Raw genomic sequence first — 72,089 nt, 5'->3', positions numbered from 1 at the left:
TCTCTTTGTGTGTGTGTGGATGTGCGTGCGTGCATATGTGCGTGTGTGTGTGTGTGTGTGTGTGTGTGTGTGTGTGTGTGTAATGTATCCTACATTAAATAAAGGAGAAAATAGGCACAGTGAACATTGTCCACATGAAAATTTTATTTTATGAATAAATCGAATGACAAATATTAAATTCAACATATTGTTAATAATTAGCTACTTTAAGATAGACAAAGGAAAGGCTAATAAAATGGAAAAATAAAAATCTTGTAGACAAAGGAAGGCTTTACGTTAACATGTTAATACATGTTTGGTCTTATGTTGATATTAAGTTAGGACAGAAGGAAGATCAGTGTTCTAAGTGTGGATGCTTTTACTGATCCTGTTAAATCCTGCATAGGTGACCACATTTTTTAAACATTATCTGAAAGGAAAGTCATGAAGATAGACAGGACTTTTTCAAATATACTGGCAGCTTCCTATTTTTAATGAAGAGAAATGAGGGGATATTTTGAAGAAGAGAGTAGTGTGATACAATATGGAGTAATGCTGTTGAACTGAGGAAAGTGGCTCAAAAATGGACTCCTGGAACAGTGGTACATCAGACATTTTCAAAGAATCACCTTCATTCCTAAGCTGACAGGAAACAAGATTATAAAACAGGGAAGTGCTAGAACAATAAAAGAGAAAAGGCTGTAAACATTTTTTGGCCTAAGGAAAGGGAAAACATATACAGGAGTGATAAAGGGATATAATCCATCATTCCTTACATGAGTTTCTTTGGAAAGTCTTAGTGTTTGCCAACAAGCTGTGCTATATAAATTATGAAACATTTCTGCCCTGTGCACTAGTATACCCTAAAACACAAGATGATGAACAATATCTGGCCCATAGTAAATACTCAATAAAACTTGTGAGATGCATACATGAATAAAAACTGATCAAAGAAAATGAGTCCAAACAGACAAGAGACTAACAACCATAAAAACCTTCTCATGGCACATCAGAAATACTAGTAGACGCATTGAATCTCTTTGGAATCTAATAAATGAAGGGATGGGTTTATTGTCTTAAAGGAAAAGAGACAGTTGTCCATGTCACCCTGAGTTAAGTGCACAGCAATAAGATACCAATGCTTATCACCTGCAGTTAGTAAAGACCCCTTAAGCTAAAGACTGTCTCTGGAGGCGGACACTAACCAATGCTGGGCACCCTCAGGCATCTTATTCTCCCCCAGTTTGATAATTCACTAGAACAACCCACAGAACTCAAAAGAAACGTGCTATGTTTATAATTTTAGTTTTATTGTGAAACCAAACTAGATAAATCAGGAGGATCCACTAAAAGAAGAGATATTTATTACACGATCTAGGAAGAAATTGTACCTGGTTGCTGTCTCTGGTTTTCAACTCAGCCTCTAGCTCCTTACCTCCCAGAAAGTTAGACTCAACTTCCTGATTAGAGTAGTTGGTCTTTGGGTAACCAGCTCTGATCCTAAAAATCTGTCATCTCACTAGCTTAACAAAGACGCTCTTACCCTCTCAATATATACAGTGAAAACATTCAACGCTACTATCTAAATTTCAGTTAATTAAATCATTGTTGATTCTATCTTTTTAATTCCCCAAATTGTATCCAAATGTAGTGCCATAAACTCCAAGGTAAGCTTAGAATGTCTATTTCCCACTGTTGCTGGTGTCATCTCTGTAGTGTATTGGACTCTGCTAAGTGAGACGCTCGCCCTCTGGTGCTGTGGCAAAGTTGATGAACGATTCTAGACATAAGACTGGCTCTAGCACCAACCCTCAATGTCCTCACACATTTCTGTAACAAAAATAATCAAACACAGTGCAGCAACTCCCTAAATTTGGGTAAATTTTCTGCTTAAATAACTAATTGTTAATTAGCTCTCATTAAATTATGAGTGAGAATTATTAAATTCTTCCATCTGCAAGATGGAACCAGTTTTTAGGAAACCTTATACTGTGCCAAAAAAAATAATTCCTTCTTTAAAAGTCCAGTGTTTTTAAAATAATCATGAGAGGCAGAGAGGGAGAGGGACATGAGTAGGAGAGGAGAGATGGTGGGGAAGAAGGGACAGGATCAGCTATGTGCGAGCCGGGAGACAAGCTCAGAGGGCCAGGCAAATGAATGAAAATATGCAGTTGCTGCTGGTGGGGATAAAGGGTTAGGGGAACCTCAAGAAAGTCCCAAAGACCTGGGATGTAAGAGGCAAACAGGACTCAGTCTGGGTGACCTTGGCTGAAATGACCAACAATGACGAGATGGAACAATGTATCCCCAGTAGTTAAACATGGCCTCCAGTTGAGGAATGGGCACACCAACCTTCTTTCAAATTTTTGACCCAGGATTGTTCCTGTCTAAAAGAAACCCAGGGACTAAAATGGAGCAGATACTGAAAGAATGACCATCCAGTGATGGGCCCAATTTGGAATCTATCCCATGGATGGGTACCTAACCTGGACACTATTACTGATGGTATGCTGTGCTTGTAGTCAGGAGCCGAGCTTGGCTGTCCTCTGAGAGAGGCTCTACCAGCAGCTGACTGAGACAGATGCCAATACTTACAGCCAATCATCAAGGACTAAGCTCAGGAACCCCTAAGGAAGAGTTAGGGGAAGGATTGAAGGGGATGGCAATCCCATAGGAAGCCCATATGTCAAGTAGCCTGGACCTCTGGGAGCTCCCAGAGACTACGCCAAAGAATATACACGACGGGCTGGTCCGCGGTCCCCGGAATACATGTAAGCAGAGGGCTACTGCCTTGTGTGGCCCAGTGGGAGAGAATCGCCTAATTCTGTAGAGACTTGATGCCCCATAGAAGGGAGTTATGGGGTGGGTTGGCAACCTCTCAGAGGTAAAGAGGAGGGGGGCATGGAATGAAGAATTCTGGGAGGGGGATACCAGAAGGGTGAGCAACATTTGGGATGTAAATAAGTAAAATAACTAGTTAAAAATAAACCCCCTTTTCTCCCAAAACTTTTAAAAAATGTTAATGACACATTCGTTAAAAAAAAAAAAAAACAGTGTTTTTGTAAACAAGCGGCAGTGTTCTCATCCATCCCCCTGTCTGCTGACTGGCTAACTGTATTGCTTTCTTTTCCTTGGTGCTCTAAGTCCCTGGATCACTCCCGCTACCTGACCTCCCTGCTCTCCACTCTTCTTCACTATTCCAGTTCATCCTTTTGTCCTGTGGACTACTTACATATATCTCTGTGAACAAAATTGTTTCTTTAATTAAAAAGAGGAAAACGCTTTAAAAAAAAGCTGCCATTGTCTGAAGACGCCTTCCAAAACGAAGCATCGGGGGTTCTGGCTGCGGCCTCGGTGCCGCTCGCCTGACTGGTTTTTGGTATTTTAGTGACTTGCCAAGGAATGACCCTTGAAGTTTCCATGATAAAATGATACCTTGAGGAAACCAAACCCTTTCTTTCTCTGAGCTGTTTTTTTTTGTTTGTTTGTTTGTTTTGCCTCTTGTAATTAGACTTGCCATCACTGGGGACTGTCTTTGTTATTACACAGCATCCCTCTCACCTCTGCCCAGGGACGGCAACAGCTAAGTGAAGGCATCCCCTTCTGTACGAGGCTGAGGACTGAGAGGAGCCACATTCACGACAGCTGCAGTTCTCCTTTGTTAGCGTCAGTGTCTTTCGGGATCTTCGCTTTTATTTGAAGGGCCCTGTTTGGCACCCTCTTCCCCTGTGCTTCTTCACAATGTTCTATTATTTGTTATGAAAAGCACAAAAAGGTAGCTGCTGTGATGGCCTCTCAAGTTCCCAGGCTACACAACAGTTCTCTGGAATTGGTCACCAGCCAGGAGCATCACTAAAGAGAAACCCATGTGGCTGCCACTTGTGTCTCCTGCCCATCTCAGTGAACCTGGTAGCTGCAATGGGACACACAGCAGTCACTCTTGCAAGTGAGCGAACCCCACAGGGATTGGAGAGAAGGAACACGAGATTCCTTTTTCATGCCAGGGACTCTACACCGTCCTCTCCCACCATCCGCGCACTCACCCTCTGCTGTGCCTGCTGGTGCCTGGGCAGATGTGACTAATTAGTAGACTGTAGCGTTTCTTTTCTTCAAGGGTTTGTGTGTTCTCTGTGCTTTTGGCCGGGCTCTGTTCAGATGCCATCAGTGTGCCAAGTCATATATGCTGTCTCTCCTCAGAGGTAGATTTAAAAGATCTATGATTTAGAGTTCTCTACTCTCTGTAGCCCCAAGTTATTAGCAGCTTCTAACAGGTAATTAACACTCATTTTTGTTTGTTTGTTTGTTTTGTTTTGTTTTTGTGGACTCATGTCTTAGAAAGTTTGAGTTCCTATGATGTGTTGGGATTTGGTTAATACAAAGAGGACGCGATTTTTATCTTGCTGGAGTTGCGTCAGTGCAAAGACATAGATGATGACTACATACATAACTGTACGATCTCTGAGGACTTCAGATAGGGATAAGCACAATGGAAGAATTACATACTGGAGTATGGTGGAAAAGCCTGGTGAATGGGAGAATTCGTGTGAGATAGGCATGGATCAGGAATGGAGCTTGTTATGGGACAAGCTGGACAAGGAGAGGATGGCACAGGTACCAGCAACACAGAGGCCTGGCCAGAGGCAGTGTTGAACTGAGCTTGGTTAGAAGACAGAAGGGCTGGTGCTTAAATATTTGGAGAAGTATTCAGGAATGTGCCTGTGTGCTTTGAGAGGTTCCAGCACGATACAGGGATATTAATATATTGGGATATATCTTCCCAAATGAAACAGAATATTCAGAGCGATTCCAGACACATAATTACACGGTGAAACCGTCTGTCAGGGAGACACTGGTTTTCTGAGTCTTGATCGATCAAACATACATGACTATCAGTGCTGGTGTGCATTTCCATGTGGGGACGTGGTTAAATGTCACAGGAACGGAAAAAGAGAGCAGCTATGCTTGCCGTTTTCAAACCACAGAAACTGGATTAATGAGTTTTTAACACACCAGGAGGGTCATGGAAACAGGAAGACATGTATTTGCCAGACTCCCTGCCACAACGAATTTGTGCTGAGGAACCTGCTGTGAGATATACTCTGAGGAACAGTCCTGGAAGATCTGACAGGCTCCACGAGGCTGGTGGGAAAGTCTTCCTCACAGGTGAGGAAACTTGTGCTCAGGGTAACTGTCCTGACTGAGCTGATCGGGAACAGCTGGATTCTGAGATGACTGCCACAGATGTGCTCCCCCCCACCCTTAGTGAATTCTGCAGGGCGAGTATCCAGTGGGGCAGGGGCAGGGGCAGGGGCAGGGGCAGGGGCAGGGGCAGGGGCAGGGGCAGGGGCAGGGGCAGGGGCAGGGGCAGGGGCAGGGGCAGGGGCAGGGGCAGGGGCAGGGGCAGGGGCAGGGGCCCATCTACCTGTATCAGATGAGGAGCTATCCAGCGGAATGCTTCTGCCAGCCAGTAAGCCTTCTAGGGCCACGGGCAACAGTAATAGATACTTCCTAGGGCTGAATTTGAAAACAAAGGGAGATTGTTGAAAGACCTTTCAGAGGACTCCTCAAATGGAATAAATTGCTGAGAGTTTCTAGGTGGACCTGTGGAGCTGTAGTAGTAGTAGTAGTAGTAGTAGTAGTAGTAGTAGTAGTAGTAGTTGTTGTTGTTGTTGTTCCTAGAATTGCTGGGTTTCATCCTATGTCTATATACTTCCGTGAAAACCTACTTCCATAGCAAGGCCCACAGTAGACCAGCATGAGTTGCATTTAGACTGAAGGGAGTATGGTTTTCACTTTAATAAAGAGTTAGTCCCTACACAGTTCATCCTGAGAGCTCACAGCCTCAAAAGCACAAGGATCCCCAAGGCCATCAAATCTTTAGTGTTCCTTAATGACACGTCTTGCTTAAACTTATAGGCTATTGGGCATTAGCATTAAAATCTGTTTATTGTACATCCTAAGCCATTCATAGCTTGGTGTGGCCTCAATTGTTACTGCATAACATTTTTTTTATTATAAATTGTAGGTTAAAATGCACAACTATTATTATTCCCTAGAAACAACATCCTAAGAACTTTGGGACCATGGAAGGACTTTTGCTGCTCAAAGATATAACAAAACCTCTACGAGTGTCTGACAACAAGCGCTTCGTGGTTTCCTACAGGGCTGTATACAATGGCATTGTATTCACAGTTTGAAATCTCTGCCTATACTTGTTCGTGTAGGCTGGTTTTCTCTGTATTTATCACCCAATGTCAGCTAATAAAGTTCTTCTTGTTGTTGTTCCTTGTTTTCATTTTGCCAGCTGATGACCAATGACCGGGGAGAGTCTTGAGCAAATTTTGCATCTCCATGTTCATTGCAGTGTTTTATAAAAGAGTCTCAATCTCACTTAGAGCATAAAGGTTGTGTCCCAAACACTCTTTTTCCCAAAAAAAAAAAAAAAGCTGAACCATGCTGTGACTATAGTAACCCCCTCAGGTGAACCCCAAATTGTCCTCTGCCCCCTGTAAGCAGATCGGGTTTGTGTTAAGCTTGCCTCGGTTGGAAGTCCCCTTGCTAGAGCTTATTTTACCATTTTCAGAAGCTAATAGGAAATTTCAAAACTTAGGTTCAAAGTGCTTCCAACAATCTGCCGAGGGTTCAGAACCTTACAAGACCCGAATCTGAACTCGTTCCTTTAACATCCTCAGTGGACGCTGATAGCCCTTTGGGAATTAATCTCACAATCAGACTACAAGAAAGACAGAAAGAGAGTGATACAGTTGGGCAGAGACGTGAAGAAGATATTCCCCTAGGGTTTAAAAGGAAAACTGTGTTCAGAACATCAATCTCAGTAGCTAGGCTGACGGATGATGTTTTACAAAGTAAGCATCCGCAGCCGGGAAATAGTTTCTTTAATTGTGCAATCACTTTCGGGCTATTTGGAGTTGTCTGCATAAACCCTTCCCAAATACAAACACACATATGCACCCACACACATTTATTGAGTGCAAATACCCATTGCTGTAGTTAATGGAGTGAAATACAGCTGAAGTGGGATGCGGAGAGCAGCAGGGGAGGAATTGTGGAAGCCAAGTTAACTGCTCTGATACAAACTGGCTTCTTCTGTCTGTTCCAGCCAGACTACATCTAAGTGTGTGTGTGGTATAGCACGGATCTGCATGTTTCTGTCATCACAAGACGAGGGATAAGGGGTAAGAAAAATACAATTGGTGCAGTTTTCTTTACCTTGTTCGTTACAGAGCCCGCCCCCGCCCCCGCCCCCGCCCCGGCCCCCGCCCCCGCCCCCGGCCTCGTTATCTGTAAATTAATGCGGGTGAGGATTGCTTTTTGTTTATCAAGACGCTGTTCCCATGTCAGCTTATGTTTGGGGCCAGGAGCTGTCAATAGGACAAGCAAGTCCAAAAATGGGAGGATGTCAACGAAACAGCCACTGCCATGATGAAGGAGCCAAAGGGACTGATTTATAGGGAAGGACTGAACAGCTTAATAGAGTGGCCAAACCTCGACCCAACTCCGTATGCTAGAGTTGGAAGGGAATTTCATGAGCAGAAAATTTCAAGGACAGAGTGGTCATGGTTGGGGCAGGGAGACATCTTACTTAGCTGGAATCTTGTGCAAAGGGCAATGGCCAGGGTGGCCAGCCAGTCAAGACTTTTCATCCTCTGCTGCTCTCTTCAGAATGATAAAGGGAGGGTCTTTTCAGGTAAGAGTGACAGTTTTAGAATGATCTTAAAAGCGACCGAATACTTCTAAGGAACTGCATCAGCAGGGTGGGGGTAAGCAGGTGACTTACCAGGTCTCTGTGTCTATGATTCTTTTACCCCCCCCCCCCCCCCGAGTTACTGATTTTGTTTTTTCAAATTTGTATGGAAGGCAAAAGATCTTTAATTTTCCATCACAGTCCATTAAGATCTAAGTTATCTCTGACAATCTATTTATAGGAGCCATCAAAAAAGGTCGTTCCAGCCACAGGAGAAATTATAGGAAAGAAATATAATAGTGATTTTTTTTTTTTTTTTGCAACCAAATAAAACACTTCACAATGCTGAGGTGTGGTAATGAAAGAAGAGGAAAAGAATGGGGAGCCCGGCTTCCTTGCTGCCTTTCTGGCTACATGTAAAATCTATCCTTTAATGCTAGTTCCATAAAGGTCATTTTTTTAATGGTAAAAATAAAAGTATTTTGTTAATTGGAACATGGCTACCACTGCTTGTCCTATTTCCCTGATACTGTTGCTATTAGGAATGAAGTTTTGATTACCTACTGATCATCAAAAGCAAAATGAGTACTTTGTTCTAATTAAAGCCTGGCTAGATGTAATTCTGGTGCAACAGAGAAAGAACAGAAGGAGGCCCTGACTGTAAGCTGTTTCAGAATCACTGGGCGATCTCCTCTGATTTACTGTAGCATTTTGAACGTGCAACTTAATCTCTCGGCGCTTCTGGGTTTCTTTTCTCCAGAGCAAGGGGAAAAAAGCAACAGCAGTCACAGCCAGAGTGGAAGGCAGGACTTTGCCATTCTTCTGGGATTTCCAAAAGACAGACAGTATTGTTGCACTCAATGCTTTGAACTATTAAACTAGCATGTGTATATGTGACAGCGCACGTGTGTGTGCATGTGTGTGCGTGTGTGTATGCATGTTACGAACTTTTAAACTTCCCACCTTTTTATTTTCAGTGTATACAGTAGGCAGTCAATAAATGGTTCAGGAATTTGAATTGCCAATGATTTCTTTAGCAACTATGTCAGCTCATAATACACATTTTTAATAGCTTTACTGACACGGAATGGTGTCCTTGGAACAGAAGAATACTTATAATTATTTTTCTTGAAGATTTGAGATTAAATGCCAAAACTCCTTGCTGCATCACAAACAAAAAGATGAATGTGCCCGCCCCGGTTTTGATTCACAGTGCATAGAGAAAGTGGGAGAACAGTTACAGAGAACTCTGGTCTCCAGCCTCTTGTCAGCACTGGAGTGGGGAAGGAGAGGTGGAATAAAGACACTGTCCAACCCGAGGCAGACCTCCTATAACTCATGTGACCCTCCACTCAAAGGGAGAACAAGGTATTAGGAGACTCGAAATGGCTACTGTATCAACTTCTGAAGGGTAGAGAAGGGATAATGGAGTCTCTCTTCAAAGGAGAATTTTTTTACATACACATAATTCTAGAGTGTGCAGTGGGACATAGAAAATGTGACCAAGTAAACAGGAACCCTTTGTCAACATTAATAACCACTTATGAAGGCACTTCTCCCTGTCTTTAAGTGTCTTGTAAGCCCTGATACACATCCAAATTTTCCTAGGGTTGTTGAGATGCCAGGCCACTGAAAACTGCTCTCCTATTACCGGTACTTGATCGCAATCTGGTTTTGGAGGGGAAATACATGTTTGCTTTTCAAATTTTACACATCTCATTCAGCTTAATATTACCAGAGTTCCTTTTGAAACTTTGTGACACCCTCCCCCCATAGTTGGATGAAACAGTTTTCCTTGGGAGATGCAACTCACGATGTAGATAAGGACCCCACGAGAGATCAAAGTGCAGATACCACCAAAGTCCAGCTTGGTAAATCGGTGAGTTTTATTGGGGTTATTTACAGGAATAAGGGTGAAGAGTTCCTGACAGGAGAAGAAATGACTAAAAGACTGTATCACTAAAAGCATAGTCAAAGCTGGAATCCTGGAGTGTGCTATAAAAACTTGCAGCTGACTCAGTACGTTGGGGAGTATCCTTTGTACTTTCCAAGAAACTCTGGTCTAAACCTTGTCCAGACGGCCGAGTTGGTTTCTGTTCTTCTGGGCAGCTGGTCTGCTATGAGTCCTTGCTTGCCTCTGGGCTTATCTGGACCTTCCTTAGCGTTTCCTTCCTTCCTTCCTTCCTTCCTTCCTTCCTTCCTTCCTTCCTTCCTTCCTTCCACCCTTCCTCCCTTCCTCCCTCCCTCCCTCCTTCCCTCCCTTCCCCCTCCTTTCTTTCTTTCTTTCTTTCTTTCTTTCTTTCTTTCTTTCTTTCTTTCTTTCTTTCCTTTCTTTCTTCCTTCCTTCCTCCCTCCCTCCCTCCCTCCCTCTCTCTCTCTCTCTCTTTCTTTCTTTCTTTCTTTCCTTTCTTTCATAACTCTGGCCCTAGTGAATCTGGTCAGTTTTAGGGACCTACTAAATCTGTTTTGAGTAGTTCACCTTTCTGCACATGTAGTTTCCATGTAAAATGAAATGTTTCTCTTTTTTTTTTTTTAGTTTACTTTTATTTTTTAAAAATTTTTTATTGGTTATCTTATTTTATTTCCCCTCTGAAAATCCCTTTTACCACCCCCTCCCTCCTGCTTCTATGAGGGTGCTCTCCCACCCACCCAGCCCTTCCTCACTGCCTTAGCATTCCGCTACACTGGGGCATTGAGCCTTTATAGGACCACGGGCCTCCCCTCCCACTGATGCACATAAGACCATCCTCTGCTACACTTGCAGCTGGAGCCATGGGGCTCTCCATGTGTATTCTTTGGTTGGTGGTTTAGTCCCTGGGAGCTCTGGTGGGTCTGGTTGTTTCAATCTTGGAAGAAGCTGTTACACTACATCCCTTTTGTAAGCTACCTATGCTTATTGTCAAAGAGTTTCAAATGGCTGCCATTTTGAATTTGCCCACCAAGGAAACAGCACTTCCCATCTTTGCCTCTGTGCTTCCTTAGAATCTCATGCTTCTATTTCTGGCTCTGAAGTTAATGTCACTGATGCGTATTTTCTCATGATTTTTCTAACCAGAGGTTACATTTTATGTTCTTGGTTTTGAAGCTGAATAAAATGTTGTTCTCTTTTCTTTAACAGTTTGTGATTCCATGTCTTATCATTGATCTATACAAGTTTGGGTGGCCTTTTCAGTAAAGGGTCAACTAAAAGACACATGAATCTCAGCGATCTGGCTTGCAGTAACATAATTCTATTTGTGTTAAAAATGGAAAAAATAAATCAGTTTAAGCAAAGAAAGCACAATTTATGCGAGAAAAAAAAACAAGCTAATCATTGCAAAAGTATAAAATGTTATTTAAATGCCCCTTTGGGGTACCATGTGACAGAAATCACCTATGAGAATTGAATGAGTAGATCAAATGCAGCACTTACTGATAGGGGGAAAAAGTGCCTTTTAAACCGACAGTTGCCATAATGTTGGACAATGTGAGCAAAGGAAATAATTTACATTATGAAGAGCTCAACAAACAAATCCTGTAAATAATACATGCTGAAGAGCAGCTCGCAGCTCCAGCAAGGCTTTTCTCAGAGAGACTGCGTTTAAAACATTTATTGGAGGCATATATTACAGTATATCACTTACTGGCTGGAAGCCATGCAATATGTGTCTTTACAAAAAAAATTACCTTGTAATATGAGCCCCTCCAAGGCATAATTATATAATAAAGTTCTTATTGGGAAAACTGGAAGTAGGCCAACCCTTGTCCAAATATAGTGAATGTCAGAGCCAAATTTATTATCCTTAGCTATTAACAGGAGAAGGCAGGTTTTGTTTACCAAGCCTAATTCTCTCCTAATTACAGCCACTATAAAATAATTACTATCCATGGGATAACAACACAAGACAGAGTGACTAACAGAAGAAACTGCAGGGGTTAGAAAACAGAGTGCAATCCTGTGTCATTTTGAACAGCTTGTGTACTGCCATGAACAAATTAACGGACTTCATTAAGGAATTATATTTTAAGAGTGGCTTTGCGGTGAAGCACTGAAGCAATTAATGGTTCTTATTTGGTCCTAGATCTGAGTTGCAGTGCGGTTTGAGACAGCAACTAAAATTTTTTCCTTTTAATTTTTTGATGTATCAGGTTTAATAGGATTACAAGCACATTACTGGGCAAGATAGTTAATGAGTGTTGAGAAAAACCTCTGTTTAGGACAAATGATCTGCGGCCCCTGCTAACTTGTTCCGTCTTTATGAGCTGATTTCTTACCGTGGTGATTTTAATAATCTACTAAAGACAAACGTCAACTTTTATCTAATTCCATTTCACAACCTGCCCTTCTGTCCTTAACTCGGTTGGATCACGCTTTTGATGAAAGGGGTATTTTTCAGAGAGGGCAGAGCCTCCCGCGTCTCGATTTGCGCCACAAAATTGGGAACTTGAAATATTATTTCAATATTTCATATTTGCTTTCCACACAAATCAAAAAGGAGTATTATCTAGTTGAAACATGATGCCTCATTAAGTTCTCAATGTCGCCGGCTCCCCCATTCCCTCGCCTCTTCCATCTCATCACAGAGCTTCAGAGATCGAAGGAAGCCTTGTTACAGACCCTCATACCCTTGAAAAGAATGCAGTGGGATCGACCACTGCTCGCTCTTCCTGTCCAGAATGGCCAAGGTGAGAAGCCAAGCGGCACTGTGCCGTGTGTGTCTCCTCCCTCCAGCTTCGGACTCCAAAGTATGCTCACCTCAGAGTCCGAAAGATGCTCCTGTTTTGGCGACTTGGTGAAAACATACAAACTCAGCATACTTGGGAAGTTGGTTTTAGATACTGTTTTTAATAGGCCTCCAGATGGCCACATAAAAGCAAAGGATTATTATAGTAACTCCCAGCCGGGCCATTAGAGATAAAGGTGGGCTAGAATTTTCTTGAAAAAAAAATTCCTTCTTTTGAGGAGTACGTGACCTGTTCATAGGAGGAACAAAAATCTTCAGGATAAAAGTAGGGGACGGAATTCTAAATCCAGAAATTCCGTTTCGCATCCTATTTCCTCTTTCAATATTACTTTATGCAAATCAAGTCACTTGACTTAAAGTTGGAGTTACAACAATGTAACCTTAGTTCTTTCCAATAATGCTGTGGGAAGCATTAGATTCTTTTCCTTTTTCCTCCTTTCCTTTTTTATTCTCTAGACACTGAACATTTCTACAGGGAAATAAAGTGAAGAAAGGAATAGGCAATAAAGAGATTCAGGAAAAACTTTTCATGTGGAAAAAATGTCCTGTCTCAAACTATATATATATATATATATATATATATATATATATATATATATATATATATATATATATATATATTGCACATGGCTTTTGAGCTGCGAGGTTGAAGGAGGACATGAAATGAAGGTCCCCCAGTGGCTGAACACCTCCTCATTGTACAATCAAAAGAGAAGCATTGAACGTCTCCTTTCTTTCCCTGCGGTCAGAAGCCACAGTAGCTCAGAGGTTGGAAATAGGACTGGCTGGCTTCACTTGGCTCAGCCATGTGATCTGCTCTCCTCCCTTCTTCTTATTTTTTTTTTTTTCTGTATTTTTCAAAACTGTTCCACTATGCAGTGGTCACCATATTGTTCAAACTTCTATCTGGGGGTCTCTGCCTGCACTCTAACACCACACCGATACAGACACAGTTGTCTGCCAGGAAGCAGAGCAAAGACATGGTTACCCCCGAAGCTGGCAGGTTTGTTTCTCTCCAGTCCCATTTGACTTGCACTGTGAGTCAATTCCCCCCAGATTCTGTGAGTAACTGGTTGGCGCGCCCCACTTTGAATGGTGCCTTTTTCATCTTTTCTTGTGTCTCCTTGGGAATCTTGGTTAGAAGTTCGAGGAAACAGTTTTAAGGATTACTATCCATTTCTTATTTTAACATGAAGCGTCTCTAAAAAAGTTTCAGTCCTACTATTTTAAAATGCATTGAGGTGTTTCAGAGACGTCAGGCTACACGGGGACTATGCATGTTTGCTGAAATTAAACTATTATGATGCGTGATCAAAAGTTTTAAGTATTTGCTTCTTTTCCCCAATAAAGCATTGCAAAACGATGAGGACACCTTTGTTCCCAAAAGTGAGACTGGGAAGGGCTCTCAGAATCTTTCCACCTTTCTGCTGGGAGCAAAATAATCTTAGAACACGTGTGCTGCTTTCACATCCAAGTTTATTTATGCTGACTACACATATATGTAATCACAGGAAGTGTTACATTGTTTTCTGATTTTAAATGTACCGGAGTGCTGTATTTGAATTTTCACACTCCGTTGTATTTTCAATATGTATCCTTGTTCACATACATAGAATCGACGCGTTTAATTGCCAACTATGCTTCCATTGCCATTATGGCTATAACATAATTCATCGATGCATTGTTCAAGGGAGAACTGGTTTCCTGTAATGTGTTCTTTGGTGGATGAAAAACAATCCAGTGTTTTAATGGTGATGGGTTCACTTTGATACTGAAAAGATTAAGGATATTCGTTTGTTTGATTGTTCTGAACTATATTTTACAAGGCTAAAAAAAAAATGTGAATGACAACTCTATGTCTCTCTAGTCACGCCCCTCTCTGTGCAGAGGAAGCCATCCTGCGCTAATTTTGATGAGGAAGCTACAGAAAGACTATATCAGTGTGGCCATGAAGGGAAAGAACTAGAGGAAATGAAGGGAGATTTGACTGGTTCCTGTAGAACAGACATGAGAGCCATGAGAAGCAATGAACAAAGATGTTTGTCCTGAGAGGTCCAATGCTACTGACTGTGTCTACCCATTATGGTGACAATTCACACACACAGCAAGTAGTCAAGAGCCTGGCAGTACATTGTACCCATGGCTCATGTGGTTGAAGAGACCATATAATTAATTTGTGGGATGTATTTCTGGAAAGGTTCTATTGAGCTAGAATTTCTGAAACTAGTGACATCAGCTTACTCCAGCCTTAAAGGCCCTGTCTTTTCTTCAGGCTTTCTGCTTAGACAGTTAAAGACTTGAAACTCTATTTAAAAAGTAAATGCAACTATGAATTTTAAATGCTACAGTGCTACTCAGTGTCAAGAGAAGCAAAGTTTGTTGACTCGAGGTCACTAATACCCATTTACCAGACCAAGTACAGAATGGTGCATGGTAAGGCATCATTTAATAGAAAGTTAGGAATGGTAGCATTAAGGCCATTATCAGCGGCCCCTGATCTCCAAGTGTATAATATTTCAATATACCTGTTCGCTAGGGTCAGCCGTATGCAGAGGAAAAGTAAACATGTGCCTTTCAAATATATTTCAAGGAATATGGGGCATAGCTAACCTTGAAGAAATTTCTTTTTCACCAATCTGCCTCAAAACCTGAAATTCCTGTTACTTCGAATCATTGTCTCCGACCTTAGGCATTTTATGTAGAAAAATCCATGGTATGAGATAAATAAAATTAAATACTAAATAACTGATGATGGCTTTAATATTCATTTAAAACTTAGTGGAACTTGGGCCTGGAGGCATGGCTTAACAGGTAAGATCATACATTGTCCTTCCAAAAAACCAGAGTTCAGTCCCTAGTGCCCACATCTGATGGGTCACAAATCCACAGTTCCAGGGGACCCAACACTCTCTACTGGCTCCTGCAGGTACCCTGATACATGGGCTGTATGATCATACAGAAACACATGAATGAAAACTGAAACCCCATGAGAACAACAATATCAACCAACCAGACTCCCCCTCAGACACTAAACCACAACCAAAGAGTACACATGAGGGACATGTGGCTCCAACTGCGTATGTAGCAGAGGACGGACTTATGTGGCATGAGTGAGAGGGGAGGCCCTTGGTCCTGTGAAGGCTCGATGCCCCAGTGTAGGGGAGTGCTAGGGCGGTGAGTGGGTGGGTGAGTGGCAGAGCAACCTCATAGAAACAGAGAGGAGGGGATTTTCAGAGGGGAAACCGGGAAGGGGGCTAACATTTGAAATGTAAATAAATAAAATAACCAATAAAAAAGAAAGAAAAATAAAACCTAAAAGTGAAGATCTAAGCCCTTAATGGGAATTTGTTCATAAGCTTTATTAGCAAGTAACTTAACAATCTCGGGATCAGGGGACTAGGGTAGTTACGTATCCTGTTCTGATGGGTGAAGAGGAAAAAGATTATATTAAAAAAAAGTAAAACCTGGTAAGATTGTGTGTTACATGTGTGTGCGTGAGTGTGATTGCATGGATACATGTGCAGATGCCATAGATGGTGGTAGCGATGTAATGTATGAGTAATTAATCTATTTTCAATAAATCATTGAAAACAACTCTAGGATATAAAACGTCTATATAATTTTGATAAACATTTTTTACATGCCTTTGAGATAGAGAATTGAGCCTAAAGGGTTAATACCTTTTCCCAGCTAGAACAAACACCACCCACCCCATCAGGAGCTGATCTTGCCTAGCGTCTTACCAAACTCCAGCCACTAGGAGGCAGTATTTTGTAGCAATTAAAATCTTAAGTTTTGACATTAGCTAGGTAAGGGTTTGCCTCACAAACATGAGTGCCGACTGCTACCCACTTTCAGCTTCATTTTTCGTATTTTTAAAAAAAATGGGTTAAAATCTATTACTACTGCATTGAACTGTGAGGATTAAATGAGATAGTGTATGTCCCGTGATTGACATATATTTGATGCTCAGAAATCCAAACAAACCTAATTCCTAAATGATATATGGATCTATTCTGTCCGACGGGTATTTTTCTTTCCGACTGTCTTCACTGGCCTAGCCTTACAAACATCTCTCTTCAAAACAAACGCTATGGACCCAGATGCAGAAAGCGTTAATTTTCCTTAGAAGACTCTGGCAGGAAGCCAAAGCACCATCATCCGCACATCTCCTGTGCTTCTTAGTTCTCTTTTCATCTAATTACAGGGGCAACAGCAGGGAAAAGAGGTATCTTTTCAGCTAATGGTAGAGAATGACTGAAACCCAGATGAGTAAAACCCTGAAGGGAAGGAGATCAAAGACTGTACTATGTCAGGGTTCTATTTCCCAGCAAAATGTCAGAGCCAAATGAAGAACTTGAATGATTTCCTAAACCCGCTCCTGTGTGCCCAAATCCACAATCCTTGCCTCGGTGTCTCATTGGACTGCTCGGTTCCAGGACATCAGTGTCTCCCTTTCCGTCATCTCTGGCTGTTTCATACCACACAACATGCTATCCCTAACAACCGGGCTAGCCACCAAGCACTCTGTATCTGTCCTGTGTTTAGAACATGATGCAGAGAGAGTCATACTTGAAAGAACAAGTACCAGAGACGGCCGTGCCCTTGCCTCTGTATCCACATCTCTGAGTTTATCTTCTATTCAATTCATCTATTCAAAGTTGCACATAAAATTTTCACTGAGGGATCCTTGTTAAATCTGCCTATGGTTTCTGTAGAACTACTGGGAAATTTCCATTCTTAAAATTGTATTGGCATGCAGAAACAGAACAGTAGTTTCTAGTCCTGAACACAGAGGAGACTGTCAACGAAAGCCACTGTCTGGGACTTATGTAGGACTATTATTCTGTCATCAACAATTGGCCCTGTATGCAACTTACTCAAGGATCTCAACTCCACTGCTTACATCAAGGCATTAGCTATTTTGATGACTTCATTCAAAAACTATTTCCCCAATTCTCATCAATCATTCACTGAAAAAAAAGTCTGTCTATAAATTTCTTGGCATCTAAATTAGTTTTCCTATATTATTACCTACCAAGAAAAGAATTTGGGAACAGTTTAAAATTCATGCTTATGAGCAAAATTCTTTCTCATCCTTGAGAGTTTTCATACCTTTACAGTTTAATATGTGACAAGGTTATAGATTCATAAAAACACCATTGATTTTTTTTTAGGTTCTTCCCAAGATCAATCTCATGGTCAATTCATCTTAGAGTGTAAGCGAATGGACCGCCTGCTCTAAAAGTCTCCTCGCTTGGAGGAGAAGGAATCCTGTTCTTGCCCTTAACTTTTCTGGGCAGACATTCAGAAGCAAACTCTGGCATGTTAAGAGGCACAGCTGTACCCTGCAGGAAGAATGGAAAGGTCCTAGATGAGGTCTTGGATGCATGTCCTTACATGGTTCACATTGCAACCTAATGTACAGTTGCAGACCACCCCACCCGAGATAATAAATGAGAGACTCTCAGGGCTGTTGAGCACTTTGCAAATTTTCACAGTGGCTCAGCACAAACTTAGTTAGCACAGGTGTTCACGTAATTGTGATTCATTGGAGAGATTCTCGGTGCTCAATAGCCCTCTCACTCCCTTTCCTCCTAGGGGCTGACTGAGTGTGAGTACATTGTGGGGAAATGTGCCATGATGTTGGGCTTCACTGGTGCTTGGCTGAAGGGGACTGGGTTGATTAAAAAAGGGAGAAAAAGGAAAAAGACAAAAAGAAAGAACAGCTAACTGTGTCCGATTCTCTTGGTCCACTTGCTTAATTCTAGAAATGGCAAGATGACAGGTATCCTACAGTTCCAATGATAGAAACTAACTTTATACTGTAACAGAAGCAAAACAAACAAACAAAAGGCTCTTCCAGAATTGGATTAAACTACTGTGACTTTATACTGCGGTTGTTTTAAATGATTAAAGGCAGCAACAGTGCAAATTTCTCAGTTCTCATTTTTCTTGCTTTGTAGCTGCCATCTTCTGGTGCATGTGCCTGGTGCTACCCAAATACCACTGTGCTCATGTTAAGGTTGGTGGTTTGGAATAGTATCCCAAGAAAGCAAGTCTCTCTACCATCGGCCATTGTTGTCTGCTCTAACTTTTCTACCCACAGAGCAACATCTACTTACACAATCTAGTATCTCAGTAGTAATATAAAATTTGCGTGGATTTTAATGTAATAAATTAACTGACTTAGGTTTTAAAAACCCTTACAATTCAGTTAATGAATATTGATTAATTTCCCATGAAGCAGTGAGTGCTTAAGTATAATGACGGATAGACAAAAAGGCATGTACGCATCATGTGTTTACGATCTACACATTGTACTCTCACACAATATTGAATGCATCAGAGTTGAGAGAAATCTAAGTTCTTGTACTCCACTCTATTTGGGATTGCTTTAGACTCCATCTCTGGTAATCAACTAGTAGGCCTTCCACTGAGTCTCATGGCACTGTTCAAATGAAAAGATGTCTACCAAGACATCGTAAAAAACAAAGTAATTGTCCCTGGAGGGAGGAAATCATAAAGGTTAAATTTTGATCTTTCAAATTCTAGGAATACTTTTGGCATTTGACATCTACATTCATTCTTTCTACTGACTTCCCTGCACCAAACCAAGAACCTCCCTCCCTTGCACATCACGGTAAAGGGTCTAGATGGTCTTATTCTTCACGTGCCATCACAGAAAAGTACATGTTCCCTCTTCATCTTCAGACGCAGACTAGCACCGTTGGAAACCTCAAATTCTTCATCCCCCACCAAACTGCCAACTCAATTCCCACATGAGATCTTCCAGGCACAAAGACGCACTATTACTATCACGTTCATTAGTCTCCAATACATAGAGAGACCTCTACCCTGTGATTTGTGTTAGATTGGAGTGTCACTGTGACTCCTGCCAGAGCTGGAAACAGGCTTCTATGAATTAACGATTACTTCAGCTCTCTGGTCCTAACATACCGTATCAGACCATTGAGAGCAGCAAACAAACAAACAAACAGACAAACAAACCCAAAACTCTATAAAAAAAAAATCACACAACCCGCTCCGAGACACAAAGGCAATCTTATCAACTTCCAATAGAAAGAAGTTATCTAAAAATTAAGAGAGCCTAGAACAAGACATCACCAAGCAAGCTAAGGGATAAGCTGTGTTTCTGGAAGCTTCTATCATTGGTTCTTGATTCTCCTCAGAACTTGGTTTCAAAGAACGAAGGTGGGCACCGAGCAAGGCAAGAGCGTGGCACTTAGGGAGGAAGTCAGCCATGAGTGTGTACTGCTCGACAGAGGCAATGTCATTTCATGCACCGGTGCCTCAGCCCATGTGAGGATCCCAGCCATGACTGCTACTCGCAAGGAGAATGCTGATAGTGTGGACAGAAACCGTTCGCTATGGCTCCCTTTTCTTGCTGCCATGTTAGGGCCTGAAGGCTGCTCCTACTGAGAGTCACTAATCCTGTCTCCCCGGTCTGATGGTACGTCATAAACCCCGCCTCCTTGTTTAGCTGCATGTTATCAACGCTGCCTCCTTCCTCAGCTGCCTGCAACAGTCCCAGCTCTCTGTTCGACTGCGAGTAACAACGCACTGAACTTCCGCGATACTGGGGCTTCTCCATGAGACATCCAGGCCCACCAGATCCTGGCTTTTTACTGATAGTCTTTGCTTTATCCCTGCCCCTCCAACACAGTCAGGTTAGTCCTTGGAGCCCTGAAAGGACGCGGTGAAGTGGTACCTGCAAAGGACCCAAATGTAGACACTGATCACAGGAGCTTGCATTAATCAGACAAAAGAACGATCCAAGATAAGTGCTCTAACCAAAGGTGAAGGGGTCAATATAAAGCAAAGGGAAGAAATGAAACTGGAGAAAGAACCAAGGAATGCAAAGCACATCGCAGTGCCCTGCAGGTCGTACAATTTCTTAGAAGACTGCCCTGGCTACTTAGGTATGTCTGTCAGAGAGAATGCCCAAACTTCACCTACTCATGCGACAAAGCAAATACCTCTAGAGTTACAGAATGACTTTTATGTCCATGACTGCTAGATGAGAACATTTAATACAGAAATTGTAGGTTCATTAGATTTCGAATAATTAGGCATTTCAACTCCATCCATGTCTATAAATGATATTATCTGCAAATATTGTTTGTCATACTGACATCATAGATTTTGTCTAAAGACTCACTCAATTAGCAACTTCTTCAAGTCAATAATATCTATAGTAAAACTGTCTATTTAATTAAAATAAATGTGTCCTGATCAAGCATCTACGCTCATAAAAATATGTGTGGAGCAGAAATAAATATGGGAAACTATTAATACAATATGTATTGTATTTTTAAGACTCTTCAATCTTCGAGCTTTGTTCTTGATATCCAAGAAACAGAAATTTTAAGATTTATTTTCACTGGCACAGTGGACTTCTTTAATGTGCTCAGTTTGGCTTCCCCTGAGGGCATTAGTTGGTGTGTCAGTAATGACAGCTGGACCATTCCTTTCCTGACTCTGCATTGGAGATGTCAGTCCCGGGAGTAAAATGTCTATAGAAACTGCATTTAAAGTTCATAGAGGCTTCCCATTTTTCTCTCCCCTCCCTCTCCCAATCCACCTTTCCCATGCTCTCTGCCTCCCCCTTCCTCCTGTCCTTCCTCTTCTCTCTCCATTAGTCTACACTAATTCATGCAGCTAAGATGCTACTCTAATGTAGTCCCATAATTAAAAAATTGTTTAGCACATCACATGACATCTCTAAAACAGAGTAGCCTCTGCCAACAGTTTTGTGCTTCTAAATTTACATGACTATTCAATGTTACTTACATTTCTTATCATAGGATGGAGTGGTTTTTGCATCGGGTGCAGATGCAACCCTTAAGTTTCTTTATAAGAAATATGAAGTAAAAATGGCTGAATTCTGTTTTTGAGATATGTTGTGGTCAAGACCAGTGAACAATGTCAGAAACTTCATGCTTTTAAAATGTAGGCAACGATGCCTGCTGGTTCCTACCACTGCCTCCCATCTCATTCTCCTCCAGAGTATATTAACAGCAGATGACTTTTCTTGGGTCTCAGATGCTTCTGGAATAGCCTTTACTGGAAGGAATGAGATTGTCTTGAGTTCTCTAAATTCTTCTCTCTAATTGCTGGCTTGGCCTTTCAGAGAGGCAACTTTATTCCAATATTGGGAAGAGAATTCTCATAGGTTAGTTTCTTGAGAAACTCTACTGGCTGTGCTAACTGGTTTGAATTAAGGGGAGTCTAATATCCTTGGGTGCTCTGGGGGTGGGGAAATCCCCCTCCATCAGATTCAAATGTTTCCAGATCTGCTGGTGGTAATTGACATAATTCATTCTAATGAGTTAGAAGTACTTGAAGAGCTTTCTGTGCAAACACGTGGAGCCACTCTATAAATTCCTAGGCTTTTAGGGCCCTCTCAGTCTCCAGTTTCTGCATTTACTGCATCCGGTAAACTGATAAACAAAAATGATTTATTGTAAAATAGTTATAAGTAAAGAAATGTCCTCTGAGGATACAATAATTGTTTTCATTTTTCCTTCCCCAGTGCCAGTGGTATAATAAAATGCTAATAGATGCAAATTATGCATGATCCTTAATGCATACTAAAGAGAACCCATTTAAAAACCAGGTACCTTTTGTTGGTGAGTGAGCAGTGGGACATTGTTTTCTTTCTGAGATATGGTACTAGCTGGAAGTTTCCTTTCTGGACGGTCAGCACTCACCGGCCTCCTAAAGACTGTTCTAGCTAGACCATCCTGAGAGGAGTGGAGTATCACTCGGGAGAAGAGGAGATAAAGACAAGCTCTTTTTTTCGTTTTTTAACTTTGGGTGACTCCACTAGGAAATGATGGAAAGAAAGCCCAAAGAGCCAAATAGGACAGCCACGACGACTTAAAGGAGAGAAAATTGAAATGTATGAAAAATCAATGAGCTAATAATTAAATGGTGTGCACACCACAGAGCAGCCAGGGCACCCCATGCATTTAGACCTGGAGCTCAGGAGCCGAAGTCATCAGTAGTTAAAAGGGAGCAAAGAACAGCCGTCATTCTGAAGCTAATTTCATGATGAGACACTAAAAAACTCATACCTGCTACAGTAGAGCCGGATATTTATAGGAGGTTAAAGATACAAATTAAAGTCCAGGAGCCTATACATTCCTGATTACCCAGCATTCTTAAATCAGTCCTCCTCAGTCTCACACCTGGGGTCTCAGCTGCAGCATAGCTGTCATTTACGCTATCCATGGCCCAGGATTGATGACAGTCATTCGCTGATGAAGCTGTATACATCATTTCTGTCCGAGCTGCACTGGCCAGATGGACCCTGACCATCCATCGCCTGTCAGGGACGCATCTGTTCACACTGCTGCTAGGGGTACTAACAAGTCATTGGCTTCTCCAAAAGGACAGTGTCAGCTGCATAGGGCACAACATAAAGACTGGTGTTGCCCGGCTTTCTCTTTTCTCCTTATCAAGGAACAGAGTATGGTTTTCCCCTCCCAATAGGAGATACATTGCATTAACTTTTTAGAAAAGTTAAAGTATAGATATCCAAAGATCGCAGACACTCTATCAACTCCATATTGATAAAACAAATTGGTTTTCCATTTTAAATTCCTTTCTGTCAGTGATGGTTTAGTGTAGTATCCAAGACTATGAAATTAAGTGTTTGACCAAGCCTGAGAATGTGTCAGACTTTGTAACCATTAAAGGAGAAAGCCAAGGTGTTTGTGCATTGTTTTTTTCTTTTCCTTCCTTAAATCTATGTTACTTCATTTTATTTATATTTTTATTTGCTTGTTATAAATAATACTCTGAGGGAAAAGAAAGGGAAAAAAGGAAAAAAGGAAAAAGAAAAAAGAAAGAAAGAATCCAGAGAAAAGTTCACCGTAAATTTGTCCATAAATCACATCAATAACCAGAAGGTTCAAATTTGGTAAAGATTATACTTTTCATTAAATGTATTGCCATTAAAGATGTTTTTCTTCTACAATAAAGTTATTGTTTTATTGGAAAAATTAAGCCATACCCGTGATCCAACTTGTTCTGTGTATCAGATAAAAATCTAAGCCTTTTCCTTATATTAATTTTTTTTACTGTTCAAATTTTTTTGTATGGTAAAACAGTTTTCAATAAACAAACTAAAGAGTAAAAATTTAAAAACAGTGCAGCTATAATGAAGCTTTGCACCAAAAATAGGCCTGACATCAAAGCCCACGGGTTGAGTCTTTTAGATTTTTAGTGTCCAAAAATGATCTTTAAATATGGACCTAAACAGCCCTTCTAGTCCAATTTTCTGATAATTAGAGAAAATGTATTCTTTATTAAAAAGAAATTATTTGCCTTGGCAAATTTTAACCAGAGATTTCAAAATAATCAAGAAAGAACTGGAGTCCAAATTGGACCATTAACTACTTTATTTTTTAGTTTGGAGGTAGAATTCCATTTTCAAAATCTTCTTTATTGTCTAAAGACATACTTCAAACCTTAATAAGCAACTGCACAAATGTTCTTATGTGGGTAAACATGTATAGTGCACTCAACATCATATCCATGAGAAGCAGAACAGCAGCAGAGCAGAGATGATTCTGGAATAAATCTGACTGGGAAGAGGTGTCTACAGAGAGCCTCCCATGCATTTTGTCTATCAATCCATGCCCCACAGATGGTTCCCCGACCCTCATTTTTAGTTTACTCCTTTCTGATGTAGAGTTCAGCACATTCACGCACCTATAGAAACTGTGATCACAGATTTATTATAAAAAGAAATTAACCTAATTTTATTAGACATGAAACCGATAAGGAACCAAGGGCCACTCTCAAGGTCACAGAGAAACCATGTACATATTGACAATGAGAGACACATTGTTGAAATATATGAGTGACTGTCAACTTCATTTTGGCTGTCTGCTTTGGCAGCCGCAAGGGTTCTGCAGGAAAATTTCTCTATAATTCTCCATGTTAGCCTCAAAAATTGGCAAATAACATGGATTTACTTGCTACACGGCTCTCAAGCCTCAATTAAGTCCCTTTGCTTTTTTTCTTACAATTTCATATTACGGAAGGAATTTAAAAGATTGGATCACAATTAAATTTCTGAATTCATTCTCTATTGCTTCACGATAGAAGCAAATGCATTTTTAGCACGAAAGTTTATGCCAGTGTGGAGGGTCAGTCACTGTGGGCTGATCACCACACTTGATTCCTCTTGCATTCAACTGGGAACATTCCACAATCTCAAGGGATTTATGATCCTTAAGAGCAGAAAGTAAGTTAAAGTGGTTAAATGCACCAGAGGAAGTGAGATGAGCTGGCTTCCCAGGGGACTGGAACAGATGATACTTTGTAAGTGTTTCCTCTAGTTAGAATGAAGAAATGAATGGATGAATGAATGAATGAATGAATATAAATGAATTAATGTGTGCATAGAAGTGTGCATGAAATAAAACTCATAATTCTATTTTTAAAACGCTGGAATAGTTGTAAGAAAAATAAGGGACCTCTGAAGGTAAGTGTGCCTTTATTCTGGGACCTGGGACAGAGAACATGGCAAAAAACATCATAGACATGATTAAGGTGTAGACATCAAGTTGGGATGAATTATTCTCGGCTAGCCTGGCAGGTCCAATTGAACTGAATCACTCTTACGAGTGATCACTTCCTGGCTGTGATCACGAAGGGACATGTTCAGAGGAAGCTTGGAGAGATGGCATATGGCCGATACTCAGATCGAGGGAAAGTGTCACAAGTCAGGAAGGCACACATTTTTGCAACAGGAGAGCAAAATCGGATTCTCCTCAGAAGCCCCAGAAAGGAATGCAGCCCTGACATCACCTTCTTCTCACCCCTGGGTGACCCATGTCAGACTTCTGATCTACAGAACTATAAAGTAATAGAAGTGTGTTGTGTTAAGCCACTATATTTCTGCTGCTTTGTTAATACAGAGGTAGAAGACAAGTGCATCCATCGGATGTTTTAGCATTCCACGGTTTCTAAATCCATCACAATGCCACCCGCGAGGTCAATGTCAAAAACATGAATTGAAAGTTCTGCATTAAGTTCCAAGAAGAAACAGCTCATTGTTTGAACAGGTATGGAAATTAAATTTTGTGATGCAATTAGTGTTCTACAATGACTGTGTTAAAAATGTGTGTTCCATTCTTCAATAGTAAAAATCATACTAAGTTACTGTTTGTCTCCAGAGCTAACCAAGATCTCATTTACCCAGTATTTCAATTTATTTTTATTTTAATTAAGCAGATTTATTAATCAAAACAGAAAAGAAATTTTGTTAGCCAATCAAAAAAAAAATCACCAAGATAGATGTTTTCTCAGATTTCCCATAGTGCATCAATGTTTAGCCTACCAAGCAACTTTAAAAATTATTATTTGATATGATTGGCAAGTTTTGTGATTATCGTTTTAAAAAGTATTCTTTAGTATCCATCCTTGCAAAATAAAGGGCTATTCATTATGCAGATTACTGTTTGTATTAATCTTATTTAAGGATCACTAAGTATTACTAGTGATATCTAAATGAACTAGGTAGGAGATCACAACATTATCCTACAATTTAGGCAGTAAAATGATCATTCAAAAAAATCATAATCTAGAATTCTTTGCTTTTTTTAAGAAAATGCAATAAAAAATAGAAAATTTACTGTGAAATACTGGAATAAAAATAGGTGTTCATTGAAGTAATTTTTAATGTAAACACGGAGGAGAATAATAGTCAGTTAATGCCTGCATTTGCATGCTGAATCATTAGTTATTTCTTACTCTATATTAAAGGTAAGGCCTAAGATGTTTGAAAAAAATATTCCTACTATATTCTGTCTTACCATCACTGTAATAAAACACTGTGACCAAAACCATCTGGGGAAGGAAAGACTTTACTTGGCTTCTTCCTTCCTTCCTTCCTTCCTTCCTTCCTTCCTTCCTTCCTTCTTTCGTTTTTCTTTCATTCTTCTTATCTTTTTGATGGTAAGGAAGCCTAGGTTTCTGGATAAGCTAAATAGAAGTCTCACACAAAACTACCCACCCACAGTCCTAGCTTACCCTTCGCTCCATAAATTGATATTGACATCACACCAGAAATATTACCTATGAGTTTTCTGGTCAGTGATGTAATCCTGACCAGCTCTACTGCTCTTGCGAGAACGCTCCTTCCCCTCTCTCTAGTTTCATTTGTTTGTTTCGTTTTCTTTTTCCTCCCTAGTTCATAGTGAAAGAATTTCTATTTTAACTCTGTTATACGAGGCCCAATTTTACTCCCTTATTATTCAACTTTTCACCACCAAACTGGCATACAGCTGCTTAAAAAAATAGCAAGATCAAGCTGCATGTGGAAGATATTGTGTCCTGAGATGTTGGTTGATGGCAAAGTTTTCAGACTGCTCCAGGGCATAATATATGCCCTGTGGGGAGGTGTGAGTCCCCAGGCAGACCAGAATAGACATCAGGTTAATATAATATAGGAGGATGGATTCCAATTCCGACCCCAGTAGCAAGGTAGAACTTAAATTGGTGATGTTTTCTTTTGCATTTACACAAATTTACAAATTCTGGGCGGGTACTGATTTCATTTACCCTGGCTAGTAGTCAAAGTAGTATACGGAGCAGGATATTCCTCTGTGTATGTATCACTCAGACCAACCTGTCAGGATAAGGCAGACTTCAAATTCAACTGGGATCAGACACACATTTGAGGGAATTTTTATCTTATTACATGGGAACTCAAACTCAACTTTCATGCTGATTTGTAAATTGTTCTCCCTCCCTCATTCCCTTCCTTCCTTCCTTCCTTCCTTCCTTCCTTCCTTCCTTCTTTCCTTCCTTTGCTTTTTTTGTCTTTATGGTTAGAGCAAACAGGGGAACAAGCCCTGCCCCTACATTCTTAAATATAATACATCATTTCCTTTCTTTCTGCATTGACAAAGACTGCTATTCCATCTCACTCTCTCTGCTTTTACCTCGTTTCAGAATAGGTGAAGCAGCGGAAATGTAGGGGGCAAACAGACCAGGAACTACTGTCTGTTGTCCCGGCCCTCACTGTGTAACAGTAACAAGACATATGGCTTCTTTGTGACTAGTGCTCTCTTAGAAAAATGTATGGAACAGCTATTAATTTATTCGGTTTTGCAAATCAGTTTAATTCCCCTAAGCTTTAGTGATGGGAACAGGAGCACTTCCTTCCTCAAAGGGTTTTAACCCAGCAGATCTGAAAGGAGACCCTGACTGAGTCTGTAGGAGATGAGGTAGCTTAGGTAGAGGGTACTCCTAATCCTTGAGTGGAGAGAGTGGAGCCCTCCCTGACTGGGCGGTGGCCTGCAGGAATATGGGGGGGTTAGGAGGATCAGGGTGAACCTTGAGGATCCTGCCAGGCAATCAATAAAGCTTCCTTCCTTGTCCAGAGAATGCCCTTAATTAGCTGGCTTTGTGTTTTGCTTGCTTTTGTGAAGTCTCACAAATGCACTTTGAATATTTTTATATTTCATATTTTAAGATCCTGGTGAGGTAAGATCACAGGTCTCGCTCTTCTTATTATACCTCACTGGCTGGGAATTAAGCTCTGACCTCGAGCTTCTGGGTTTTCAATCCCAGAGTAATTTGAACCCTGCTAACTTGTTAAATCTAGCCGGGTCTGTCTGTTTTCCTCAGATGAGAATAATAGTTCTGCTTACTTTATAAGGTTGTGACTGGCTTATAGAAGAATTCGAGGGACTTAGCACAACTTAGCGTCCCTCCTTTCATCACTATATTGTGAATACTGTGTACTCTTCTGCCTTCCTCAGAGCATATGACACATACAGCGTAAGTGAAAGCCACTTGTAGCCCTTAAGGGAACACCGTGTTTCACTTCTCTCAAAACTGTGAGAAACACAATTTGCCACTCTCAGCTCGTACTCTGAAGCTGTATGAAGAAAGGTGCTGGAATCCTAGACACCATCTCTCCATGTGCTCTTTATAATATAAGAAACACTGCATAGAGTCCTTAGGACCTGGATGGATACTTACCAACCCGTGTTACCCTAGTGCCTAGCACAGAACCCAGTGTCCTGTAAGACAGTGAATATAGTAGCATAACACATAATAAGACTTTTCGTAATATCTAAGGGTAAGTAGATTGGCCAACAGAAAATAGCTATATTGATGTATCTTCGCTTGAGGCCAATATGGCTTCTGTATTTTATGTAAGAGTTACCAGCGTCAAACATTTTATAAATGGTGTTTCGGGGTTTTCATTTCTGAGAAGAGACACCAAGACTAAGGCCAACTCTTATGAAGGACAACATGTAATTGGGGTTGGCTCACAGGTTCTGAAGTTTGGTCCATTATCTTCAGGGCAGGCACCATGACAGTGTTTAGGCAGACACACTGCTGGAGAAGGAGCCAAGAGTTCTACATCTTGATCTGCAGACAACCAGAAGACTGATTTTTAGGCTGCTAGAAGGATGGTTCCAAAGTGCCTGCACAGTGCCACACTTCCTCCAACAAGGCTAAACCTACTCCAACAAGGCCATATCTCCTAACAGTGACACCTTCTGGGCCAAGAGTATTCAATCCACAACAGATGGACAGGAACTTTTTAATCCCAGTCCATTATATGTTTCTTTAATCATGCTACCTTATTCCAAACAAAGCAAAACAAAACAAGCAAACAAACAAAGCAACCACCATTACCACCAAGAATCTTTAAAGATTATATACTTACACTTCCCATTCCCCTCCTCCTTTCTGAACAAGGGGGTCTTTAATTTATCGATCATATTGGAATATTAGGTGATTGCCTTATAGAATTGTCTGTGCGTGAAATAATTTTGTTCTTTCTTCTGTTAAATCTATTTACAGTTCTCTCCAGAAAAAAAATGTTTATGATATAGGGGATGTCCCTAGATTCAAGATTTCCCAAGATTACCCTCAGGTCAAATAATTTTCTGGAAAAATCTCACAGAATTCATTGGAAGCTTTATATTCACACTTTCCTGCCACAAAAATGCCACAACTTAGAGCGTAAAAGTTAAGTCTTCTAAACCCACACCTGGCATCAGAACATGGAAGGTCCCAGCCTCCCCTCCCACACTGAAGTGTGGTAATAGTAAGATGAACCAAGGATGCTCTAGGAGCATCTTTCAGTTTTCCTTAAGATTCATACAAAAAGGGCACGTACAATTGTCCGCATGGTTAAAGTCAATTTCCAGCTTCATTTTCCCCATATCTGTAAGCACATGGCTGGCCTTTCTAGTTGGTCAGTTTCCACCCTGAGTCATCTTAGCAAAGTGTTCAAGAGGGAAGAAGGGGTAATATTGCTGCATAAATTGCAGGTTTTTACAGTACCCTAAAATAAAACAACACTTCTGTCCAAGAAATGTCAAAGGGTACTGAAAATTGCCTAGGAGCCAGGATTAAAGGCAAGACCTTTCCTTTTATTGAAATAAAATTCTTCTTATTAAATTTCTTTCTTTCAAATTTTGCCATTATTTAAGCACTCACAACTGTAAAAGTAATTTTAAATTTTCAACACAAAATTATGTGAATACATTTATTACAGATAGAAATAAAAATTTAAATATAGGTCATTTTGGAAATCATTTACCGTTCTTGTATCTTTCCTATAAGCCTGAAATCATGTTAAAATCAAAATGATGAATTTTCTATTAAATATTTTATTGATCCCACTAATGGATTTAAAATAAGAAACCATGAACAAATTTCAAAATCTAATTACAGGTAGTGCTAAAAGGTTGCCAGATTCACTTCAAATTCCACAAAATATTAATTCCTAATTTTCAACTAAATTCACAGAAATATCTAAAGAACACAGAATTGGAATAATATCTAATCTCTTGCTCATGAAAATACATGAAGAAGATTTAGGTGTGTGATTTTCTCTATTAAGAATTTTCTTTAAACAAATGATCTTAATGTCTGCACAAGAAACTTATGAAACAATTCCAGAGAATAGTGTCACTTCAGACAAGAAGTTTCATAACATTCTTGACTAATATTTTTTAAAAGCGTCCCAAACATTTTTAATCTGAAGTTGTGGGGACTGTATTCTTACACTGTCTGTAGAAATATAGAAGAGTTAGTGTGAAGAACTATATTCTGAATTTGTAAAAAGAGACAGAAAACTCTAAAATACTAAAAGCATAGCTAAATGATGAACTAAATTTGAAGATATGTTTTGGCAGAGGAAAATTGGATTGATGAAGAAATATGTGCTTAAAAATCAGTTAACTCAGATCTAATGTGTCAAAATCCTGAGTGGTAAAAATCAGGGTTTATAGTAAGCAATTGCTTTCTTCATATTGACCATTTAGTACTCTAAAAACAAAAGCAAAAACAAAAAACAACACACACACACACACACACACACACACACACACACACACACACACACACACACAAACCCAACATGACTACATTACTTTCCCTGCACCACTAAGAAACAATGTGTCATTTTTTAGTAGTTTGAGCCACATTGCCATTGGCAGCAACTAACTGATTCTCCTCTGCCAGTTCACTGGGGCATCCAATAGTCAGTGTGCCAATGTGCTGGGAGAGGGCCAATGACTCTTTAGAGGTGGAATGCCTTACCTGAATGAGCTCTGGCCGTCAGGATGGACAATTCCCTGAGCTGAGCTCAACAGCCCATGGACATAGGTCAAGAGTCCTCTGCTGGCTGCAGCTCAGGTGACTTCAGAGCAGGTTGCTGGAGGGAGTTCAGCAAACCACTGAGATGAATCCATAAGAAACCATCTGACGATAAATTAAGGGAAAATTCAATGGCAACACTCCAAAAGCCATAAAAACAACCATTAGAAATTAGATGCACTTTACAGATCCATAAGGAGAGTACTTGGCAGTCAAATGAGCACACAGTTTTCCTCTTTTTCATTTTCTGGTTTTTGTTTTGTTTTATTTTTTATTTTTTACTATTTGTTGCAGAGTATATCAGAACAGAAGACAAAACCAAATTTTAAAATGTGTTCTTAAAATAAAATATTTTATGTGATGTTCAAATATATACAGCCATGTTTCTTATACCCATGTAAAAGCTAAATGTATAGAAATTATCTTTTAATACTTTACTAAATTTTTTAACTCTGCTGTGATCATGGGGATGGGTGTAGACAATAAAAAAACAGTCTAATTGATGAAATAGATTATTTCATGAATAAAAATAAAACCAGTACTTCAAACTTGAAATAAGACAAATGGAATATGCTTTTGAAATTAATTTTATTTGTTTCTGTCTGGGAAAGAACACTATAGATTTTCAATTTACTGTCAATAATCAGGAATATTCATCCTAAACCCCTAATCACTGGCTTTACAAAGTTCCATTTTTCCACTTGTTTATCAATTTGTATCAATTTGAGCTGAATCAATAACATTTTGCCACTTCCTCTGTGTCTCACCCAGGGTAGGCTTTGCCATCTCCTTTGGGGTTGAGGCATTTGGGTCCTTGACATGACTTTGTCAATGTCAACAACATGTTTACTCAGGACCTCACTGGCTCCCTCAAACATTTCACAGTTTATATTAATAGACTAATCTCAGAAACCAAGTAAAAATGGGAGAAAATGATAACCGTAGAAAAAAGTCAGAATATTTCTGGGGCAGGTTTTGCTTTAGTCATTTCACCTCACTGTGCTCGTAGCTAAAGGTAATATTGCTGTGTGTACCATGTAAGCAATGACCAACAGACTGTTGTTTATCAGACTTCCCATCCACACCCCCTCAAAGGGTGGTTACAAAGGAGAAAGTGCCAAGTTCTTATTGGTGATAGCTTCTCATCCATCTGTACGCAAGTTGGCACCTAATTATAATCTCAGATTTTTCAAGTTAAATGACAAGGTTAGCCATAGTGTCTTGAGTCTCAAATGACTACAACTCGTCTTGTATTCTCTAAGTAACCAAGAGGATGTGATCAAAGTCAAATGGCCAAAGCTAAAGGAAAATCTATCACTTCCAATAAATAACCTTTGAAAAACTTAAGAGGTCTGATGGATAAGATCATTGAATGGGAAGCAAAGCTCCCATCTTTGTTCTTTTATTCAGAATTTGTATTTTGTCACTGAAAGTAGATTTGTTTCTTACAGTACATATCAGAGGACTCTGAGCTTTATAAGACTAAGCAAAGGGCAGACATGCTCTTGTGTATCTGGACTTGAGAGTTTCAACCCAATAGATGACCTTTGTAGTCTTTGGATTATATAAAAGAAGGCAAAGTAAGGGCTTGCTATTTTCCCTGTTTAGTTTTGATGAAACACTCTTACAATCTGGGACAAGGACACAGTATACTATAATTTGGTTGTTTTCAGAAAAAAAAGCCTGTTTACCAAGTGAAAATTGTGTTATCAGATAACAATGGGGTAAAATTTACAATGCTTGCAAAACATGTATTGATATTTAATCAGGCTGTTGTTTAAACAGCTGATCCCGTGAAATTTTGCACAAATATTGAATTTTTCTGGTGTAGTTCTGGACACATTCAAGGACTCTTCCATATTACTTTTCAAGTAAAGGTACCAAAGTGGTATCATGAGACTCATAATTATTCATCACCTAACTTTAAAGCATCAGCACTGTCTCATTGGAATAACTGCTGTGAAACAAGCTTTCCACCCACATAGATAAAACATTTCCATGTATCTCCATGAGCCTTCTCACTACAGGACTAGATCATGAATAATTCATGTAAAGGTATATGGTTTTCATAAGAAATAAAAATAAATCTCCTTTACAGTGAAATCTGTTCTTTTTTAATGAAAAATTAGACAATATATATCTATAGATATAGAAGTCACTAGAAGAAAAGCTCTAACCTAAAGAGGTTAAACTTAACCAAGTAAATACAAGGAATAATAATCACAAACCAGAAAATCAAAAGAGGGTAAATAGTCTCTCTCTCTCTCTCTCTCTCTCTCTCTCTCTCTCACACACACACACACACACACACACACACACACACACACACACACCCTACAACAACGAAATAACAGGAATAAACAAACACTGCTCATTGATAACTTTTAACATGAGTGGTCTCAGTTCATCAATAAAAGACACACAATCTAACTGAATGGGCAAAAAAACAGAATCTATTCATTTGCTGCATCCAAGAAGCATACCTTAACATCGAGGAAGAAATGACCTTTTGGTAATAGATAGAAAAAGGTATTCCAAGGAGATGGACCTAAGAACCAAGCTGCTGTCACAACTTTAATATCTTACAAAATAGACTACTAGTCAAAACTAATCTGAAGAGATAACGGAGGACTCAATTTGTTCATCAAATTAAGTAGCCACCAAAAGGACATTGCAATTTATAACCCATAAAGAAGATTATGCATATGCACCAAACACAAAAGCACCCAAGTTCATAGAAGAAATACTACTACAGTTTAAATAATATATTGACCCTCAGTGAAAGACTACGATATTCTACTCTCACCAACACACAGGTCATCTAAACGAAAACTAAAGAGAAATGGTGAAGCTAACTGATGCTGTAAACCTAAACCAAATGGAAAAACAAATATTAAAGAACATTTCACACACACACACACACACACACACACACACACACACACACACACTCTCAGAATCTGCTGGAAATTTCTCTAAGATTGACCACGTACTCAGCTATAAAGTTAAGTCTTAGTACAAGAAAATTGATATAATACCTTATACCCTATCTGACTAAAAAGGATTAAAGCTAGATTACAACAACAACAGAAAACAACAGAAAGTTTATTAACTCATAGAAACTGAACAACTCACTTCAGATTTCAACTCACTTCAATTTCAACTTCAAATTAAGAAAATGGATCATGACAGAAATAAAGAAAAAATTAAAGACTTTCTAAAATTAAAAACAGGAATATATGTCATACCCTAATTTATAGGACACAATGAAGGTAGTTTTTAGAGACTTCATAATACTAAGTGCCTACATAAATATTTTTTGAAAAAATCTAATAATAGTAACTTGACTTCTTACCAAAAAGCTTCAGACTGAAAAGAAGGAATCAAGCACCAAAGGAGTAGATGGCAAGAAATAATTAAATTTAAGACTAAGATCAATAAAGTTGAAACACAACAAGCACAAAAATACAGAGAATCAATGAAACAAAGAGTTGGTTCTTTGTGACAATCAATAAGATTGAGAAACCCTTATCCAAAATAATAAAAAGGCATAGAGACAATACTCAAATTAACAAAATTATGCATGAAAAGGGGCACTTAACAATAGACACTGAGGAAATTTACAGAATCATACATACAAATTGGACTCCAGCAAATTTGAAAACCTAAAAGAAATGGGCAATATTCTTGTTTCATCTCACCTACTAAATTAAAATGCATATCATATAATCAATTTAAATAGACCTAATACTCCTAGTGAAATAGAAGCAGTCATTAAAATTTCCCACCAAAAAACATCCACGGCCAGACAGATTTAAGACAGAATTCTACCATGGTTTCCAAAAGACTTAATGCCAATACCACTCAAATCATTCCACAAAATAAAAACAGAGAGGGCAATACTTAACTTGTTTTACAAGTCCACAGTTATCCTAATACCCATACCACATACAGACCCAACAAAAAAATGAGAAATGCATGTCAATTTCCCTTAAAAACATAGATGCAAAAATTCTTAATAAAAAACTTGCAGCCAAAATCCAATACCATATCAAAAAGATTATCCACCATGATCAAGTAGACTTCATCCCACAGATGCAGGGATAGTCCTACATATCAGTAAATCAAAAAATGCAATATGCTATATAAACAAACTCAAAGGCAAAAACTCTATGATAATTAGATACAGAAAAGCCCTTTGATGAAATTTAATATCAGTTCATGATAAAAAATACTGGTGAAATTGGGGAATTCAAGGGACATACTTGAAGCAAGTTTGAAGCAAGTCCATAGCCAACATTAACTTACCTGGAGAGAGGGCAATTCCACTAAAATCAGGAACAAGAGGAGGTTGTCCACTCTTTCCCTATATATTCAATACAGAGCATAAGTCTTAACTGGAGAGATAGGACATGGAAGGAGATGGAAGGGTTAAATATTAGAAGTCTATCTTTATTGCAGATAATGCATAGTATACATGCCAATACTAAAAATTCAACTGGAAAACTCCAGCAACCGTTAAACACTTTCAGTTAAGTTTCTGGCTTTAAAATTAACTCCCCAAATCAGTAGCCCTTCTACATGCAAATTATAAATAGGATGTGAAAGAAGTCAGGGAAACAACACCTATACAGTAGCATGAAATAATATAAAATACCTTGGAGTATTGCTAACCAAGTCCTGATAAAAATTTTAAGACACAGAAGGAAGAAATTGAAGATGTCAGAATGTGAAAAGACCTCCCATGATCAGGGATTGGAAGGATTAACAGAGTAAACATAAACATTCTACTAAAAATTGTCCACAGATTCAATGTAATCCCTATCAAAAATGTAACACAATTTTCAGATTTTAAATGATAATTTTCAGTTCCATATAGAAACACACACACAAACCAGCATAGCTGAAACAATCCCAAATTTAAAAAAAAAGACCACTGGAGTGATCACTAACCAGGACCTCAAATTACTAATTATAGTAATCAAAACAGCATGATATTGGCACAAAACCAGACACATTGATCCATAAATTTGTACACGTTCTGCCTTTTCTGTACACCTAGTGACACCTGACCTTTGATGAAGAAGACAGACTAATCAATGGAATAAAGACAGAATCTTTATCAAATGGTACATTCAGATTGGATGTTTGCATGTAGAAGAATACAAAATGATCCATATTTATCATTCTGCACAAAACTCAACTCCACTTGGATGAAAGATCTCAGCCTAAAACCAGATCCACTGAACCCAATACAAGAGAAAAATGTGGAATAGTCTTGAACTCATTGGCACAGGAAAAGAAGTTCTGAACAGACCACTATTAGCACAGGCAGTAAGGTCAAAATTAATAAATGGTACTACAAGAAAGTACAAATCTTCACGGCAGTAACACTGTCATTCAGACCTGTCACAGTCTACAGAATAGGAAAAATATTTTTACCAACTCCACATATCCAAGAGAGAATCAATAGAGAATTAATACCCAAAACATAGAAATAACTCAAAAAGCTTTATATTAAGAAAAGAAATAATCCATTGAAATGGGGTACAGACTAAATAGAACTCCCAAAGAGGGAATGTAAATGGCTGAGAAATAGTCAAAGAAATGTTTAACAACCTTAGTCATCATGAAAATACAAATGAAAACTATTTTGAGTTTTCATTTCACATATATCAGAATGGCAAAGATCAATAAAACAAATGGTGGCTCATGCTGGTGAGGATGAGGAGTAAAAGGAACGTTCATCTATTGTTGAAGGGACTGTGAACACATATAGACACTGTGGAAATCAGTGTTGAGTTTATTCAGGAAGATAGAAATCAAACTACCTCAAGATTCAGCTATATCACTCTTGAATTCTGTGTTGGTTTGAATATGTATGGCCCTGGTAGACTCATGTGTTGGAATGGTTGATATACAATGACTTCCGGTCTATATAATATGCCATGGCACAAACCTGTGATTCTAACCAAGCAATACCTGGCTTGACTAAAGTTCCATTTCACAAGAAGGAACCCATACCTTACACTGCTAAGGTGACCAAGAATCTAACTAGATAGCAAGAAGTAACACCAAATATTGATTCTATTAAAAGAACATAGAAAAAAAGACTCATAATGGCACTCTGCTATATGCAGTTCACTGCCTTTCTCAGCAATATCAGAGAAGCTTCCTCCTGCAGCAGATGAGAACCTACAACTAAACAACATGTACAGAATGAGAGACTTTGATACCTTATCCCTCAATGGGATGTCTCCATCGAATCCCTCACCTCAGGGCCCAGAATACCCTACAGAAGAAGCAGAATGTGTAAGGGCCACAGTAAATGGAGAACACTAGGAAACAAGGTCCTCTAAATACAATAGAATAAACTCACAGATGAACTGGAGAGACTGAGGCTGCAGACGTGGCCTGAACAGGTCGGCACCTGATGAGTTATTACAGCTAGCTGAGAGAAGGGGACACACGCCCCAACCTATACCCTAGAAGCTAACTCCAACTGACAAATACTTGCAAATGAAAATTTAGTTCTCTCCAAGAGTCTCATTCAGAAAGATTACTCTTTTTTTTGTGGTTATGGACATGAGATTTAACTTTATTCAATAGGGTATGAAGATCAGTTAAGAACAGGAAGATCAACAGAATCAACTTGCCGAGAACCTTGGGGTCTTCCGGAGATACGAACCACCAACCAAAGAGCAAGAATTGGCAGGTCATTGGACCCCTGGATATGTGTATCTTTTGGTCTTTTTTTGATACTTCAATATTTATTATTTTTGAAAAGACAAGATATATCATATTATTCATACATGTTGTCATTATAATATTAACACATCCATTTTTTTTCTTTTATTATTAACTTGAGTATTTCTTGTATACATTTCCAGTGTTGTTCCCTTTCCCGGTTTCCAGGCAAACATCTCCCTCCCCCCTCCCCTTCTTTTTGGGTGCTCCCCTCCCCATCCTCCCCCCATTGCCGCCCCCCCCAACAGTCTAGTTCACTGGGGGTTCAGTCTTAGCAGGACCCAGGGCTTCCCCTTCCACTGGTGCTCTTACTAGGATATTCATTGCTACCTATGAGGTTAGAGTCCAGGGTCAGTCCATGTATAGTCTTTAGGTAGTGGCTTAGTCCCTGGAAGCTCTGGTTGCTTGGCATTGTTGTACATATGGGGTCTCGAGCCCCTTCAAGCTCTTCTAGCTCTTTCTCTGATTCCTTCAACGGGGGTTCTATACTCAGTTCAGTGGTTTGCTGCTGGCATTCGCCTCTGTATTTGCTGTATTCTGGCTGTGTCTCTCAGGAGCGATCTACATCCGGCTCCTGTCAGCCTGCACTTCTTTGCTTCATCCATCTTGTCTAATTGGGTGGCTGTATATGTATGGGCCACATGTGGGGCAGGCTCTGAATGGGTGTTCCTTCTGTGTCTGTTTTAATCTTTGCCTCTCTATTCCCTGCCAAGGGTATTCTTGTTCCCCTTTTAAAGAAGGAGTGAAACATTCACATTTTGATCATCCGTCTTGAGTTTCATTTGTTCTAGGCATCTAGGGTAATTCAAGCATTTGGGCTAATAGCTACTTATCAATGAGTGCATACCATATGTGTTTTTCTGTGATTGGGTTACCACACTCCGGATGATATTTTCCAGTTCCAACCATTTGCCTACAAATTTCATAAAGTCATTGTTTTTGATAGCTGAGTAATATTCCATTGTGTAGATGTACCACATTTTCTGTATCCATTCCTCTGTTGAAGGGCATCTGGGTTCTTTCCAGCTTCTGGCTATTATAAATGAGGCTGCGATGAACATAGTGGAGCACGTGTCTTTTTTATATGTTGGGGCATCTTTTGGGTATATGCCCAAGAGAGGTATAGCTGGATCCTCAGGCAGTTCAATGTCCAATTTTCTGAGGAACCTCCAGACTGATTTCCAGAATGGTTGTACCAGTCTGCAATCCCACCAACAATGGAGGAGTGTTCCTCTTTCACTGCATCCTCGCCAGCATCTGCTGTCACCTGAGTTTTTCATCTTAGCCATTCTCACTGGTGTGAGGTGAAATCTCAGGGTTGTTTTCATTTGCATTTCCCTTATGACTAAAGATGTTGAACATTTCTTTAGGTGTTTCTCAGCCATTCGGCATTCCTCAGCTGTGAATTCTTTGTTTAGCTCTGAACCCCATTTTTTAATAGGGTTATTTGTCGCACTGCGGTCTAACTTCTTGAGTTCTTTGTATATTTTGGATATAAGGCCTCTACTCAATGATAACCTGGTCAAGGAAGAAATAAAGAAATTAAAGACTTTTTAGAATTTAATGAAAATGAAGGTACAACATACCCAAACTTATAGGACACAATGAAAGCTGTGCTAAGAGGAAAACTCATAGCGCTGAGTGTCTGCAGAAAGAAACAGGAGAGAGCATATGTCAGCAGCTTGACAGCACACGTAAAAGCTCTAGAACAAAAAGAAACAAATACCCTAGATCCCTAGAACAAACGAAACTCAAGACGGATGATCAAAATGTGAATGCTTCACTCCTTCTTTAAATGAGGAAAAAGAATACCCTTGGCAGGGAAGGGAGAGGCAAAGATTAAAACAGAGACTGAAGGAACACCCATTCAGAGCCTGCCCCACATGTGGCCCATACATATAGAGCCACCCAATTAGACAAGATGGATGAAGCAAAGAAGTGCAGACCGACAGGAGCCGGATGTAGATCGCTCCTGAGAGACACAGCCAGAATACAGCAAATATAGAGGCGAATGCCAGCAGCAAACCACTGAACTGAGAATAGGTCCCCTATTGAAGGAATCAGAGAAAGAACTGGAAGAGCTTGAAGGGGCTCGAGACCCCAAAAGTACAACAATGCCAAGCAACCAGAGCTTCCAGGGACTAAGCCACTACCTAAAGACTATACATGGACTGACCCTGGACTCTGACCCCATAGGTAGCAATGAATATCCTAGTAAGAGCACCAGTGGAAGGGGAAGCCCTGGGTCCTGCTAAGACTGAACCCACAGTGAACTAGTCTATGGGGGGAGGGCGGCAATGGGGGGAGGGTTGGGAGGGGAACACCCATAAGGAAGGGGAGGGGGGAGGGGGATGTTTGCCCGGAAACCGGGAAAGGGAATAACACTCGAAATGTATATAAGAAATACTCAAGTTAATAAAAAAATAAAAAATAAAAAAAAATTAAAAAAAAAAAAAAAAAAAAAAAAAAGAAACAAATACACCCAGGAGGAGGAGAAGGCAGGAAATAATCAAACTCAGAGCTGAAATCAACCAAGTAGAAACAAAAAGGACCATAGAAAGAATCAACACAACCAAAAGTTGGTTCTTTGAGAAAATCAACAAGATAGATAAACCCTTATCCAGACTAACGAGAGGACACAGAGAGTGTGTCCAAATTAACAAAATCAGAAACGAAAAGGGAGACATAACTACAGATTCAGAGGAAATTCAAAAAATCATCAGATCTTACTACAAAAGCCTATATTCAACAAAACTTGAAAATCTTCAGGAAATGGACAATTTCCTAGACAGATACCAGGTACCGTAATTAAATCCGGAACAGATAAACCAGTTAAACAACCCCATAACTCCTAAGGAAATAGAAGCAGTCATTAAAGGTCTCCCAACCAAAAAGAGCCCAGGTCCAGACGGGTTCAGTGCAGAATTCTATCAGACCTTCATAGAAGACCTCATACCAATATTATCCAAACTATTCCACAAAATTGAAACAGATGGAGCACTACCGAATTCCTTCTATGAAGCCACAATTACTCTTATACCTAAACCACACCAAGACCCAACAAAGAAAGAGAACTTCAGACCAATTTCCCTTATGAATATCGACGCAAAAATACTCAATAAAATTCTGGCAAACCGAATCCAAGAGCACAACAAAACAATCATCCACCATGATCAAGTAGGCTTCATCTCAGGCATGCAGGGATGGTTTAATATACGGAAAACCATCAACGTGATCCATTATATAAACAAACTGAAAGATCAAAACCACATGATCATTTCATTAGATGCTGAGAAAGCATTTGACAAAATTCAACACCCCTTCATGATAAAAGTCCTGGAAAGAATAGGAATTCAAGGCCCATACCTAAACATAGTAAAAGCCATATACAGCAAACCAGTTGCTAACATTAAACTAAATGGAGAGAAACTTGAAGCAATCCCACTAAAATCAGGGACTAGACAAGGCTGCCACTCTCTCCCTACTTATTCAATATAGTTCTTGAAGTTCTAGCCAGAGCAGACAACAAAAGGAGGTCAAGGGGATACAGATCAGAAAAGAAGTCAAAATATCACTATTTGCAGATGATATGATAGTATATTTAAGTGATCCCAAAAGTTCCACCAGAGAACTACTAAAGCTGATAAACAACTTCAGCAAAGTGGCTGGGTATAAAATTAACTCAAATAAATCAGTAGCCTTCCTCTATACAAAAGAGAAACAAGCCGAGAAAGAAATTAGGGAAACGACACCCTTCATAGTAGACCCAAATAATATAAAGAACCTCGGTGTGACTTTAACCAAGCAAGTAAAAGATTTGTACAATAAGAACTTCAAGACTCTGAAGAAAGAAATTGAAGAAGACCTCAGAAGATGGAAAGATCTCCCATGCTCATGGATTGGCAGGATTAATATAGTAAAAATGGCCATTTTACCAAAAGCGATCTACAGATTCAATGCAATCCCCATCAAAATACCAATCCAATTCTTCAAAGAGTTAGACAGAACAATTTGCAAATTCATCTGGAATAACAAAAAACCCAGGATAGCTAAAGCTATCCTCAACAATAAAAGGACTTCAGGGGGAATCACTATCCCTGAACTCAAGCAGTATTACAGAGCAATAGTGATAAAAACTGCATGGTATTGGTACAGAGACAGACAGATAGATCAATGGAACAGAATTGAAGACCCAGAAATGAACCCACACACCTATGGGCACTTGGTTTTTGACAAAGGAGCCAAAACCATCCAATGGAAAAAAGATAGCATTTTCAGCAAATGGTGCTGGTTCAACTGGAGGTCAACATGTAGAAGAATGCAGATCGATCCATGCTTATCACCCTGTACAAAGCTTAAGTCCAAGTGGATCAAGGACCTCCACATCAAACCAGATACACTCAAACTAATAGAAGAAAAACTAGGGAAGCATCTGGAACACATGGGCACTGGAAAAAATTTCCTGAACAAAACACCAATGGCTTATGCTCTAAGATCAAGTATCGACAAATGGGATCTCATAAAACTGCAAAGCTTCTGTAAGGCAAAGGACACTGTGGTTAGGACAAAACGGCAACCAACAGATTGGGAAAAATTACTCTTAAAAGTAGGCTCCATGTCCAAAGTTAGGTATACAACAGAAAATGAACTCAAGGGCATCTTTGGAAGTTCCTTGTCTCATGGAGTGCCATAGAATATATGTGTGTGTGTGTGTGTGTGTGTGTGTGTGTGTGTGTGTGTGTATCACACCAGACACCAGGAATCCTTTACATGTATATTATGGCTTCCAGTACTACACTTATGGCATTCCTGAATGTGTGACTGAGTGGGTCTCTGATCCTATATATAAGATTCTTATGCCATTTCTTGGGCTCTTTTCCTTTTGTTTGTTTTATTTTTCCCAATGTATTGGTTTTGTTTTATCTTATTATATCATAACTTATACTATTAATTTCCTAGAAGCCCGTTTGTTTTCTCATGAGAGATTGAAGTTGGGTAAACCCTGATGGGAGGGGATGAGAAAGAACCAGAAAAAATAGAGGGAAGAAGGGGAAACCATAATCAGGATACAAAAAAAATACATGTATGTTCAGTGAAAGGAAAAATAAAAGGAAAGGCAAAATAAAATCATAAAATCTCTGCCAATTACCCCAACTTAATTGCCATTTAGAACAGTAGAATTGAAGTCTGCTAAAACAGAGCAGGGCCAGTAAATGACTCCGTGATTAAAGGTGTTTCCCTCCAAACCCAATGTCCTAAATTGCATTCCTGAAATGCACATGGTGGATGAAGAGTACGACTCTTGCAAGTTTCCTATGAACTCTACATGCATGTCAAGGCACATGTGTTCATGAACATAAACAAACTAATAAATGAATGCATACATGTATACACACCTACAAGAATAAATAATACGATAGAATAAATGCTGAAAATCAACAATTATAAAATGAGTACCAGTTGCATGGATTTCACAGCTGCATTTTTATGCAAACTCTATAAAGTCCCTAATGTTACCTATGTCCATATATAGTACAATAAATTCAAGGGGAGTCATTACTTTGCAAATGATTGTCTCATAAATCTACTAAATCATAGAAATTAGAATTCTACTTGAGATCTCTGACATGGAATCATGTGTGCATCCTAGCCCAGTATTTTGCCAGTCTCCAGATCACTGCTTCATGGAAATGACATCCAGATTGCAATTTGAGAAACTTGAAGGTTGGAACCTAATCCCTAGCTCAATAACATAGGGTCCAAGTGGTCAAAACCAAATTTTAAGTTGTTCGGAAAGAAAATCCAATGCACTCAGTTTCATTGTGGGTGCAGAAGCCACTGTAAATAACCTGGCTTCTCCTCTCCTTTATTTTCATCACCTTCTTCTGATAGCACCGCAGAAGGTCAAGACATCAACTTTGCTCATTGTTTGTATGGGTTCCTTTTGTTGTCAATAAGACAGAACCAAACATTTCACTGGATGAGGTATGCTTAATAGAAGGATTTCCCAGATCAAAATGACTTGTGGCTAACTCAGTAGTCAAGTGTCTTGAGTGCTGCTTGATATCGGACCACTGAACCCACTGTGCGCGGTAACACCACTGGCCTGGTTAGTCTTGGCTTATAAAGAAAACTGGATAAGCAGTAGCCAAGGAGAATAAAAAAATGTTCTTCCATAATCTCTGCCTCAGTTCTTAATTTCCTGTTCAGGCCTTGAGTTCCCTCAATGGTAAATTGTGACCTGGAAGTATAAGGCAAAGTAAAGTCTTCCTCTCCTCATTGTCCTTGGTCAAGCAGTGTATCACAAACTAATTTCAACCACAAACAAGAGGCAACCTCAGAAACACATAGCATTCCTTAGATGATTATGTATTTCTCCTAGCATACTCCACTTCTATCTCAATGGACAGGACTGGTGGTATGACAACTTTAACTGCTGAAGTCAGGTGAGTGAGTACCTGGGGTTTTCCTGTTTCTGCAGTAGTCTGCAAAGTAGGAAACCTTGGAATGGTGGAGTACCAGCCAGGTTACAATATCCGCCAAACAGCGCACATCTGGAAAGATGAAAAGACACTTTCTGCTTTATAGGTCACATTGTGATAGCAAAGACAAAATATGTTCATAAAAGCACCATAATACCAGTGAGAGAGCGCTGCACACAGTTCTCACAGACAAGCTTGTTTTCACGACTTGCCTTCCTCTCAAGAATCTCCCTTTCCTCTGACTACAACGATAACTCGCAGCTCTGGGTTTATTTGTCCCCCTCCAACAGTAATCTCAGAGCAAATCAAAACCATTCCTCTTTCCTGTTGCTACTTCTAGTGCAAGCCCTGGGGACACAGGAACTGGTCCGCCTAGGTCGCATGTCTCTCTATCCTGAGGCCATTGCCCCCTCACAATGGGCAGGGTGACTCTGATGATAACTTGGTGTTATCTGTAGTTAGGGGAACATCAAGATGCGCGGAAGCTACTGACTATCCACTTCGTTGTCAGAAGGGAGGGTTTTCTCATTGTTGAGGTTGTTGCGTAAGTATCCATCGCAACACAGATGCTCCTATTGTAGGAGGAGGAATAGAGTTAGTGCACACTGTATGAAGACAGTGCTCATGCAGCCCCCTTTGGTTAGTAAAGCAGTAACTGACTCTTCTTCAGTGTTGCTTACTGTTGCTCAAATAAATGGCTTCTCTCCATGGCTGATGATTACTTGTTGCAGGAAAATAGCAAACTAAAATTCGCTATCTATCAAAGTTACATCTCCAGAAGGTGAAGATCCTTATGTGTCAAAGGCATTGAATATTAAATTTGTCTGATGCACTGGATGATGGGATTTTTGTCCATTTTCTGTATTTGAGAAGTATAATACATTCCACATATTCATGGAGATATTTGACTTTCATTTCATCACATTTTATCTTTCCCGAACACCCACACAGATCTTATTCTACAACTTTCCTTGACCCTAATTTTCTTCTCCTCAGATGAGTGGGCTATTCCTGCCGCCCCCATTTATCATAACTGTTTTTCTGCTTGGACTTCTAAACGGTGGCTTCAGCTGTTAATGCTCTCCGGAAACTTCACTCTGGGGTTCACCTCCTTCAGTGGCCCCATCTCAATCCAAATTTCCCTTGACCTTAACATGGCATTTTTCCCCCTGCTAATCAATTTCCCTTTCTTTCCTCCATTGCCTTCGTTTTGGCCCTCGAGAATTTGACTTTAAATTACAGTTCTGAAAATGGTGAACACTCTCTCTCTCTCTCTCTCTCTCTCTCTCTCTCTCTCTCTCTCTCTCTCTGTGAAATAAACCTTCTTCATGTACTCAGTCTGAAATTTCTGTTTAGGAAGAACATCTCCGTCATTTTAAAGCACTCTTTCTTCAGGTTTTATCCTGTCTGCAGCAATCTTCCCTCTCCAACTTGTAATATATTCACTCTTATATCTAATTGTTTTCTCTACTCTTCCATTGTTGATATTATCAGTTTTTCCAGACTATATCCCTTTTATGCAAGTTTTTTTTTTTCTGGGCTACTTCTGGGTCATTGCGTATTTCATAAATACATTGCAAAAATGTTTTCAATTAAATTTGTTCTCCAAATAAGCTTATTCAATACTTTGGTGAAACCCTAAGTTTTTTTTTAAGGGAGTAGCATCATCTTTAAACTTAATGGGTTAAAAAATGAAAAGGAGTCAATTATGTAAATTAAACTTTCATGTTCCTAAATGCAGAATTTCTGGGAAGGAAAGGTGTGTAATGGCATGTCTCAAGGGATGAATACATTCTAGAAACATCAAAGAATAACACTGCAATCTTTAGTGCAATTAATATCCATTTCAAAAACTTAAACCCTCCCGAATTAATACCAGCATCACATTTTACAGACACTTAATATTTTAACATTTCTACATTTTAATAAGATTTTGGTAGTATGAAAATAAAGCCATTATAAAAGATGGTTTACATTCCCACTAATTCTCCATGATTTAAATTTTCATATACAGCAAAAAACTAAAGGATAAGAAAGGATTAAAGGATATAAAGCACTTTAATTAAGAGCAAATACCCATGTATGAAAGGACACAACTCAAATTCAGAACTCACTACCCCTAAATGTATTAATAGAAATAAAAAAAACACGTCTGCCAGTTACATATGTCTGAGTAGAATGTGTGATTCTTGAAAGACACAACTTACACACTTGGCTCTATCTGGTGCTGGTCCTTGTCCGGTATTTCAGTAGCTGACGCTGTCCCTTTCTAACACTATGCCTTCATTGTGACCAAACACAACCTCTGTTGTTTTGAACCTCAGCTCTTAAATTTCCTCTGCTTCCTTTTCTGTAGGGTGCATTTTCAATGTGTGACAAGTGGCTTTCTTCTGGCCTAAATTCCTGCCGAATTTGAAAGGGATTTGTTCTTCTGTGCGGTTAAAACCATTCTGACTTGGAAGGTTCCTTCCTTCAGGAAGCTGCATATTTTAGATGTTTATATCACAATGAACTTCATGAAAACCTCCAGTGAAAATATACTTTCCTGTGACTTTTTAAAGAACTTCCAGATGCCATGAAACAATTCCTGACTTTTTATACATTAGTAGAGGGTTAAGCTTGTCTACACAGTCCTTCAAGGGTACCGCTGTGCCCCTTGCTTTCTCCTAATCTTTTCTCCACTGCTCACTGGGAGTTATGAGGTCTTAGCCCTCATCAAGCCTGCCATTGGCCAGTTGTCCGTTTATAACTAGCTGTTTTACATTTTATTATTTAATTCACATTTATTGGGTACTGATCAAATGGATTTGATTAATAAAATAAATGAATATTTTTTATTCTAATCAAATTGAATGCGTCTCTATCGCTGAATAGAACTTTTCATTCGTTTGGAAACATTTGAGTGTCTGTGCCTTCTGGTGATGGAGCACTCTTTTGGGTCATGTGCATTGTTTCTACATACAGAGTTATCATAATTGGGAGCAAATATTACCCCTCACTATTTATAGCCTTGGGAGAGGATCCATAGCTTGTATGCAAGATTTGTTTCTTAAGTGAATGATGAACAAATTAAGATTTTTTTTTGTCAGGAATAACCCACCTATACTATCTTGAACCTTACTAAGTCAATCCATTCAAGAATCCTTATGCAGTCCTGGTAGGTAGTAAATGCCTGTAGCCCCTTCAAAAGGACAAAGCAGAAGGGTTACAAGTTTGGTGGAAGCCTAGTGAGCCTATTGGATCTCTTTCTCAAAATAAAATGTAAAAAGGGGGATGAATACAGCTCAAGGGAATCTTCAGGGCCCTAGGGTCAATCCGCATTACTGCAACAGCATCTTTTAAATGGAGTTGGGATATAGTTCAAAGGGCACACTGCTTGCCTAACATTCACAAAGCAGTGGCTCTGATCCTTAGTACCACACAGGTCAGGCACAGTGGTACACACCTAGAACTTCAGCACTCAGAAAGCAGGGGAAAGAGGACCAGAAGTTCAAAATCATCTCCAGCTACTGAATGAAATGGAAGACAAGTTGAGATACAAGAGGCTCTGTCTGTCTGTATGTATGAATGCATGCATGCATGAATGAATTAATCCTAAGTATTAAAAAACCCTCCAGTAGGGAGAAATTGTGGTTTTGACAAGGGGACAATTCAGAGAAAAAATTCAAGCGACTTTCATGAATTAGGAGCATTCTGCTATCTTTCCTCTGAAATGTTTATTTCTTCTTTGCTCAGAGCAAGAACTGGATTGCTGGTAGGTATAGTCATATCTTCTTTTTATTGTCACATAAAAGACTTTGCCACTTAGTAAACTAGCTTTAAAATGCATTTTCGCAGTTCATAAGCTATTCATTATTTCAGATATTAGTAAATTTTTATTTAAACCAGATGGTTTTTTTTAGCAGAATGGACACAAATATAGTATCTGTTGCATGTTGTGGGAATTTTACCTCCTTCCATTTCCTTCAATGTACGCAAATTCCTTTACTCATTTCCTTGGCAACAGTCATAGCAAGGATTTCAGCAGAATGCCAGAGAATAAATATAGTTGTTGATAATGTCATAGCTGATTATTTATAAAATATCTCTTTCATCATCTTAACAGCAGTTTGAAATTTCACAATACAGTCCCAGTTTTTATGACTAACTCAGGGTCAAGGATGCCTGCGTCGTAACAGCATAAACCACTAAAGGACGCTAGGTTAGATGGAAGGCATACATTAGGGAGGAGAGAGGAGAGTTTAGGACAAAGGAATTATATATATATTCTCAAATACTGACTCAGAAGACAAGATTCCTGGTTTGATCTAATATTAATTGGCCCAATCTCATGAGCTATTCTGTATCCTGGGATTTCATTTCTTTAATTGAAGAAAGAAGCACAGATAACAACAGTGAATCACAAGAAGAACCTCTGGAAAAATTGTAAAGTGAAGACTTCACTCCCATTTTATGTCATCAACTCTTAGTTGATACTCACCAGTGTTGCCCTTATAATGAAGGCAGTTAGTCTCAGGAAAATACTGGAACTCCAAATTTTTTAGCACTCATCCAGGATTTGGCAGTCTATGTATCTAAATGAGAGTGCAGATTTTTATCTCAAGTTTACAGGATAATCAGCATTTCATGAATGTAAAGCTACTAGCTTAGGAATACAGTGATGCTAAGTGGAGAAATGCAGTGAAAACCAATGACATCACATTCCAAGTCCACCATTCTGCTTTTAAATTAGTGTCCATGGGATTGCAAGATATTTGGCCAATTGTCAAGTATTAAGCTTATCTTCTTCTCCTAAATATGTATATAACCTAAACTTTCTGGTTTACCATGTGCCTGAATTTTGACTGGTAGAATATTGGAAAAGAACTCCATATTTATTTACAAAACCCTGCTCAGACTTATGCTATGATTCTAATCCACCTAAATGCAAACTAATATAGAGATCTATGACGGGAGCAAGAAGAGATCCGGCTAAAAGTTAGACTGGGATCCTTGCTACCACGTGCCTCAGAAACTTGTATTTCACTGAGCTCTGAGTAAGAAGCATTTTTGTATTTTTTGAAGTCCCTGAGAAATTAGGTTATTTTTTGTTAATTTTACCACAAAACTTACAACCTTTGCATCCATCTTGTACTTCTATAGGATAACAATATTGCAACGATATACAATTTTGAAATATTAGCCTGTTTTTCTATTCCTTTTGCCTTCTTTTTTTTCAATACAGATAGCTCTGTATGCCCTGTCCCAGGATCAGAAGGGACCATGCACTAAGGAGTAGGGGAAGATACACAAGGGGAAGATACACAGCAATAAGTAAATTCACTATGAGTTCTCTATGTTCACTTACAAAAGCTAGGGACAGAATCAGAACAATGTATGAACAAGGCCAGAATGATTTAGTTAAAGACACAAAGGAAAAGCTCTTGCCATATATAAGTGATTCCCTTGACTTTAAGGGAAGGTAAATTGGTCTTTGAGAATGACTGTTTCCTACTCTTACCCCTCAAACTTTCAGTGAAACTTATTTAACTCCCCAGGGATTCCACTATCTGCATCCTGAACCTAAAAGCTTGCTCCTCTGAACTGAAGAGAAGTGAACCATGAAGAGACAGCAAAGGAGTCAACCCCAGGCCAGCCATACTTGAGAGTCACAGGGTTTATGGAATGTTTGCCTAACATACAGAAAGCCTCTCAAGAATTGTTTTGTGAACATGCTAGTTCCTTCTTGTTTAAGGTGGGATAAAACTTTGTTAGTATTTCTGTATGGGAAGGAGGTCCAGCCTCATATTTGGTCACTGAAAAACTCTACTACCTTTCTGGTATTTTCAGTAGTTCTCAAATAAATTCCTAACTCTTGTCCTTGTTGTAAGGCTAGATCCTGGGACAAACAGAGATATCAAGATGCATATGGGCCATGTGGTGTCTTGAATGAGAATAGTTCACATAGGTTCATGTACTTGAATAATTTCTCTAAAGTTGGTAGAACTGTTTGGGAAGGATTAGGAGGTGTGGGCTCATTGGAAGAGGTATGCTGCTGGGGGTGGGCTTTGTGGTTTCAAAAGTCTACATCCTTCTAAGCTATATCCTGCGTCCTTGCCAAGTGTCATTGTATCTACATGTAAGCTTTCAGCTACTTCTCCAGAGTAATGCTTGCCTGCCTGCTGTCATGCTCTCCAGCCTGATGGTCTGAGACTCACCATGGTAAGTAAGCCCCCAATTAAATGCTTTACTTTCTGATTTCTTGGTCATGGCGTTGTGTCACAGCAACATAAAAGTAATTAGGACAGGTCATAAAGTGACAAATATTTTCATTTTTACTTCAAGAACTGAGGTGGTAGGTGTTACAAAACCTGAAGCCTTCCTTCATCGGATCTACATGAGCAGCTATCATTCTAGTTTTGGAACAAAACCAACATAAATGTGTCAAGCCTTTATAAAAGATGTGGTTTTATGGTAGGCTTATTCAAAAACAATAGGTAAATCAACAAGCTATCCAATTTGGAATAAAATGTGCAAGGTTCACTGACCTAAAGGAGTACAGAAAATCTATTGTCTGAACAGCAGCCTAAGTAGACAAATGAAGGGGGCACATATTTCACTGGAGAGTGACACAGTGTGAGAATAGGAACTGTCCTGTAGTTTAGATTAAAGTGTAATTTGAATCTAAAATTAAAATTTGATGAAGCCCTATCAGTGGCTGGGGACTCAAAGAGTCATAACTTATAAGTGGTAAGAATCATTAGCTTCCTCACACATACAAATTAGAAAACTGAGATCCACACATTCTATAACAATGTGATAGGTAGGGAAATGTCTAATTACCCACCCGTCTGTCTCTGTAAGTACTTTTAGTAGGAACGTTTCCTTAGGAATGTAATCTGAGGGAGAAAATTAGCAATTCTTACCACTATGATTTTAGACTTGGCTCTATGACATGTTTTGATTGATGGGATAAGTGCCAATCTGCTAGATATATTATATGAGTAAACTATAATAAGAAAGATGTGCTTCAAAATAGCAGTGTTAAGATAAAATAATATGGATGTATAGGTTAAGAATTTCCTGAGCAGACAAAACCTGTTCGGCCCTGGGAGCAAAACTCATTGAGCTCTTGCAAATGCCTGTTTCAATCATTCATGACCCACCAACTAGTGTTACACAGAAAGCCAGGGTTCCCTTTTGAATTCTTATCCTTGTTAATAAAATAATTTAGAAACGTACCAGGAAGAAAGCTCGAGGATATTTTTGTTACATTCACGAAGGAAATCAGCACGACAGGCAAGCTGCATGGAAATCTGAGCAACTGCAGGGAAAAGAGAAGTACAAAAAGAAATAGAAAAGCGTGTGACTCTTGAGTTAGGATCAAAGGAAACTGACATGTTTATCAATGGAGTCATCTAGCAGCTGCACAGAGGGTGGTGAGGTGAAGGAGACTTCCCGGAACTCAGGAGAATGTCCAGTGTACCTAGGAACATTTGCTTAGAAAGGGGAAGCTCTGAGATTAGAACTCATCGAGGTAGACTTAACAGTGAAGATCCAAAAACTACTTGCAGGAAGAGTTGGGGGGAAGTACGAAAACATTATATCATTGAGGGGATAGCATTTCCATCTGCTTAGCATGTCTTCAAGTGAGTCATGTTTCCAATGGGGTGTTCTCCCAGCCAGGTGATTAACTGACAAGGGATGAAGCCAGGATATATAATGTTGATCTTTGAAGCAAATCAGAATGTCACTTGTCTACTCAAGGCCAGAGGTATACTCCATTCTTTTGGCCAGGATGTTCAAGAAAAGGTTATTTGTGATATTTTCTTTTCTAGTGTTATCAATATAAGGGGGGGTCCAAAGTAGACCATAAGAGATGGTTCCATACTCAATGGTTTCCAAGGCTACCAATCCCTGCGTATTAACTACATAATTGTGCCTCTCAATGATGCAATAAAGCCGTCACCTTTCTTCACTCCCCTGCTGCTCGATACCCTCATTTGAATAACCTGGCTGTGTGTGCATTTACTCTCCCCTTCATTTTGTACTCAGGATCCTACTGCTTGTCTTGTCTTGTTCTTTTGGAATATAATACACTTTTAAAAAGCTTAACTTGATCAGCTTTTATTTTGATAAGAAGTGCTCTTTTAGTTTGAGAACAAACATAAAATGATGAAAAACAGATGTTTGATATCAAAACCACAGTGATTAAAGGATTGTGATTGGCCACAGCTGACTAATACACATACTAAGTACAGAAACTGGACAAAGATGACCAAGAAAAATTGCAACACAGTGCGACACCTTCTAAACATCTTAAAAATGTTTTACTTCATTCTTCTGTTTAATGGATGCCCATGTCACCTCTGTCACTTGCTGGTTATCTTCCAAAACTCAAGAAGCAATAGCAATTTCACTAACAATATGACTGAAAATCTCTCTCTCTCTCTCTCTCTCTCTCTCTCTCTCTCTCTCTCTCTCTCTCTCTCCCCCCTCTCCCTCTCCCTCTCCCTCTCCCTCTCCCTCCCCCCCCCTCTCTCTCTCTCTCTCTGTGTGTGTGTGTGTGTGTGTGTGTGTGTGTGTGTGTGTGTGTGTGAGTTGGAGGGTGGGAGAAAAAGGCATGCTAAGACTAACACTATTTTAAAGCTTTCTATGGGGAAGTTTTTATCTCATTATCATGAAAAGTTGGAAGGCATTCTCTTTTTAAATGATTGCAAAGTTTAAAATGCAAGTTGGGAATTCACATGAATGCCTAGAACTATGAGTCACTGAAAAATCCTGGAAATGCTGTTAAAACAGCCCCAGAGTCCTCCTCCCAGGAAGGCTTTCTAAAACATTATAATTCTTAGGAATATGCAGTGTGGATGATGGGATAGACAAATCTCTAGGTTTTTCTTTTTTTCTTTCCAGTTTTGGTAGTTTTTTAAGATTTATTAAAGAATAATTACCCAAAATCCCTGAATATATTTACACTGCACGAAGTGATGTTTTGATATGTGCATACACTTAAAAAGGTGCGTACCATCAAGTGAATTAAGTAAATTTTACTTTTCTGGTGGAGTAAAAATATTTCAGATCCACTTTTTTAAAAGTTATAAATTTAAGTTACAACCATGCTGTCCAAGAATCACCCATACCTACACATCCTAACCGAATGGTTATCAACTCTGACCAATTGCTCCCTTTCCTGCTTTTGGCCCAGCCCTCCCCAGTCCTTGGAAATTGCTAATTCTTTAGTCTGCTGCTGTGAATTCAGTTTCTATATAGGTTCTGCATGTAACATTTTGCCTTTTGATGCTTATTTCTGCTAAGTTTATCAGTGTTGTTACCAGTTACCAGGTTTTCCTGTTTTAAGGGTTGAACACTATTCCAGTGTGTGTGTGTGTGTGTGTGTGTGTGTGTGTGTGTGTGTGTGTGTGTCTGTGTGTGTTTGCATACTTACTGTGTTTTATTTAATCTTGTTTTGTGGACAAACTTTCCTGTATCTTGGTTATTGTGAGTAATAGTGAAATGAATGTGGTAGTGTAGAGGATTCTATTATATACTAATGTCAATTATTTTTCAGATATATCAAATAGTGCAGTTGTTGAACATTTTAGCAGTTTTGAGAAAACTACAATCTTTTCATAATGGCTCTGTGGTAGTGCATGGTTCTCTTTTCTTTATTTACACTTTCTCTTTCAGTAAGAGTCATCTAGTTTTCCTTGACAAATATTGATACTGAGAATTTTTCCACATGCCTGCCTGAGAATTGTTTAACATTACTAAGAAATATTTACTGAGGTCCTTTGATCATTTTAATTTCAAGATTATTTTGTTTTGTTTTGTTTGTTTTGTTTGAGATGGGGTTTCTCTGTATTGTCCTAACTGTTCTGGAGCTCACTCCATAGACCAGCATGGTCTCAAACAGAAGAGATCTGCCTGTCTCTGCCCCTCAAGGGGTGTAATTGCAGGCACATGCCACCACCACTTGGCATTTCAAATTTTTGTTCAAAAAAATGAACGCATGGGTCCCTCAATGGGTACTCTTTGGTTGGTGACTTAGTCTCTGGGAGCTCTGGGTGGTCCTGTTGATATCGTTGTTCTTCCTATTGGTTGCCTTTGTAACTTGTCAGTTTGATACATGGATACAATCTATTCTGATTCATCTATCTCTATCCTGTTCCCATCACTCTTCCACATCCCTCTCTGTCCCTTTCCCAGACTCATGACTTTGGGTTTTGTTTTAAGGACTATTTATCTTAATGACGGTCATCTGGGTGATTATTGGATTGGGAGAGCATATTGGAACCTGATAGGAATCTTCAGTAACTGTCAACAATTTCCCAGGTAACGGAATCTATCAGTTACTAATAGCTCAGCAGTGAGTGTTCTGAAAAGAATGTCAACAACTCTGTTCAGCAGGGATACTGAAATCTAGTTCTCTCTTTTTGTTGTCTTTACCTGATTTTGGAATCAGAGTAATACTTTTCAGAGAAGGATTTTGAATGTATTTTTTCCATTTCTATTTTGTGGAATAATTTGAGAATCCTGGGTTATAGGCCAGTTCCAAGGATCTTGAAGAATCCATTGTAAAATTATTTAGATATGGGCTTTTCTTAGTCTGGAGGCTTTATAATTATTGCTTAAATTTCCTTATCTGTTATATATTATTCATTTAAACCATTTATTTCCTGACTACTGAGTTGTATTGGAATTTTCAGATCTCAGGGAACAATTTTTATTGTATATGTTGAACCCTCATTCCTTTTATTATTTTATTTATTTACATTTCAAATATTGTCCCCCATATTGATTTCCCTTCCACAAGCCACCTATTCCATCCCTTCTCCCCTTTTCCTCTATGAGGGTGCTCCCATACCTGGCCACCCGGGTATTCCTGCCTCACATCTCTAGCATCCCCTTGCCCTAGGGTATCAAGCCTCCACAGGACCAAGGGCTTCCTCTTTCATTAATGCCAGATAAGGCAATACTGGACTACATATGCAGCTGGACCCATGGACCCCTCCATGTGTATTCTTTGGTTGGTGATTTAGCTCTGAGTGGTCCTCTTAGTTGATATTGTTGTTCCTCCTGTGGGGTTTCCATCCCCTTCAGTTCCTTCAGCCCTTCCCCTAACTCTACCATTGGGATCCGATGGTTGGGTGTATCTGCATCTGTATTAGTCAGGTGCTGGCAGAGCCTCTCAGGGGACAGCTCTACCAGGCTCCTGTCAGCAAGTGTTTCTTGGCATCAGCAAGAGTGTCAGCGTTTGGTGTCTGCATGTGGGATGAATCCCTAGTTGGGGCAGTCTCTGGATGGTTTTTCCTTCCGTCTTTGCTCCATTTTTTTGTCCCTGCATTTCCTTTAGACAGGAACAATTCTGGATTAAAATTTTTGAGATGGGTGGGTGGCCACATCTGTCAAGTGCCTATCTTCTGGAGGTGGTCTCTACCGGTTGAATCTCCTCTTTGTTGGAGAAAGAGACAGGAGAGAAGTACAGAGGGTCAGAAAATTTAACAGAAATATGTAGCCATGTGGGATAGGGAAATGGGACTAGACACTAGAGAGTCCCAGATGCCAGGGAAGCAAAATGTTCTCAAGATCCAATGGGGATGACATTGGCTGAAACATTATTTTTAAGATGTCTGTTTTTATATTCACTTTGAAAATCAAAATTGTTATTAGAAGAATAAATAGGATGAGTAGAACACATTCTCTTCATGTGATCCTCTTCAAGGATCTAATTTAGATTGGGTTTAATAAATATTTCCTAAGTGATGCCATCATAGCCTAAAGTTGGTAACATCATTTTTAATTTTCTGTACATAAATAACCCTGCATTTATATTATGTTGTGTTTTAAATAAGATGATTTTTATTTTGGTTTATTGAGATTTTAATAAATGTTATCTTTGTGTAGGATATGTACATCCTATTGACTTATTGATACATATATAGTCTTAATTAAACCTTAACTTACAATATGCTTTTCATCTTATCTGAAAATTTTGGAAAAATGAAATGCATGTCTAAAAATTTGTCCAAATGTACTTTTTAGGCAATTTCACCTCACAAAATTCCTTTAATCTCTAGTCAGCTAGTCTATATTCTATCTCTACTGAGGGAGATTGGGAGACTCACTCCTGCCTGGGGAAGTTTGAAGCATTGTTAAAGCTCATTTAAACATGTCCAAGCCATACTAATAGTGATAACAATAAGTGCCAATAAATTTCAAGTATCTATTTTCCTCTAAAAAATCAAATATTTTAAAGAAAATCTTCAAACTCGCTAAAATGACAACAGGTGTTTTCATATCTGCCTTGAGCAAGAGGACCATCAAGCTGGCAGTCAGCAAGACTATTTTTATGCCAGAACTAGTTGTTTGAATACTGTACAGGTACCTTGATGAAACTGTATAGCGAGCACTACTTTTTAGCTAAATAGATGTAGCTGCAAGCATGATAATTCCAAGTAGTCTGCACTGGAATTTCCCTACAGCTATTTCTACCCAATTTATAAGGGAGAAGAAAGTCACACTAGGTGACATATATATATATATATATATATGTATGTATATATATGTGTATATATGTATATATATGTGTGTGTGTGTGTTTATATGTATACTAGAGATACCACATGCACATACACACATATATATACACACACATATATATGTATATGTTTGTATGTATATTAGATATATCATATTCACACTCACACACATCTATATCTATATCTATCTATATCTATCTATATCTGTCTATATCTATATCTATATCTATATCTATATCTATATCTATATCTATATCTATATCTATATCTATATCTATATCTATATCTATATCTATATCTATATCTATCTATATTTACACACACACATATGGAGAGAGAGTGTGTAAATTTGGGGATTTTTAATTTTTAATTTAATTTTTAAGCACAATTTTTAATATGTCCAAAGATCTCTGCTGTGGTTTTTGTAAACATCCATTTAGCTAATTTTGTGACCTAGCTCGGAGAACTGTCTTTAGTTGATTGACTTGGCATTGCAAACCTAGGCTTCCACCAAGTAGTCTTTTTTGTCTCCTTTTTATGTTCATTATTAGTAGAGTAGGCTAAGCACTGTTACTGAGTGGATGCCACAGTGAAAGAAGAGGCGGTAGTGACAGTCGCCTTCAGGCAAGCAAGCTGAAGAGGAGGGCTGGAAGCGTTGATAGCTACAGAGGATCCAAAGGGAAGATGAGTACTTTGGCTTTGAGAGCCACAGAAGTGGAACTGAAGTAGTATGCTCTGAGGCCTTCGCCACTGCAAAAGTCATAGTGAAGGAAAGCAGACAGCAGTCACACTGCCACCCTAAATATAACAAGAGGAATGCAGCAGTAGGGACATAGCAGGGGCAATGGTGATAGCAGCAGGTGGTGTAATACTAATAGAGACAGCTGTGGTAGCATTCCTTACACCAGAAATAATAACAGCAGAAGTGGCAACAGAGGCAAAAGAAGTGGAAGATGCCATCCCAGGCATAGCAGTAGTGACAGTGTCCATGGCAACAAGAGGCAGCTACATAGTTCAGCAGGATTACTAGGGCAGCACAAGAATCATGGAAGTAACAAGCTGAATAAAGTGGAGATGCCGCTAAAGGATTGAAGAATGAAAAATGTTACTGAGAAGTTGCGTGTCCAGGTCAACTGAAAAAGTTTCAGAGAGCTATCGAACTTCAGTGGTCAAAGGTCTTAGGGACACTAGGTCATCATGACCACAGTCAATGGTGAAGGAATCTTGACAAGCTAACCTGGGAATGATAATGTTACATACTATCAAAGAATGGGAGTTCTAATGTGGAGTACCAAAAACCAAAATGCTAGCTGCTGTGAAGGGCTGGGAATCCCCACATCCTAGAACTATACAACAGTTATAATGTCTATCACTGTGCAGATCCAAGCAAAGATATAAGAGACATACATAACAGCTTTAACATTGTCAGTGTAGGGCTAAGTATCCTGGTACCCAAAGATTGTGCAAGAACTGTAACACTATAGGGAGCCACCTGCAACTGGTCCCTCTTCCTTCTCTCTAACACTAGTTTTCATTGCTGTTAAAAATAGAAGGGCATAAATGCTGCCCAAGACTAGCACAAGAAGAACTCCCTATTGCCTGCCTGAAATGTTTATCTTGGCAGAAAAACATGACCCTAGGCAGCTTGTTGATAGCACCACTAAATACAAAGAATGAATTTTCCATGCTCCGGAGACACCCAAGATGAGCCTCTCTACTCTCATTGCATCTAGGACCTTCTTGATTTCTCAGGAACGTTCCTCTGGAGTCATTAGTGCTTCCTTTCATTCTTTCATATCTTCCATTAGCAAATAGCACCAACACTGGCTAAATGGCCTGCTGGATGCCTTGTTGGGATGACATATACTGCTAGCTGACACTAAACCTGTTTTATCTACTTCCATACAATTAGCCTACATTTCCTAGTCAGTCACTTACAATTAGGAGTCATTTGGTCTGTAATCTGCAGCCCGTAAAATGCAAACAGAAATGACACCCTTTCAAGTTTGTCCTCTTAAACCTTTTCTATGTTAGCTGCATGCTGTCTACTTTTCTGGGTAGATGCTGACAACAGCAGAGATGTGGACAGTCCTGCAAACCCTTAGGTCTCCACTGGAAATTCTGTTAACTACTCAGGAGTCACCAGGACATGACATAAACAATAATAAGCACTAGTCATTTGGGCCAGTCTATTAGAACAACTTATGTTACTTTAGCAAATGAAAGTGGAGAGACTGAAGGAAAACAATCTGGAGGCTATTGGAAGGCTCCATTTCTCTACTCTATAAAATAATTAACAGTGTTTCCAATGTCTATCTTCCAGTCAGTTTTTTATGTCAGCACCAATTCCTTCCTTTTCCTTTTTCCAGGATCTAGCTGCTAATTAAGACAGTCAGAGATGTCATTCACATAGCCCTTTGCCATACTATCTTGGTGCTCATTCTACCTCATAGAGCTCAAATCTTCACACCATGTATTGGATTCTTATTAGCATTCTGATATTTATTATGTTTCAGCAAACCTGGGCTTGACATTAGACCTATCCTTTTCTCTCACCAGCTTTGGGTAATGTTCTTAACCTCATGACTACAATTACCGTCTACCAGAAGGCTTGCACACATACAATAACTCAGGTTTTGCTTCATTTATCATTTCATCTGTGACAATATAGTCACCCATTTATCTAAAACACTGCATGTCCCACAGACAAATCAACTATTACAGACCTCAGAGCAAAGTTGCCTTTTTTGTCCTTTATACCACTCTTATTTTTAAGATCGCCATTTGTTTAAATGGTAATATTAAGTAAACAGAATCCTTACGAACCAGAACAGTGTTTGATGGTCAGTACCCATTCATTCAGTATTGTTATTAACTAAGCCATTGACATATTTAGAAAGTCATTAAAAGACAGAAGAGAAAACATGATCTTAAGTGGAGCAGGTGTTAGAGGGGATGTGGGAGAGTTGAAAGAGGAGACGGAGAGTTACATAATCATATTTCATTGTTACTTGTATGGCATTTTCAGAGTTTAAAGAGTTATTATTATACCTGTTATGGTAGTAATGAAAAATAACCAAATATTAAAAGTCCCTCAACAATTCTCACAATGTATTCTCACAATGCAGTGTTTGAATATGCTGATTATTTCATGTTCTATATATACACAGACACAGACACACACACACAGACATGCATGCATGCACATACGCACACATTTACACATCCAACTATACTCCAGACTTAACTCATCCAAACCATACAGTTCCTTTTCCTTCCAGGCACCCTGTCCACCTGCTGATGCTCACATATTCTATGTACTTCTGTCTCCTGTGTATTGATCTTCTACCTGTTATCTACCTGATTTATTCTTGTTCATTCACAACCCTTTGCTCAGTGCTCCTTTTCAAATAATCCTCCTCTCACTTAGAAATATTGGCCTTCCCTCAGTCAGCTTGTCCTGTATTTTTGCTTTTTCCTTTAGAGCTTTAATTATTGCTTGGCATGTAATGTGTTTCTTTCTCTATACGATGATGTCAGTAGTTAGTGAATGAAAAAAAATATGTGTCCAATAAAAAAATGAAAATAAATTATGATAAGCTAAGGAGGCGCTAATAACCCCTTAACTTTTAAAAGAGAAGGACCATTTGTGACTTCTTTCCAATTAGTGCTACTGACTAATCAGTATATCAGGTACTGTTGTAGATCTTGAAAATTCCACAACATAAATTATCAAAAATTCCTGACAACATTCATGTTTAGGATTATAGATTTATGAGTAATATTACCTTTCTTGTTTTACTCTGGTTATTCCCCAAATGTCCCTGTGTTAAAGACTGGGAGTTAATGGAGTCTTGAAGAGATGGTGCCTAGTCAGACATCCTCATCCTTCAGGATTGTCCCTACAGTCTTCCTCAGCCACTCTTTGCTTCCTGGCTTGAGGTGTAAGTGGATTTTCTGTCACACCCTCATCAGATGCTCAGAGCTACAGATTACATACTGCAAATGTCAGAAGCAGAATCCAAAACAAACCCTGGCCTTTGTGTTAATTAGCTCAGGGATTTGGTTATTGTGATAGAAAGGGACTTGTTTCTAAATTCTCCAAAATCAAAAGCAAAGTCATTACTTTATAATATAGAATATATTATATATAACGAAATGTGAATAAATATGTGATTTCAGAAACAGTGAAAATCTAACTAAATATGTTTGATTTCTGATCGGCAAAGATTTGCCATTAAAAAATTCTCACCTTGGATGTGTTCCTTAAATATGACTAATTGATTGGAAGTGGTTTTGTCTAATTTACTTTTTTATCCCTCTGATCGGAGGGACCTACTTAAGATACTTCTAGAATTAGTTGGGATACACATGAAGCATGAAATGAAGGATACAAAGTAGAATACAAGAGACACTTGACTATGAATATGAAGACTCATAATAATGCTCTAGCTACATGGTCTGGGGAACTTCTCATTCACATACAATTGGGCCAAACATATCTTAGTCCTACAGCATCTTTAGTCCTTTGAGTTTTTTATGTAAGTCTTGAAGAGACTAGGGACAACATGGGAATTAATACCAGTTCTTTTTGGAAATAGTTGAAGTATTTATATGTTCTAATGTGTATGCTTTCATAATGTGATTTAGAGACTCTCTCAACATATAGTCCATCCAAAAGTTCATTAAAGGAAAAACTAAAAGAAACCAAGTATTTAGAAAATAAGAGAAATGGACCTTTTCTGCTTAAGAAATATTATTAGGACACTGTATGTGGGATGCTGTATGAACATTTCAGACCACTTATCCATAGCCATCTCAGTTATCACCAGAATGGGGATGATGTCAGTTTCGCTAAGGTTTGACCCCAGCTTCACACATCCATTTGGAGTTTTCATAAACGCTTTCCAACTGAATCATCCTAATTATTAGTTTCACCTGCTCTAACCCTGCCCAGCAATGTTTTTCTTAAGTTACCTGTTACTAAAAACAAAGCAAAACAAGAACAAAACAAACAAACAAAACACCACAAGTATCTTCTCCATTTTTTGGAGCTTCAATTGTGATGCTTCCTGTTCTGTATTACAGTTTTAACTTAACCTCTCCCTGCCCTGCCCCCTTCTTCATCCAATGAACCCAGAAAACTGCCTTGGAGTTCTTTCCTTGCTTCAACTTCTTCAGGCTAGCCAAAATGATTCTTTCACAGAGTATAAATCTTACTTGCTTTAAATATCAATACGTCCCCTCAATATTTTTTGATATCATTGAAATGTCTTAATTTTCTTTACCTTACCTCTTATGGACTTGTCAGTTATTTTCACAATACAATGTTCATTCTCCTTCTGTACATTTCTTTATGAATATTGTATTCTATTGTGTATACATGAAGGAACCATAATCCTTACAAGGGACCCTAAACATGTGCTCCTGCCATTTCTGGGCTTTGACAAGTTCTGGTTCGTGTTCTATACTTGCCTCCCATGAGATGCTCTGTGTCTTTCACGTGTTGACTTTACTTGGTCCTTTGGTTTAGAAGTGAAGTATTTATTCTAGAATTACTTTCCATTAGATGCAGTTATATGTCTCTTCTACATACGGAACATCCACACCTAATGCTTATTTTTATGCCCATTCCATGATAGAAGAACCATCCATCACAATTGTATTCCTCACAATACAGCTACTTTCAAGCAACAAAAGGATTTATCTATAGTTTATTGAAATGAGTGAATCAGTAAAAAAACAAACATATACATAGAAAAATGGTTTGAGGCATTTGGAGAAAAACATAGGAGCCTAAGTAAATAAGGAAATTGATGTTTTGGAAAAGGGGAAGGAGATGATTGACTTGACTGAAGATTGATGACAGTCTTGTCTGGAATGATTTCTAGAGAACAATTCAAGGCCCAGGGGAGAAGCTTCAATACAGAGGAAAAAAAAGAGAGATTTATTCAAAGTATTTTGTAGTACAGTTACAAAAATATGAAGAAATCAAAGATCGCTTACTGGTGGATTTAGAGGATCAAGGCCTATTGGTAGTTATGAAAGAGAAGACCTAAAACTTTAGACTTTCCTAATTTTACATTTTTTATATTTAAAATTTTATATTTTAATCTGGAAATTATGTAAGTGCACACACACATGCACACATTCGATGATTCATGTAAAAAGAAAATAAAAAATTAGAAATTTATAAAGCAAGTAAGTCATTTTGATTATTTTGAATGGAAGTTCTCAGCAAAAGAATAAGAAAAGTTTAAATATCACTAAAGCATGATAATCATTAGACAAAATTCAGTTTTCTCTAATGACACTGGCTAAAAGTTTTGGACAGTGAGTATAAACATGAACATGGTAAGTTATTAAAGGTACCAGTGTGTTCTGCAACATGGATTAATAAAACTCTCACAAATGATATTTTAAAGATAATATTTTGAGCAATTCTGAACTTTACATCATAGAATGAAAATGAATAACCAAAAAAGATAAGCATAAAAGTAAATATATTCAGGCATTATCTCTCTGCTTCCATTTGTTAACCTTCATTAATTGACATTTAAATTTTAATTTTTTAAAAAGTTTAGTTTTTTGAAATTCCACTTTTATCTTGAATATTAATATAGTGAGTTTATACATTCAATTACAGATACTAAAACCTAATAACCTTTTGTTAAATCCAACATTGCATTTCTAAGTATATTTAGTTTACTTTTAAAATATTATTATTATAATTTTTCTAGTCATAAAATGAATGTATTTGTACAATAAAAACCTTGTATCATAGAATAAAGAACAGAGATAAAAGTCCTAAAACACTGGTATGCCAGCAAACAAATCGAACTATTTCTTTCATAATTTATACTCAAACCTGACATTCAGCAAAAAAAGTCCCAGTAAGGATACCATGGCCATTTTTGGATGAAGCCCATTCCAACTGATAGGCTTTTCCAATACTAAATTGTGATGTTGAGACATTTTACACGTTTTCATTATTACTACAGCATATATAGTTTCAAGAAAAGTTGATCTTATATTTCTGTTTCATGGAGGTTGTACTACACAATACAGACAAAATCGAGACCACATTAATGCCATGCGGTTTATAATAATTGAGTTTAAAAACATCTTGAAGATAGCATGACATGAATCTGTCCCAGTTTGTGACTTTCTTACCTTTTAATGGTGGAAACAAAGCAGAGGCAAGCATAGTAAAACTGGTCGAGCTGTGTCTCAGAGGACATTCAAGTCAAACCTAAGTGTGAGCAGACTGAGTGAACCTTGTAAACATCTGCCTGTTCAAACACACATCCATTATCAACTATGAGCAGACTCTAAGTCACTGTCCAAGGTAATGAAGAGATATTATCATTAACTTGGAGTCAACCTAAATGGATGCCCTTTTGGTATCATTGAACAATGAGCTCTTGGTGGTAGATTTGTGTCTTTATCTCCACATCTAGTACAGGGTTAGATAGTTAGAGCTCTCAACTAATGAATTTTGAACACATTTTTTCATAGGGATCACTTTTCAGGTTGATATCATTTATTACTGATAATTAAAGGTACTTAAGAAAGAGCTGAAGCCTTCGCTTTATGCCTTAGATACTGTTTCATTTAATCCTCCTGTAATTTTGAAGTAGTTCTCTATCAGATGGCTGGCATTAACTTTATTTTAAAGATGAGGAGGTCTATGATCAGCATAATGTCATATGGAAAGTGGCACCAGAAGCAGAGGTTGACATGTCTGTCAAAATCGAAAGCTCACGTTCCACATAAGCTTTCTCAATCTCTCTCTCACTTCTTGCTGGAGTGAATATCAGAGTCATGAAAAGACTATATGTTATGAAACCAATCTTCATGGCTTTGGATTTAAACACAAGCAAACCAAACCCTAGCTGTATAACACACCAACCAACTACTTCACTTTCTAAGCCTCAGTTTTTCCATATTTAGAATGAAGACACAGTATTCATTCCTGGTAACTGTAAAAATCTAATACCAAAATTCATGTGGAAGTTCTTACTATGTGATAAGTGTTCATCCACAGAGACAATGCTAATATTAGTGTGGTAACACATGCTCATGTTCTTGTCTCAATATATTTTACATTTGACAATTTACAAATTACATATATATATACACATAAACATAATTGCCTACGTATGCATGTGTATGCAAACCTGTATATTATGAATTCATGCTGTTTCTTCTTAATTATGTTTAAGGAGGATAAGCAATGAGGAAGTTTACTTAGGTAAACGAACCATGCTTTAGAGGGAAAACTGTTAACTCATCTCATAGAATATAGAGGCATTGATTCAGGGTATATAAATAGCCAGTCCAGTAGAATATATATATTCTATACACTGCATTATCTTTGAAGGAAATGAAGATATGTATTTTGTGTGTGCAAAAGCTTTCCAATTAAAATACCAGAGATCATCTGGAAGGAAAGTGGGTGCTGTCTCCTCGGCCTAAGGCTCTGTACACTGTCACAGAAAATGACAATGTAGGTATTTTGCTATGCAATTGTGGGATAGGGGTTAATCAATTCATTTATTACCTTCTAATTATGTATCTTTGGAACTATGAGATCACATTTTTTTTTAAAAATCATTTTGTATGTCCTTTTACTCATTTCCTGTTGCTAGCCTTGAAGTCAAAGCAGGGACATTCAACCTTAAGTCAAGTGCACAATTGAGGAGAACGGATGAGGGGGCAGTCCATGGGCTGGCCTGTCTTCACTCCTGCAAATTACATTCTTGACAAGAGGACTGGTACAGAGTGCGGACTCCCTGTTAGGTCAATGATTTGGAAATGGAAGCTGCATGGTGATTTTACAGGCAGTCTCTGACCAATGGCAAAATTGTCCTCAAAGACACAGATGCGACAAGAGCTAGTAGCAATATGGGTGACTCTCTGACTAACTTTGGGCTTTTATATCAAAAGCTTATAGGCTCCCCTTGGAAAGCCAACTTAGCAGCAAGATGCGAGAGGCTACATACACTGATTTACCCAGTCAGCTGCACACATAATTTAAAAGCTAATTGTTAGTATTTTGTGCAGCTTTTTGGATAAAAGTAGGCTGTTTTTCTCTAGAACCTAAAGTCATGTTCCTTGTTAAACAAAAATCTATGTTGTAGAAGGTTTTATTATCTGGGCTCATGAATCATACACATATAAAGTGCTCAAGCTGGCACAGCAGGGAAGACAAATGGTGAAACAGAGCATTGCTCTGCAGGTTTGTTCTGGAAGACTAGAAGTTTGTACTCCATGTCTAATGAATTTTCGATACTTTTATGAAGTGAAAATTTCTGATTGTGTCATGTGATACAGACTCACATAGTTTGCTGAAGCAAGATTCACGAGAGGTGGGCCCTTGCTGGCAGTGACAGGGCACTTGCATAGCCAGCCTTCCAACACTTTGCTGGTCTCTACTCTTTGATGATCTTCATTTCCTTGAGAAAGGCATGGCAGACAACTTCTGACTTTCCTTTTGGTTCTGTCTGTCCCAAATGACTCCTCCCGACTCCATGGAGCTTGTCTGTTTCTGCTGGATTGTGCTACTGCTGCTGATTTGTCTTTTGGTATCCTGACACTACTGAACTGGACCGCTGGTGTCCTTCCTGACAGTGGAGATTAGATTTGTGGTCCCAAGGAACCACTCCTAAACAGGTCCACATCCCCTTGTTCTATTTACCATCTTTGCTCCCCCACCTTTCGGATGGTGGACTACGAGGAGGGAGGGGCAAAGGATATGAGAACCTTATTGAAGTAGGCTTTAAAAAAAATCTAAGCCTACACTTACATGTGTAGGATTCTAAGCCCAGCCCCAAGGGTAAGAGTGAATCCCATGTTTTCCAGAAGCCACTGTATGTCCATAGAAAAACAAAAATGTGTTTTCGAAAATTATATGGGGTTGGCAAGACATCTCAGTAGTAAAGTTACTTGGTAACAAATCTAACACTGAGAGTTTGAATCTTGGGAACCACATGATGGAAATAGGGAACTGACTCCTATAAGCTGTACTCTCATCTCCAAAAGTACACACACACACACACACACACACACACACACACACTTACATATGTGCTCTGCATGTAGGAGGTTTGTCATTGTTCCCTCATGAGGTCATTTGATACAAGATTTATCTGTGCTGATTGCAGTGATAAGTCTACAAGTTCATTTAAAGATGTTATTACCTTCTTGTAGTTGCTTGTCAGGCTGAAGATTTCCCTGGCCTGAGACTTTTCATAGATAGAAATTAACATCTTTACATTTGACTGTCAGGAGCTTGCTGCTATCTGAAGCTATGTTAATTGTGCTCCCAGAGTTCTAAGCCTGTCCCTTCAGCTTAGAGAGTTCATTAGGCTGTCTATGAGGTGAAAAAGAGGAGCAGGAAGCCTGTGTGAGTTATTCATTGCCTTATGACTCAATTCTAATCACTTTAGCGGTGTGACTGACAGAGAAATGCTCTCTACTCTGATTGAGGGTATTGATTTCCCAACCCCTTTAGGGGCACACTGGAGAGACACAATCAGAGGCTTTGGTTTTCAAAAAGAAACCTCTTCATCTGACTTAATCACCTGATCGATAATCAACATCGAGACTGGGGATCTTCAACAAAGCCTCTCTTCCAGTGTCTTTATTTTCTTTCTTGCAATGGATTACAGATCTGCTGAGTCAAGGTGATCTTAACAGATTTGAAAGAGAACAGTAAGCAAAGGCAGGAGCAGCCGGTAAACAGATGTCAGGTCTAGGAGTAAACAAGTGAAGTTACAAGAACAAAGAAATACAACTTTGACTGCTGTCCTCTTCCTCCTCTCCACCCACATCCTTCATGGACCATTGGCTGGCAAACCAAGCCCTGCGTACATGGCTGGATGCTTACACCCAGCAAGTGAACTCTTTCCTCTCACCCAGCCAACCGGAACAAGGAGGGTGGGGGAGGGGGAGATATTCTCACACAATGGGATCGCTCATGAGAGTCACATTTATAGCGGAAGCTAGTGGCAAAGTTAAGTCGTGTCACTGCAGCTGAGAGCAGGAGTATGATGTAGACTACTCTGATTGACTGAAATTTGAGTGTTTCTGGGAAAAAAAAAAACCAACCAACCAAATAAACAAACAAACCAACAGCAACAAAGTCAGCAACAGATTTAGAGCTTTTAAATGTTTGAAAGCACGGGTTCTGCTCTAACATAAACGTCTTCTAGAGGATCTTCCACACGATCTCTTCACGGTATTTTAATCTACCACCTCCCTTAGAAACTCTGGAATTTTACATTAAAAATTTAAAAACAGCTGTTTCTGTATCTTGCAATTGTCTTCCATAAAAAACGGTTAAAGTTGGTTTGTAAACGTTGGTTGTTTCCCTCCAAAAACTAGTCCTTAAAAGTTTGCTTCCGAAATTTTAAGGGGACTGTTCGCCCTACAGTTCCATAGACTTCATTGCCGCAAGTGGTTCATTTGCAAATCTACTTAACATATTTTTTTATTCAGATCTAAGAATTCCGTCCTGAATGGGAAACAGTAACACTTATCAAATACCATCTACATTGCCAAAGTGTGAAATGTTTCCAATTAAAATTTCATTCATGTTTAGCCAATTTTTCAATTGAATTAAAAAAAAAAGCATAAAACATGCATAATCTAATGCGTCCTCTGTGACGAGTGAGTCTTTATTTTGCTGAATTCAGAAGAGCCTCATCCAATATAATCACTGCCTTCATTCCAATTACAGGAGCAAAGTTGGACAGACTCTTTCTATGTTATATGATGTCAAGAAGCACAGTGCATCAGCTCTAATACCTCCAGTGAAAGAGGCAGCGATTTCCCACAGCAGTGCCTTGATTTAAATTACAGAGTACATTTATTATGCTTCTGTTCCTCAGACTGTGAAATGCCATAGTACAGTAGCTTTGTTCTGACCCCTTCTCCAAAGCCCTGCCTCAAAGTGTGACTAATCTAGTGCCGGATGACAGCTAACTTCAACATCAGACAACACGAAAATTGAAGACACTTTTTATCCTCTTGCCAATCTGTGAGCGTCTGAATAAGCCTCGTCAACTTCATTACAAACTCATCATCTCTTGTGTAGATAATGATAGCCTAGGCTGGTGGAGAACTCGGCTTCTTGTTGTTTTTACTGACTTTCTCTGCCTCCAGGCCAAGCATCTGTGGGGATAATGAATGGAGTAATTCTTTGGGTACAAAACAAAAGGCTGTTGGGGTGGGGAAAGGCCCATGGCGTCAGTCTAGGCACAGCCCTCCCAAACGAAAATTCTTTGTTATGAATTGGTTCTCAGAAAATCGCTTGGTCGTAACCAGAGAAGGGAAGGACACAGAGTAACTTTGTACTGAGGCAGGGAGGTTAAAGGCAGTGGCCATGTGAAAGAATTTCAGAGGGATTCGATTCTTCCCTTATTTACTATATTTTTGAGGCTGCCTTGGCTAAAGCCTGTTTTTCCCAACTAGAATGACTGCGTAGTACCAGCTAAATGGTTCAGAATACTTCTGGCTTTTTCTTTCCAAAGGGTGGGCATTCTGAATTACGGAGCTACCTGTGGCATAAATCAGGGGAATACAGCGTCTGTTAGGCTACAGCACAGGGAGTGTACACACATCTAGGAGTTCGTTCTCAACAGAGCTTCGTCTGTAAATATCCTTGCCTGCTAATAGATCTAGCACACATTTCTTTCATCTTGGCAAGTAAGGCATGAAGTTACAGACCCTACTCATGCAATATTGAAGCTACCAAAAGTATGTTTTATACGATTTTATAATTTATACTATTTAGAAAACTAAGTGAAAAATATGCACGATAAATCTAGTAACTTGATATTATTTATGCATATCCGTTAGTATGTTTTTATTTTATCATTTATATTATTTAGAAAACTGAGTGTTACATACGTCAGATTAATCCGGAAACTTGACAACATTTATTCATATCCCTTAGAACTATTTGGTCACTTAGCAGATTCCACTATTTGGAATATTAATCAGTAGCACATTTACTAAAAAGGCTCTGTTAGTTCCTGGAGTTGAATGAGATAAATAAAATCACTTTACAGCCTTGCCTTTCTTTCTTTCCTTCTTTCTTCCTTCCTTTCTTTCTTTCCTTCTTTCTTCCTTCCTTTCTTTCTTTCTTTCTTTCTTTCTTTCTTTCTTTCTTCCTTTTTTTTTTGAGAATATAAATTGGTGTAACAGTCCCACAGTAAAACCTACTCCCTCCAAACTGTATTGTGTACCCTGAAGTGATAAGGCCATTACATTTTGTGATACCTTTTGTATTAGCTGCCTAGAAAACTCGTAAGTGCTGTCTCTTGATAATTTTACCAGCTTCTCTGTATGTGCCTAAATAGGATGTGTGCATTGTCAGATGACCTATTCATTTTGTTTATTTTCGATTGGCTCTTCATGTCATTTTCATGCGGACAGGAAGGAACAAAAGAACAAGCGGAATATAGTGTCTTCAAAACAATTTACAGTGTCATGAGCAATTTCAGTAATAATGTTAAGTTCATAAAATGAAGGGAACTCCACATTGGAAGACGAAAGCTGCAGGTCTTTAGCTAGAAGGCAACTATTTTCTTTTTCATCTTCTTCTTTATCTTGTTTATTCTTATTATTATTATTATTATTATATTTGGTAAACGATATCCTTGGGTATTCAGTTCTCATAATTAAATGGCCCATGCTGTCTTTTACATGGAGAAACACTGATATTTTCTGAACAGAACAGATTAATGTAATGTTTTGCTACCTTTGACCTTGTATCCTTGAGTCTCTTGATTCTATGTCACCAAACGTAGCACTGTAATAGAGTTGAGGTCCAGCTAATAGTGTGTGCCATTCTGAGTGTCATGCTCCATCATTGTAACTTACTGCATGAGGTCCCCAAAGTAGCCTTGTGTGCACATGTACAGATGCACGCACATGAGCACTTCACCCGCCCACACAAAATTTCCACCGACAAAATAAAGGAGAAACCAGAGATGCCTTGAAAATACGAATTCTCCATTCAACCTTAAAAATAAATCAACTTGTTCGTGGGTTAAATTCTGAGCAGTTATGATTCAAAGCATATTCAAATTCAGAGCTTTTATAACGCTTCTCAGGAAAATGAAGCAATAATTGGTCCAGACTCTTGTATTATTTTACACTGGGCCATTGCGCTAAAATGTCACCAGTCCACCTCCTGTAATTATTCAGAGCTACACAGTATGGAAGTACTCCGTGATATGTCTCTAAAGGGTTTCCCTTCCACTGAGAGGTTTATGGAAACATCTTTAATATATATTGACATTTACTAAATATTCTCTTACTATCTAATCATTCCCTTATTATCTGGGTCCCTGTTCCTATATAAATAAATGTGTGTGCTCATGTCTATGTGTGTGTGTGAAAATGTTCTTCTTCCAACTAATAGGAAAGCTGTATGACTGTCAGGTTCTTGACCACAGCCCAGAAGCTGTTATGAATCCTTTAAGCTGTAAGAATCCGAAATGCACATGGGAGGGGAGACAGAACAAATAGAGATCACATCCAGTAGATGAGCCCAGCTCCATGGTCAAGGATGGGGGCACCCACCCATCTCAAAGTTTTTAGACCAGAAATGTTACTGTCCAAAGGAAGAAAAGGGACACATAGTGGAACAGAGACTGATGGAAGGGCCCTCTGGGTTCTGCCCCACTGGGGATCCATATTGTTTGTAGACAGCAAACCCAACACTGTTGCTGTGGTCAAGAGACATTTGTTGGCAGGAACTGGTGTGGCTGTTCCTTGGGAGGTCCCGCTGGCCAGCAACTGACCAGTGCAGATGTGGATGCTTGGAGCCAACCATCAGATTGAGCTCAGGGAACCTGGTGGGGGGAGTTGGCAGAAGGTCTGGAGGAGCAGAGGGGGATTGTAACCCCATAGGAAGAACCACATAGGTTTGCCAGGCCATTGAGTGTTCCCAGAGTCTAGACCACAAACCAAGAAGTGTACAGGGAAGGATCCATGGCCCCAGATACAAGGATGGCCTTGCCTAACAACAATGGGAGGGTATGCCCTAGGTCCTGTGGAGGTTTGATGCCAGAGCTAGTTGGATGCTGGAGTGGTGGGGCAGGAGAGGGTGGATGGGTTGGGGAGCACCCTCATAGAGGCAAACGGGAGGGGGAAGATGGTGGATGTGGGGTGGGAGTGTTTGTGGAGGGGTAACCAGAAAGTAGGATATCATTTAAGATGTAAACGAATGTAATGATTAACAACAACAACA

At 39.0% G+C, this 72,089-nt stretch overlaps 1 long non-coding RNA gene across 1 annotated transcript; it reads left to right on the top strand.

Moving 5' to 3' along the window:
* The first annotated feature begins 19,949 nt into the window (after positions 1 to 19,949).
* On the top strand, positions 19,950 to 52,339 carry LOC120101556 (uncharacterized). Its single transcript, XR_005502175.2, has 3 exons — positions 19,950 to 20,099; positions 25,365 to 25,511; positions 49,844 to 52,339. It is a non-coding gene; the product is annotated as an uncharacterized LOC120101556 (long non-coding RNA).
* The last annotated feature ends 19,750 nt before the right edge of the window (positions 52,340 to 72,089 follow it).

Source organism: Rattus norvegicus, chromosome 3 (assembly GCF_036323735.1).
Source record: "Rattus norvegicus strain BN/NHsdMcwi chromosome 3, GRCr8, whole genome shotgun sequence".
In the NCBI taxonomy this organism is placed as follows: Eukaryota; Metazoa; Chordata; class Mammalia; order Rodentia; family Muridae; genus Rattus; species Rattus norvegicus.
This window is presented reverse-complemented; position numbering and strand designations above follow the sequence as displayed.